Below are 65,698 nucleotides of genomic sequence, written 5' to 3'. Positions count from 1 at the left end.
CTCCGGAGATAAGAGGACAATAACCCGTTGTCTCCCCCCGCCCGCATCCAGAACGACCAGGAAGAGGGGGGCCGTGCAGCCCCGCGGCCCAGGCCGTGCCCGCAGCCACGACCCCACAGGCGGGGAGCGGCTCCTGCCCCGGGGTGAGGGGGAGCCGCCCCTGCGGCACCTCTCGGCGCTGTCCTCGGGCTGCCGCAAGGCGCTCCCGCCCCGCAGCCCGCGCTGCTCTGCCCTTCCCTCCGGCCCCGGCCGCATCCACGAGCTGTGCCCGCCCCCCCTCACGCTGCTCTGCTACGCGGGAACGCCGCGGCAGCCCCCCCCCCCCCCCAGCTCCCCCCTTCCCCAAAGGCAGCAACAAGTGGCGGGCGGCGGTTATAGCCAGAGCGCTCCCCGCTCCACACCGACCCCCCAAGTTCGCACAGCCCCAGGGTGTCACGGCCATCCCCCCCACACCCCACTCTCCGCAATTCACTCGAATCTGGGGGATGCGTGCGGCCCCCCTCTCCTCAAATTCCGAAGGGAAGAGGGCCCCCAGCCACCCCGCTCCCTCCCACCTGCTGCACCGGCCCTGTGCGTTCCTCCCAACCGACGCACCTCCACCCCCCTCCCCAACACACACACACACACGACCCCGCAGCAGCTGCGGCGTTGGGAAGGACGAAAGCCGCGCGCTCCTTCCGCGGGGGCCTCCCCAACGGAACCTCGAGGACGGCACCGCCGCCTCCGCCCGCCCCACCCGAAGGGGCACCCCGGGAACCAACCCCACCTCCCCCCACCACGGTCCCGCACTCACCGGCGTGGCACCCCGTCCCGTCTGTCGGTGGAGCCCCCGCGGTCGGCCATAAGGAGGGCGGTGGTGGCTGCGGAGCTAGCGGGAGAAAATGCTTGTCATGGCAACTCGCGCCGGGCCGGGCCTGCCGGGGGAGGGGCTGCCTTAAGGTGGCGGCCCGCCCCGTCCGCTGCTTAAGGGAGACGGGAGGCGGCGGGCGGGGCCCTGTCCCCCGGGCACTGCGGGGCTGGTGCCCTCATCGGGCGATATCGGTGTACCCCCAAGAGGTGCGTGGGCATCTCCTCCCCAGGTACCCTCGTCGAAAAGTACAGGTGAACCCCCGGTGCTGGTACATGTGCCTCCATACATTGTGGGCCTCCCCGGATATACCCCCTCCTCGAGCAGCACAGATGTATCCCCGGGAGGTGCGTGTCTGTGCAGTGTCACTCCCGTGGAGCAGCCACAAGCAGTGCACGCACCGTTGGGCAGACTGGACGACCGCTTCTAAACACTGTGGTCCGTGCATGCCCCCCGCCTCGAGCAGTATAGGTGTACCTCCAGGAGATGCAGCCGCAAGGCAGCATGGTGCATGCACCCCCGGGCACTGCGTATCCCTCCCTTGGGCAGTGCAGTGCGTGCGCCCCCAAGCACTGTGTGCACCGCCCCCTGGCACTGCGGGTGCAGAGCAGTGCATGCACCCCCAAGATCTATGTACTCCCTTCTGCTTGTGCTGCAGCCTCCGCAGGGGTGGTGCAAACTCCCTCAGGCAGTGTAGGTTGCTCCCCATGATGTATGCAGCAGGGACCCCCCCACTCCCCAGGCAGTGTGGTCACCCCAAAACAGGATGGGTGCCCCCACACACAAAAAGTCCTCCGTGTTCTGAGCATGGGGCATGACATCTCTGCAGCAGTACTCGGGGTTCCTCGTGGGCACTGTGGTTGGTGACATGTGCGGGGGGGTGGTGTGCCCCACCTTGCAACTCGTTGGTCATAGCCACTGCTGTCCCTGCAGCGTGGGGTGGTGGTGTCACCAAAGGAGGGGTATGGGCACTCCTTGAGCTGCACAGCAAGAATCACAGGCCCTTGCCCAGGCAGAGCCAACCCTCTCCCCTTTTATTTTAGAAGCAAAAGGAAAAGTATGGATTGAAAGTCAGCCGAAGCACTTGAAATGCTGCGGCTGTAAGGAAAGCGTAACATGGCATGGAAGCAATCATGCTGGTGCAACACTGGGTGTAGGCAACCTTAACTCAGCACTAATCCTGTTGTTTGGGCATGCAACCCAGTTCAAGTCAAACCAGTGTAACATCTGTGCATGCACAAGCCCTAATTTAACACTTGTAACATTTCCCCCTGCCTTGCGGGCTGGCACCTCGATAATTTTGCATTCCTGAGCAGTCCTGGGGGGGTTCCTCTCTGGGCCTATTGCAAAGGGATTCCTCTCTGTGTGCTTGTGTCTCTTCACTGGGCTCTCAGGGCAGTGCGTGCTGCAGAGCAGATTGTGCAGCTGCGTGCAGCACCAGGCACCCTGCAGCCGCCCCGGGTTGCAATGCAGGGACAGTTATCTGAAATTGGCAGAATGACTGCAGAGTGTCAGGCACAGACGCAATGTCTCGTTGGAGCTTTACACGGAAGGCATCAAACTGCTCCTATGCTCTGCAGCAGGGTGGGGGAAAGGGGCCCGGGCTCGTCACTGCTGTTTTCTTTAGTGCTGCTTTTTCCTGAGAGGTTGGATGTGGTTATTCCTTACTATGAAATCTGGGCAGTGCCACAGCAGGAGCAAGCCTCGTATCTCAAAGCAAACTCAGACATCCTCCATTCCTGAGCTCTGTCAGCACACTGGGCTGCACTGACTGACTGCAGAACAGCTTGAAAATCAGGCTGAGGGGCAGTGCTTCCAACGGGATGGGATGCAGAATGGCTGTTGAGACATACTGGCCTTTTAAAACAGGTTTTCTGAGCTTGGAAGGAATCTCTGACCATCTGGATTTGGACTCTGCAAAGGAAATCAGCCTTCCTGCCTCGGGGAACCTGTTGTATTTGCAGCCCCTTTGGGCTCTGGCTGAAATTGGGGGGAGGCTCTTCCAGCCTGCACACAGCTGAAGGAACCGGCCAAAATCCATTGCAAAACGTGTCAGCCCGCAATCACAGTGCTGGTGCTCAGCAGCTCCTGCCTGGTGCTTTTCCATTACATCAAGAGCAACCATAAACACTGAGGCTGAAAGCACCTTCCATTTTACATTTAAGGAAAAGCACATGGCGGAAATTCAGACAGCCCTGCAGAGAAGTGAGCAGAGTGCTGGTGCAGGGTGAGCAGAAGGTTCCTGCACAGAGTGCTTGGTGGTCATCCAAGCCCTGGGCTGATGCTGAGCTAACCCTGCTCTGGAGATGTGGGTGATGCCTGGATGGTGCCTGTCCTCTGCTCCCGCTGTTTGTCACCTCCTTCTCCCACCCTGCAGCCCTCCTCTGTGTCCTGGCCGCAGCTGAGGGACTGCATTAGGTTTCAGGCTGGGAGCCCTGCTGGGCCAGGAGCCTCTGCTATTAACCAGTATTAACCAGTGATTTGGTGCTCTTTTGTCTTTTCCACAGAGGACTGTGCTGCTCTTCAGCCATGTGTTCTGTGAGCAAGGCAGAAAGTGATCCTGAGCGGTGTGTAGCCTAAAAGTACCCCTGAAATAGAAAGGATCAGTCTGCCAGGTTCTTCTTTAAAAATTAGGCTTAAGTGATAATTTTCCTTTAAAAAGTGTATGAAACTTCATAATAATTTGTCTTTAATGACTCCCAGGCTGGGAACTTGTAGGTGGAGTTTCAGCCCAAAATGAATTGAATCAGCCAAGTTGTATCCGCCAAGTTACAAACCCATCAAAACCTGAGGCCAGATCCTGATCTCATCTCTGTGGGTACAAATCCAGCGTGGCTGTGTTGGAGTCAGCAGGGGAGGTTTTGTCACTGTGCCGGGAGGCAGAGAGCAGGATTGGACCCCAGGGTTTCTAATGGAAACACTGACTGAGCCTTGAGCACTAGGCAGAGTGTCTGTGAAATCTTTCTCCATTCAGAGCTAAATATAGGGACGGAGAGAGAGAGCGATTCAGTTTTCAGTGCTCACGGATAAATAAACCCCCACTGCTGCCCTGCTGAAAGGCTGCGAGCTGCCAGTGGTCAGTCCTGCGGGATGTGGGGCTGCCCAGGGTGCTGCTGTAGGGTACTCCCATCCTGGTCCCGTCCTAGGCACAGGGTTGCCCCCCTCAGCTGCTTGTAGGCTGTTCACCTATGGCATGGGCTTCCCACTTGCTGCAGGGCAGCCCCAGAAAAACCCCAGAGCCGCTCTGCCACGCTATTGCCGATAGCGCTCTCCTAGACCATCTCTGCTGCCAACTGCTCTAGCAGCATGGTTGCTTTCTAACTGAGCAGCCACTTCGTTGGGAGGGGGCTGCAAATAAAAAGCCAGGTGGAACAGGAGGGATTTGGGCACAGTTCTTCTTTATGAGTGCAATTAAGAGACAAAGTTGTTAGCTCACCTAAGGAGCTCGTCCCCAAAGTGCTTCGGGGCTGTCCTACACACTGGGTTTTCCCTAGGAGCTCGGGGACTAATGTTGCTTTTCCTTTCCCCATCCCTTCATGATCCCACTTGTAGCCAGAGTGATGGCAGGCCCTAAACCGATGAAAACCCCAGTTATCTGCAACAGCTGAGGAAGAGCTGCTCCTTCTCAAACACTCATGGGCAGAGTGAGGGGACGCCATGTTCGGAGCCATGATGAAGCCCACAGGGATCCGCATGGCATTGGTGAGAGCAACTCAAATGTCACCTCTTGGGGCCCTGGGGACACCACTGTCCCCTCCCCAGGGGGTCAGAGGGAGATAGGAAGGTCCTCCGCTCCACCTCAAAATGAACATTTTTCCCTCCAGTTCTGACCTCATTTCATTCATCACATTGAGGAGGAACCTCATACTCGGTGTTTGCATCATGGTAACACCTCTGGGACCTCGGTGGGACTGAGGAAAGTCCCTGCTGCTGGGAGCGACAACGCAGTGGGTAGTGTTGAAAGGGAGGAGGGAGAAGTGACAGCATGGGAGAGCCACTCGCGTCACTGTCACTTGCAAGCTGTCACTCCTGGGGGGAGCAGGGAGCGGAGGAGCCCCGTGCTCCTGAGTCCTGCTTCGATGCCTTCCTTCCAGGGATGGGGAACAGTGCTGTGCTGGCAGCCTCAGCCAGGGCAGGGTGCCTTTGTGCCACCTCACAAACCCCCCATGGTGCTGCAGGGTCAGGAGTAGGTGGCTGAGAATAAGGCCCTCCCCAAAACCTTCCTTCAGAGCTCTGGGAACAGGTGGGCAGAGAGCCATGGGTTCCTGCTGGTATTGCCCAGCATAGGTGTACGCAGGCGTTTCGCCACTCCACGTGCTTTGCTGCACCGAGCTCCAGCAGTGACCAAACCCTCTTGTCCCCTCACCCTGCACTGATTGTCAGCCCCCCAGCAATACTAGCAGGAGGCATCGCTGTTATTTTCCAGTGAGAGGAAGAGGATGGGAAGCATGGGCCACACTGCAGCCCCAGCAGCACCATGCAGAGCTCAGCCTTGCAGCCCCCCCAGTGTGAGCTGCGGAGAGGCAGCAGAGGCAGAACATGTACAAGATGAAAGGTGACCTCTTCCAGAAATGGAGAAAGAGAGAAGAAATCCATAAACACTGCCAACTGTGTCCACGGGAAAACAAGCAACAACTATTTTATTTGAATAATAACCATCAATAATACATTGCTTAGAAGCTGCAGATGACTGCAATTAAAAAAAGCACTGCATTCCCTGAGCAAATTCTAAATTATTCCTCACAGCTTCTGTTCTCTCTAAGTTATATGAAAATGAAGTGGTTCCTGGTGTGGCTCAGTGGAGCTAGGAGCCCAAGTGGAAGGCATAAAAGGAGAAAAAAGAGGCGAGGAGAAAGGAGAGCCCTAATGTGGGGGGTTATAAATATTTCACAGCTGAAGAGGAGTGGGGAGCCACCGATATAGATGCGATTGCAGGCGTCCATGGTGGGAGGGAGGAATTAATCACAGAAACAGAGGAGAAAGTTCTCTTGAGGAGCCCATGCGCACAGTCACAGCCAAAGCGGCTCTGGGGGCTCCTGGGCGCTGGGTTTCGGGGTGCAAGGCGGGCTGGGGATTGCTCCAGAAGGTGCCTTGGTGCTGGTGGCTGCCCCTGCCCGGGCACTGTGCACTACCAACCCTGTGCATGGGCACTTTGTTGGATGCTGCTGTGAGGGCCCTAGGGCACCATTTTCCCCTGGGAACAGCCCCACTGTGTGCACCCTGCACCCTGTCATCTGCAGAGCAAGCACCATCTGCAGCCTTCCTATCACTATCCAAATAGTGGCTCTGATATCCAAACAGCAAACAGAGCCAGGTGCCGGGTTGACTGCACTGCTCCCATCCTAGTCCTCATCGGTGGAAGGAAGGGAGCAGGGCACCGAGTGGCAGCCCTGCAGCAAACATCCCCCTCCACACCTCTGTCTCCTGGCTGACAGCAAACAGTTCCCTGAGGAAGCTCTCCCTTCTCAGAGCTGAGGACAAAGCCGTGCAGCTGGGGCCATTCCCACCCGTCCAAAACGTCTCCGTACCTGGAGCCAAGTGATAGCAGCATGGGACACTGCTGCTTATCAGGCACTGTGCTGCGTGGCAGGGCAGGGAGTTCTCCCAAGGCGAAGCTGTTTGCTTTTCTCCCCTCTCTATCTCTCAGCCAATGCTTCCCAACCATCTCAGGCACTTTGCAGTGCTGGGGACGTCCCTGTCCTCTCTGCCCACTTCCTGAGCAGCCGGGGCAGAGGGACAATCCTGCACCCCATCCCCAGCTCTGAGCTTGGGATCCCCCTGCTCCTTCTGTCCCAGCTTGCTCTGGGTACAAGAAGAGAACGAGAGGACTCTGGGCTCTGTGCCACTGGTCCTAGCCATTCTCTTCCCCTGTCCCCATCAACACTGATTGGAAAAGCTCAGCTGCACATGCTGGGAGCCTCTGCAGGTATTGAAAGCTCTGCGCCTAAGAGTACCTCTTTAAAAATTAAAGCCTCAGTGAGTAAGAAATGAATCGTGACAGGGAGAGATGAAGCTCACGGCATCTGCAAATCACTGTTGAAATGAGAGCCAGTGCCAGGCACCGTCTGGAGCCGTGACCATCTCTGATGCACTGGCCAGAAGGATGGACATTAAGTGCAAAGCAGCTGAGGCACGGGACACCTGCAGACACCAACCCCCAGCTCAGCATCCAGGCACAGCAGGCTTGAACACACAGCTCCCCTCTGCATGGCACCAAGCTCCCCAAAGCTGGCAGGACACTGAGCACTGCACTCCCACAACAGACCCAACCTCCTGAGTGGGCATGAGACCCCATGGACAGAGTTCACAGGAGTTACCTCGAATCCCAAATGCTGACAGTACTTCATTGCCTAACACTAACGTGCTGCTGGAATAGCTTGTGCTGCAAATATGGCACAGACATCTCTCTTCCGCAAGATGTGCATGTGTCTCACATTGGCGGTGACGCCAGCAACTTATTTCCCTGCTGACTGCTGAGATGGCTGATCAGCTCTTTCTTGGCTGCAACATGGGAACCTGCCCTTAATTTCCAGTGGCACCAATATGTTTACTTTCTCCTCTCCCTGCCAGCCCCCGTTTGCTCCATGTGGGACATGGCAGGCAGTGATGCATCTCCCTGAATGATGCTGGTGTCCCTGAACCCAAACCTGGTGCATCCCAGCCTTCCAAGGAGCAATCAGCTAATGGAGGGGAGAGCTGGCAGCTCATGATGAGCCCAGATCATGCACAACACATGCTGTGCATAAAGGATATGTATGTTTGGCACTAGAGCAGAGCTTCCAGTGGAAACCAGGATTCGCTTTGGGAAGGGAAGCAGCACTTTCGCCAATAGAGTGCGTAGGTAGGAGGGTGAGCTTGTGCTCGTCCCTAAAGCTGAGCATGTGGCTGCACCCTACCCAAGGGATATCACAGCAGAGAGGACAACTGCAGACACCTCTGCAGGACTGCACTGCTGTGTGCATGGTTACAGGTGTGTGCGTGCAGGCTCAGCCTGGGGGATGCATGGCAGCAGCATTCTGTGCTCAGGGCAGGGACAGCTGCATGCCGGCCCCACTCAATGCTGCAGGTGCCAGGTTGCGTGCTCTGCAGTCTGGCAGCAGCGGGGCTTTATGCACTTATTTGTAAATACACTGAGCCCACAGTTTGCAGAGAAAGGCAAGAGCCAAGTGTCTGCAATTGCCTGCATGGGGGTGTAACCTTTGGGAAGTAGAGTTTTCTGCTCTCTTTGCTATGCTCAACAAAATTGTTCTGCTCTGTCAAGCTGGAAATTGGCTGCAGATATCATCATCCAGACATCAGGTCTGAAGAACAGATTCCCCTCTCAGTCATTAGCTGTGGGCAACAATGCAAGTGGACAGGGAAGGAGGAAAAGGCTGGGCCTGGTACAGCTCAATTCTCCCTCAAACATGTTGAGGGGATGTCAACGGCAGGGCAGGCACAGATTCCTGCATGCTGCTGGGGAACAGCTGGGATAGTTTGAGCCCTCTGGTCACGCTGGACTTACAGCCTGTTATCCTTTGTCCCTCTGACTGATTTCCTTCCTCCCTTTCCTCTTCGTCTTGCCCTCCCGCCTCCCACCCCAGCCCCACAGCCAGCCCCAGGCTGCTGGCACCAGCAGGGCTGTGCTGCAGCAGGAAGCAGCTCTGCGGGGCTGGGGCTGGCGTGGCACCGTGACCTGCCCGCAATGACTAATTCGCTTCTAACACACCCTTCACTTTGGTGGCAGAAACCACCAGCAGAAAGCAGAAGCTGATTCCTTCCCTCTTGCTCCCCACTAAGATTTTCCAGTGACCCATCATTCTGCAGCGCTGGCGGAAAGTTGCTCAGTCCTTGTCCTTTTCTTGAGTGTTTGTGTTTTGTTTCAGCTGTGTCTTAGCATCATCTGTACCAAACTGACCTCCCTTTGAGGATGAGCATCATCCCTGGCATTGCACTGTTCCCTGCAAGCAGGAGGCTTGCTTGGTTTTGGTCTGAGCACACCCCTGCATGGGTGAGTTGCAAGGACAAGTGCTCCCTTCTCACACCCAGTGTTGGGCATGGGTCATCGGGTATATACAGCTCCTGCTGAAGGGGAGATGCTGCTGGCCACGTAGCCATATAAACCATAGCCCATATCCACATCTGGGGCTGCTGCAGCATTTCTGGGCTCAGCTCTGCTGAGGACAGGCTTCAGAGATGGCACAGCAGCCAGAGAGGGCAGGAGGGGAAGGACACAGCCCCACAGCTGAAATGAATGGAGCTGCTACTCCCAATGCTTCCACGCTCAGCTACATGTGATCTAAGTGAATTAACCAGGACACAATACCTCGGGCTAGACCCCTTTCCAAGGGGGCAGAGTGTGCCAATATGACAACAGAATGCAAGGTTTGGGTGTTTGAGCACATTCTGGGAGCCTGAAACCAGCTGGCTCAAGCCCCATACCAATGCTTCATCTCCTACACAGTGCTGCATGGCTTTGCTGCACCCTCACACAACCGCTCTTTGACAGAAAAATGACCCTGAGCCCATATGCACTAATTCAGCATTAATCAGCCCCTCAGTTATTAATTAAAAAGCCCCACAGACCATAATTCCCCAAATATGCTCAAATAGAGGCAGCCAGCAGTCCAAGAGCTCTCCTAGTGCTCATTCCCTAAATTTGTTCCTAATTAGGAGTGGACTTACCCCGGCAATTACTTGCTAGGGTAAGTCATTAGTGACTAGATATCACAGCAGGTCTGTTTGGAAGAGGAGGCAGCGGAGTGGCTAATCAACGCGTAACAAACAATGAGAGCGCTGGAGCTGAGCCCCTGTGCCTGGCCAGGGGGCAGCAGAGCCTGGTGGCTTCCATCAGAAAGCTTTGGGACAAGGGGGTGGTTTTGGGTTTTGCACCGAGCAGGGAGAGCACCTCACCTAGAGCTGAGGCTGAAACACTCCTTCCAAAGCCATAATCCTCTGCTGGGGTGCAAGAAGCCCATTTTGTGCCGTGTTTTCTGCGTTACCCAGGGTTTTCCCTGTGCACTTGGCACACTGCAGGCTGAGGAATCAGCTCATGTAGCATAGCCTATAGCAAGGGTACACGACATCCCCCATCATGCCTCATCTCAGGAGACAACAGCACGATACAGAGGGACACAAGGGGCACAAGCCCTTTCCTAAGCCCTTCCAAACCAGGTCACAGTCTCCTGTGGCACAGTTCCTCTGGCTGCTGCCCGAAATCACTACTGAGAGCCCTGAGTACTATTCCTGGCTTTAAGGGAAGTGGAAACATTTCTGTGCCTCAGCATTGAATTTTTCCTCCTAATACAACCTGTGTGGAAGCAAGTTCACCCCACCCTGGGAATCACCATCCTGCACTGGGGAGACCACCCAGCACTGCAGCCCCTACCACAACCACAGCACCAACCACCTCCCCAATTCCTTATGGGGATACAGGTGGCCCCAGGGCCACCTTTCTCACCCAGGGCTGGTGGCTGCTGGCAGCTGCAGCTCAAACAATGTGGTTCAAGCTGTTTTTCAGCAGTTTTAATTTTTTTTTCTTTTCAGCAGTTTTGCCATGCTCAGGGCACTTGGGTGGTGTGTGATCTCTGCACTCCCTCCTGCTTCTGCCGGGTCACCTGGAGGGGATGGAAGCTTCTGTGCCTTCCGTGCCTTCACTTCTGGAGCAGCTCCATGGTTTCTCAGTTAGAGATGATTAGGAAAAAAATGTGTTTAGTGACAGAGGAGTTAAGCTGCATTCTGGCTGCTAATAGCTGGTGAAATTACATTAAAAAAACTGGAACAAAACAAACCCTTGAAGGTATGACTGTAAACAGCAAGGGAAACTGGGACACAACTCTTGAGCAGGAGAAGCTGTTCACTGCGGGCTGACGGGTGACTCATGCAGGTGATGGCCACTGGTTCCCGGTGCCTCTGGGGACAGGCTGGGATCGCAGTGCTGGGCCCCGGGACAGGGGCTGCTGGCTGCTGGCTCTGGTCTTTACATTGACAGATTTCTCACAAGGCAGCAGTGGTTGATGCAGGCAGCCTCATAAAGCCACCTTTCTCTTTCCTCTGCAGCTCCTCAACGTCCAAATGCTTCTTAGCCAGGAGGGGCTGAGCTGGTTACCCAGGGGCAAGTATTCTCCATGGTCCATCATGGTGCCCCTGGAACTGTGCCTTTGTCCAAGGGAGGGCTGCCTTCTGCTCCCATCTAGTTACCCTGTCCACCTGAATAACCCTCCAGCCCTAGAGAGGGAATGGTTGGGAGGAGATGGATAAGTCTGTGCTGCAAGGAAAGCAATGGATGCTGAACTGGGCAGCAGACAGTCAGAAGTGGGAGGAGTGATGGATGCAAAGGGGCAGAGAGACAGCTGTACAGCCACACAGACTGCATGGCCAGGGAGGTGGTGAGTGCAGAGCCCACAGGAGGCGCAGAGCAGAGAAGAGTGGGATGAGGCAGCGTGCTAGGGGCACAGGTAACTGTGCTACCTCCAGAGCAGAAACCCAACTGATGGACAATAATAATGAACAATTATAATGAATAAATGTTCGTGCCAGGCTCTGTGTGGCTGGGGGAGTGTGGGCTGCTGTAGCCCCGCCTGCCCACCACTTGCCCTGGCCCCGTGCCCCAGCCAGCCTCGAGGTCACTCAGACATTAACCTGCTTCTCCCTGGCAGCAGCCAGCCATGTCAACCAGCTTTTAGTCAGACCGAGCCCTTCTGAGCATCCTGATGGCTGCACAGCAGAGCCCCATAGCCAGGGCAGTGCCAGCGGCTCATGGTCTCTGATGCACCCCAAAATGTGCCCTGCAGGCTCCCAGAGGACAGGATAACTTCTAGCACTCATGGCTTCCCCACCACAGCCCAATGCTGCTCCCACTGTAGCTGGGACACTGCCACAAGCTGCTGGCAAGAGGAGCCAGGCTGCGAGGAAAGCTGTGTGCGGCCCAACGCCTGTGGAGCCCTGGGATTAGGAGGATTGCTCTTTCACTCTCTTCACTTTAATTCGCAGCCTCTGGTTGTGGAGCCATGCTCCTCCATGAGCACAGGTCCTTGCATGGGATCAGCACCCACTCTGCCTGGCTCTGACGCAGAGCAGCTGTCCCTCGGTCTCTGCAGCAAACAGGACCCTCTCAGCTATTTTCTGCCACCCATGCTCAGCCCTGTGTGCCTCCTGGGGGAACTTGGCAGCAGGTGCCAGCTCCTCACTGCCTAATCCCACTCCCTGCCACCAGCCAAGGGCTGACAGGAATAAACACATCCGCAGCCGCTCGCGACGTGCCTTTCCATAAGGGGAGCGGACCTGCTGGCACCGCATGCTGCTGGCCAAGGTGCAGCCTGCCGCTAGCTCACATCCAGCCCGCTCTCCTATGGGGCCAGGCAGGGGAGGGAGATCTCTAACCCCAGTGCCCGCTGGGCACCCCCAGCAGCACAGTACTTCTCCCCTCTGAATTTCTCAGCAGAGGCTGAATTGCTGGTCACAGCACCACTGGAGTGGAGTGCAGAGTGGCTAATTATATAAATGAGAGTGTTAATTGGAGATGAGGAGGCTCTGGGAAAGCAGGAAGAGAGAAGAGGAGCTGGCTGGAGAAGCCCAGCAGGGCATCTTTTCTTAAAAACCCTATTGTGGGCTGCCCATGCTGCAGCAGGGACAGGGCAGGGACACAGCGGGGACACTTGGGGACACCGTGCGGATGAAGCATGGGGTGGCTGAGCCCCCCACCTGCTGCAGTGGGTTCCGGGTGCTGCTTCACCCATCAACAGGGATGCCCCTGTGAAGACCGTGCTCAAAGCATCACTTCCAATATCCATCTGTTTTCCCATCCTGCCATGAAGACAGACTTCTTATATAAACCCTGTTAAGTAGGACGGCCTTTTATATCTTTCTCCCATCTCTGCTGGTGGCTGTGGAGTCTTCAGGCCTCCAAACCATCCAGATTGCCTCGTTGGCAGTGGTGGATAAAAGCAATCAGGGTGCGTGCAGCTGGGCAGCACTGGAAGGGGCTGCACGAACCCAGGCACAGCCACAGACCTTTGGATGCATCCAGCTCTGCAGAGTGGCCCAGGAGGCCATGGGAAGGCTTTGAGCTGGGACCAAGAGATGGGGAATTAATTAAAGCAACCAAGTTCCTGCAGTGCCTTCCCCGAGACAAGATATGTTGCAGCGGATATTGTGAAGGGGGTGAATGCGAGAACACTGCTGTGCTTAGATGCATTAGCACAAGGGATCCCATCTCCTGCAGCCCCCTCCCTGCCCATCCAGCTGCCCACATCACCTTGGGACACTGTCATCCCCAATTCACTATAGCTGTCTCTGGCTAGGAGCATCTCCTCCCTGCTGCCTTTTCTCCAGCCTTGTCAGACATCTGGAATGACAGGTTTAACATGGGTAAATTTTTGATGAACATGCTATTAAATATTTGTGGCCATTGCATGTGCTTTCAATTATTCAGTGCCAAGATGCAGGCAAGGTGCAGGCAGCGTTCTGGGCTGTCATGCTCTCCCTGTGGCAGCAAAGGACACAGCAGCCACATGGGACCCATGAGGCACCTCAAAGCCTCCTGCGGGGAGAAACCTCAGGAGACAAAGCCCCTTTGCCAGCAAATCATCTCACAGGGAATACTTGCACTATTTCAGGCTGCATTTGATGATCAACTTCAATGCAGTGTGGAGGATGGCAGATGATGCCTTGCTCCCTGTGCAGCCGAGAGAGAAGAAAAGCACGGCTCCCGGGATCAGCAGAGCACTGAACTTGCAGCTCCAAGGCATGGGAGCATAGGGGTGCCTGCTTGAAAGCAGCCTGCAGTGCTGCAGGTATACCAAGTAGTAACCCTCCCCACATATGTTTGAAAATGGCAGTTGGAAATGATTTCTGAGTAGCCCCTTCCTCCTGCAAACTCTGAATTGCTACCTATGAGGATTTGCTTTGTGGGGCAAGCCAGGAGGAGTTCTTGCAGAGCTGTCAAGTCTGGGACTCTAATCCCCCTGCTGCCAGGGCTGCAGGAGCTGCAGGTGCTGGGAGCCAGCCTTGGGCTGCCAGCAGCTCCGCTGTTTTCCCAGCTTCCATCAAACCCTGAGCACTGCTTGAATCTGAATCCTATTTTCAGATGTCATCATTTCCCACAAAAGAGAGATGTGGAGCTTGGACTGGCTCGAGCCTGGGAACACCCCATTGTTTGCAGAGGCATCCTTGCCTGCATCTTGGAGCATGCTCCATCTCGGGGGTTCCTTATTTACCTGCTGAAGCTGCTCCTTGCAATTATTTCCTGTTGTGTGCAGTAAAGCACAGGAGGATATTTCACAGCTGCTGCACCTCACCCTGCATCTGCCTGCTTTCAGCTTTTGGCAGGGGGCTGCCAGCATCCCCCACTCCTTGCAGCAGCCAATGCTCCCAGTGCAGATTTGTCCCATTGTGCTGCTTGGGAAGCAGAGGTACTGAGCAAGGGGCTCCATGGCATGTTGGCTTCTTAGCTAATGCTGGTGGCATGGCCACCAAGCCCACACCCCACTGAACCTGCACGCTCACTTTTGCTGTGCGCCTCATGCTTGGTGCTCTGCAATCAGATGGTCCTGGAACATACCTGGGGGAAGCAGCCAAGAGGCATAAAATCCCTGCTGAGCCTCTGCCAGCCAAGGGAGCAGCAATTAAAACAAAATGATTAATCACAAACAGTGAGTGGCTATAAAACTTTCCAGTAATAGGAGTGAGACTCGAACGAGCAGCTCTGAGGAAGCTCCCAGTTGGACAGCAGTAGTGCGTATGCCCCATGAGGAGGAGCGATGGTGCCTGGTTGTTCACTAAGTGCTCAGCTCCATCCTGGTTTCAGAGAAGGGAGACACCTAGCTGGAGATGTCTTCCTGCCCAGGAGGCAGAGATACTTGGTCTGGATGTTTTTGCCTCATTTCCCACCACATTGCTGTCTGTTGGTGCCTTGGGCTGCTCTGCTTTGGCTGGGGTGAAAGGGAAGGCCAAAGGTCTGGGCCCTCCAGCACAAGAAAGATGTAGAGCTGTTGGAGGAGGGCTGTGAAGATGATCAGAGAGGCTGGAGCACCTCTCCTACGGAGACAGGCTGAGGGAGGGGTTGGGGCTGGGGGGGCTGTAAGGGCCCTTCCAACCCAACCATTCTATGGTTCTCTGAGCTTTAAGGTCCCTTCCAACCCAACCATTCTACAGTTCTATGATCTTCAAGGGCCATTCCAAACCAAGTGTTTTATGATTCTATGATTTCTACTTGCAGCCAGTGACAGCTGCTTGGGCAGGAAGCATTTAGACTCTCCTTTCCCCAAGCATCATGTTGTCTACATCCACCTCCAGTTTAATCCCCATTTGTGGTCTGCTCAGAGCATCCTGTGACCACCTGGTGCTGCATTCATTCATCCCAGCTGCGATGGGGAAGGCAGGGATGCACTGACATACAAGGCAGGGGTATATTGCAAATAAGTAACCCGTGATCACAAAGGAATCACTCGCTGCCTGGTGGGGATGGAGAAGGTCTCCCCCTCCTCCAGAAGGACTCAGTTTCATCGGCGCGTGGGAGGACAGGCAGCACTGAGATGAAAGCACCCGCGGGGCTTCTCGCTCCCACAGTCAGGTACCCACCTAACGGCGCTGCAAACTTTCTTCCCTTTGAAGAAAGGCAACCCGAGGATTAGCCAGGCTCTTTCATTGCCATGACAACTCTAAAACATTTATCAGCAGTAATTACTGAGTGGCCGGATTCTGGCTTACTCTAGGCACAACACTGCAGCAGGTCTCTTTCTGCCTGACTGCTTCTTCATGCCTGCATCTTCCGAGTGCCGCTGGCCCATGCAGCTCAGCTGGAAATTGTGAGCAGAGGCTGGGGGCACCTCCCTGGGCACCATCCCACCCCCAGCAGTGGGCCCATGATTTAATGCTGGGGGCATTTGCTCTCCTCGAACTTACCCACAGAAATCGATCTGCGTTGCCATGGTGGGAAGGAAAATCCATTTCCTAGCCCTTATTATACTTGCTACTAATTTAAAACATCGTCTTAAAATGGTGGTGCTGACCTTGGCACATGGTGTGTGCTCACACTCAGCACCATTTGGGGTAAATGGGGTTTTTGGCTTCATCTCAAGTTATTAACTCCTCACAGGCAGTCATTAATCCCCAGGAAATGGCCTGTGACTTGGATCATTGCTGCTTAATTAATATAAGCTCCCAATACTGAAGTCATCATGTGTGTAGCTTCCCCTTGGATCTGGGAGCTGCAGTGCCAGAAGGAGCTGAGCCAGCGATGGGAGCGTGGGTCCTGAGGGATGCGGGGATGCCAGTTCTATGGGATGCAGATGCTATAGGACATGGGATGTGGGCACTGCAGAGACCAGCAGATGATTGCCCGCAGACTGGAGCCAAGGCCAGTGTTTTCACATGGGTTTGTAGAGCACCAAGCGCTGCACCATGCATGGACAAGACAACATCTCCAAGGCACAATCATCACCCTGAGAAGTGTGATGCATTGTCCTAATAATGCATAACTGTATGGGAAGTCCAAGGTACGGGGCGTGCTGGTAGGAGAGGAGCTGGAGGCCAGGCTTGGTTACTGAAGCCCTTAATCACATGCACACACACATGCTCCCACCATTCCCAGCAAGGGACACACAGCAAATGCCTGTTTCAAAAATCTCTATACAATTAGCTTTATCCTCCTTAACTTGTCAAAAATTGAAAATGTAACACCTCCTCTTCCCCTGTCTCTCCTCTGCCCTGATATTCCATGTTCTCTCTTAAAAGAGAAATAAAACCCCATTCATCACAATAATGATTTTTATTTCCAAGCATTGCCACTGATTTATGGACCCGCTTCCCAAAGCCGCTCTCTCCAGCAGCAGAAATGGATTAATGCATTTGAGATGGGTTGGAGCTGCAAGTGGGAATATGGGGACTGGAGACACCACAGGCAGACAGGTGCTGACAAGGCAGCACAGGGCTTAGAGTGCAATGGGTGAAGTGCCACCGTCCAATGAGCCCTACAGATGTGGGAGCAACACGCTCTGAGGCTGGGGAGTGCCGCCTGTCCCTGCTGGCGTTTGAGTCTGTGTCGACAAACAAGCCTGTAAAAGCCCCGGCGAGGCGAGGCTATAAATCCCCCACACCGAGAAAGGTCACTGTGCCTGGCATTTCCCACCGAGGTAATTACGGGTGGGCAGAGGCAGCTCAGGGCTTAAATATCAGTGGGATTTATGTTGGGGGCTGACGGCGCTGCACAGGGGGTGGCCCCAGCATAGAAAAGCTCTGCTGGCTCCCGTGGTCCTGGGGGGGGACTAACGACAGGAAGCCCGTCAGGGTTGCACGCCCTGGCTCTGCTTTTGGGATGGCAGATTTTGGGAGGCAAACATGCCGGGTGATGAGTGCCGTCTGCGCTCCTCCAAAACCTGGCTTACAAATATTCTGGAGGATTCGGCCTTGTGCAAAGCGGGCAGAAAGAAACCCCTGCAGCCCCACCTGGACCCTTCCCAAGACCGCTGGACAGTTTGCAAATTAAGGCTGCCCATATATTTATTTTTGCCTGTGTTTGTTTGCCTGCATTTTTTTTCCTGTTTGTCTGAAGTTATGGCTCAATTTCAGGAGTTAAAGAAAACTCTGTTTATAAATAGTTTTCTCAAAGCTCCACTTTCCAGAAATAATGGCAAGCTGGCTCCCAGTGAGCGCCTCTTCCCCAAGGGAGAGTCACTGCTGGGGGACAGGGGGTGCACTGTTCCCACATCATCTCCTCAAACAGCATCCATTCTTCCTGAGAGCTGGGGAAGGGTGTTCGGGGTGTCTGTTCCCCTGTGCCAGTGTCACAGCCAGCAGGATTTGCTTCTCCAAGAGGAATGGCAGAGCTGTGGTGGCTGAGCAGAGCAGCATCATCCTCGTGCAATACCAGCTCCAGTCGCACGTCCCCACTTGGAGCAGCGGAGACGTCCCTGGGCCAGCATGTGAGAGCTATGCTGAGACAAGGGAGGAGAAAGGAGGAAATTGCCAGGGAATTGTCACCATGGAGTTGTCAACACCGGCAGGGCCGCCCTGCCCCTGGCACCCATAGGAACCAACCAGAAGAGGACCAGCTGCTTTTGCCCTGCTTTTTTTCTCTTCCCCTGCTTTATTTCTCTTCCCCTTCATGGTTCAACAAAGACAAGCAGGTGCATCATTCCCAAATTCCTGGGGCAGTGGGGGACAACTGAGGAAAAGTCACATCACTTAGATCAGTTTTTAAGGACGCAACTCATCAGGGCTGTACAGAGTTCACAAGAAACAGTGGTTTGTCCAAAAGGAATTTATGCCAGTGTGACAAATGGGGGCAATGATGAGAGTGTTCAGGACGAACCATTTAGCAGAAGCAGGACCAAGGGCATTGTGAATGGGAGGAACTGCTAGGGGAGATTTTGGGGAAACCAAAATCTTGGGTCCAGGGCTCTTTAAATGTCTTTGTCAATGATGGTGACTGTGGGATTGAGTGCACCCCCAGTGTGTTTGCGGATGACATGCAACTGAGTGGTGGAGGAAGGGATGCTGTTAGCAGGCCATCAGCACCAGGCCACTGCCCCACACTGCTGTACAGAAGGCTGTGGTGAGGATTCCTGGATCAAGGCTCTGTACCGAAAAGGTGTGAGTTGAAAATCCCAGTGCTATTCATAGCTGCGCCAGAGCGAGGATATCTCATTGCTTTGATGGCATAAGGAGAGGAAGCACTATGGGATGGGGTCTGTCGCTTCCAATATGCATCCAGACCCCCAAAGCAGCAACACAGCTGCCAGCAAAACATTGAACCTGAACTCTGTCGGTGGCTGCAAGCTGATCTCCCACCAGCACAACCCAAAAGGAAGCACCCATTGCCCATCTTTCCTTATCCAATATTTCTCCAAGGCCTGGCATCCTGAGACTTCACAGGGACCATCAGCTTTTAAACCACATTTCTGCCTCTTTGGCCCCTGCAGCAAGCAAGCCAGGAAAGCCTCGCACACCCACAGAGCAATAACACCAAAGCACCCGAACCCGGAGGTACTGTGCTCCCTGTGCCCCTCACTCCATCATTCAAACAGAACCAAACCAACATTTACGCAACTCTGTTTTCCAGCTCAGCACATGGCCAGCAGCACACGCATCTGCTCCTGCTTAAGGCACACTTCACCAAACACCCTGCCTTGTTCCAAAAAGGAAGTATATGGGGGAAAGGAAGCACTGCTTGATTTTGTTGCCTTTTTATTTTTTATTTTTTTTAGTGGAGGGTTTGTTACTTCTCCCTCTCTCTTTCTGTTCCTACTCAGCATGGAAACTTTTGCTTCAGCTTGCCCTTGTGACTGGAAAAAGAGCCAGTTGGTTGCAGCAGAACAAGGGGGGTGTTTCTTCTTTCTTTTTTTATTCCAGAGCTCTTAGGAAAACGTTTTTGCAGGGAGGCTGCAGGGAAAAGGCAGGAGTGGGGTCTCTGGGGACACCCTTGGCACACATAGTGGCAGAGGAATGAGGAGGGTGGAAATTTGGGGGGCGTTCAGCTCAGTGGGCTCGGGGAGGGCTATGAAGGAGAGAGGAGCAGCTTGTCTGGGCACAGACACTGCTAGCAGCAGCTGCTCCATCCCTTGATACCCAGTCTAGGTCCTTATCCTCCTCTATGTGTCTCTTCCCTCATATTTCCCAGCTCTTTCTGCCTCCCGGATTCCTCCCTTGCACCCTCCCTGAGGGCTTCAGGCTGCTACAAACCCCAGAAGAACCTGAGCAGGGGCAAGATTTGCAGCAGGGATGCATCACCAGGCTCCCAGCATTCAGCTTCTTGCTGACAGGGATGTGGGAAGCAGAGCCAGCATGTCCACATCCACCTGTCCTGAGCCTGAGGGGCTCCTTCCAGGCCAGGCAGGGATTTCTGTCCCTGGTTTGTGACCGCTCAGCACACCTCGGGGCTGGTAGCCAGCTCCCCACTGCATGCACAGATGCTCCGGCCCCAGGTTCCCTCCTTTGCAGACTCAGAGACGGTGGCGATGGCAGGAGCTGGCACTAGCTGCTGCACGGGGACCCCGGGGGATGGTGACACATTTGCGTCACGGATGACAATGCGGAGCTGCCGCAGCATCACTGTTCAGGTCCTCCGGGAAATACCCTGGTGGCTGCTCCACCCGCACCAGGCTGCTGGTGCTGCTCTGTGCTGGCAGGAAAGAGGGATGCAGGGAGCACAACAGACACTTGAAAAACTCCATTATTTGTTCGTTGCAGACCCTGCTCCTTCTTCCGGCTGCATCCCAAGTGTTGAACATCTCTGCCTGACTCCAGCAAGGTATATCCTCCTTTATCAGGCTCTCTTCCAAGCCTCCAAGGGCACAGATGCATTCCCCACAATCCCTGCAAGATCCAGATTTGCCCTGGGTGCACCAAGGCACATAGCAAGTCAGTGCTTTTCCAGCAAGGAGGGAGGAAGCCAGCCTGCTGCAGTTATCAAATCTAACAGCAGTAGCTGAAAAGCAACAGAAGAACACTGCAAAGCCTGCCAGGGCTCAGTGAACCAGATGAGCAGGATGCCTCCATGCCCACTCCTCTTCCTTCCCCCTCCAGCCACATTAGCATCAAAGGGATTTCCCTGCACAGGGCAGGGTGACAACTTGCTTCCATGCTGCGTGCTCTGGACATTGCTGGCACTGCTCCCTGCAGAGCATTTGTTAGCACTCAAACCAGAGCTGTGAGGAAGGGGGTGGCACAGGGAGCTGAAATAGCTCCTGGCTCTTTCCTGCATCCCTCCACAAGCCTTCCCCAGCTGGGAACTGGATATCCTGCTGCCAGCCCATCACGTACTCTCCAGCAGATGCATTTATGTGCTTGCTATAATCTTTGGTTTCCGTTTCCAAAGGAGGCATCAAGCTTCAAAGCCACTGAAGTCCATATGGATACCAAAACATCACCCTTGGCCAGCTACAAAGGGTACAGACCAATTTGTGGACACTTGCATCCCACAGAGCTTAGCAGGGAAGTGGCTTCCACTGCCACGTGCCCTGGGCTTTGCTGCACACCCCTGCCCCAGCCTAAGTCTGGCCACTGGCTCCAGCTCCAGCAATTGCACCCCTCCCCAGAGCACGGCTGGGGTGAAGCTGATGTGTGCCAGGCTCCCTGCTCCAGTTCCTTTTGTCCCTGAAGAAAAGAAAGCAAGAAATACAGTTGGAGCCTAGAGAAGTTTGCAAACAACCCAGCTGCATTCTCCAAATCCTTTCCAGCTCTAGAGGCATTGAAGCATTTGATTAAAGAGCTGCATGAGATTTCCAAGCAGATAAAATAAAGAGGAAAGCAGGTCAGATTTTGGCCGCTTACCAACACAGTCACTGCTCGCTACATCAAGATTTGAGCGCATGACTGGAGGATCTGCCCCATCCCAGGGGTCCCAACTTCAAATCCCTCCATGCTGGAAAGGCTTTGGGCAGGGTAGAGGGGGCTGGTGTTCTCTGAGCACATGGCTTTTCCAGCAGAAAGCCTGACAAGGAGATGGCATGGCATGTTGGGGACCATACTGAGCCATGCCAGGTGGGCACTGCAGACGGGAGGGGTCTTGGAACCAATATCAGAGAGGGAAACGCCTTGCCTCCCTGCCCCTGGAAGCACGCTCCATGTTGCACAGCACCGAAACACCCCAATGGATATTAATTGATCAGAAGTTTCTCTGCAAGTGGCAGCACAGGGCTGGTTTGGAGAGACAGTGAAGGATGCTTTCATCTCCTGCAGAAATTGCTGGAGGCATCCAGCTGTGCTGGGAGCTGCTGCTCAGAGTGGGGCTGTGCCCAAGCTGCCCCTTCTCCTGCGGGAGGTGACAAACTCCTTTCATAGCCACAATTGATCTGAAGTGTAGTTTATGAGTAAGAAAACCTCCCCCTGTGCCCCAGTCCCAGAACCAAAGCTGATGTCACCAGGTGCTCTCACACCTCTGCCGAGTGCTTGCACATGCCTGGACACAGTACATGTGCTGCGAGCAAGGACCTTTCCTTGGAGAAACTAAAATCTGGAACTGAGCCATTAGCTTGATTAATAATTCAGGGGTGATCAATGGAGATGTCTATTTTATAAACAGAATACATCTCATTTGCATGTTTTATCCTATTGCACACATTGATGAGGCCTGCAATGGCTTGGAAAGAGACAGAGCAGCACCAGTGGAGGTGGTGCTGGGCTGAGAGCACCAGTGTGGTGCTGAAGGGCATTGTTGCTGGGCCAGTGCAATCAGCAGCCTTTGCAGCTGTCTGGTGGCAGAGTATCCTCACCTACAGTGGGGAAATGCCTGCAGCAGGACCACGGCAACCACAAGCATCCTGTCCTTGAGCGAGGTCAGTGAAACTGCTGCAAAGTAGGGTAAATGGGAGGAAAAATACCTCAAAAAGGATCCCATTGAAGGGGGAGCCAGCCCTTAAAACTTCATAGAATCATAGAATCATAGAATTGCTCAGGTTGGAAAAGACCTTCAAGACCATCAGGTTCAACTGCAGCCTGACCATACTACCCTAACTCTAACAACCCACCACTAAATCATGTCCCCGAGCACCACATCCAGACGGTTTTTAAACACATTCAGGGATGGTGACTCAACCACCTCCCTGAGGAGCCTGTTCCAGTGCTTAGCAACCCTTTCTGTAAAGAAGTTTTTCCTGATATCCAACGTAAGCCTCCCGTGGCGCAACTTGAGGCCATTTCCCCTTGTCCTGTCACCTGTCACCAGTGAGAAGAGACCAAAGCCGCTCTCACTGCAATCACCTTCCAGGTATTTGAAGAGAGCAATAAGGTCACCCCTCAGCCTCCTCTTCCTCAGACTAAACAGCCCCAGTTCCTTTAGTCTCTCCTCTTAGGGCATATTCTCCAAGCCCTTCATGCCTGGAGATGTAGCAGTTTTCATACCAGGGAGGAAAGGCTGGTGTTAACCATGCTGCAGCAGGATGCAAAGCAGCATCAAAAGAAAAGCAAAGGGAACGTGGTCTGCAAACCCAGAGCCCAGGCTGGAAGGAGTTAACCTGCTACCGAGATCCTCCCTGACTACTCCAGTGGGATTCCAGCCCCTTTTCAAAAGGGGATTTTGCAATACATTTACTTACATTTCAAAATGAAAAGCAATTTGGAGGTGAGAAATGGATTATGCTCTGCTGAGAAAGTGGTCAAGTGGGGTCTTTTGACGATTTGGAAAGCTTTCTTTTTTTTTTTTTCCCCACAAAAAGCATTTTGAAACAGAAATGTGTTGAAACTGATGTTCCCCTACGAACATACTGTATTTCAACTAACCTCTAGTTATCAAGGAAAAATATAACTTGTCTGAAATTTCCCAGCTGGTTCCAGGTGGGGCTGGTCACTTCCCATGGCAAGTGGTAAGGTACCAACTCTACAGCACAGATATCCCCTGCATGTGCTGGTGCCATGTGCTGACCAGCAGCTTTTAGGGTGTGGGGCTTTCTGGTGGCCACCTCCCAGCCAGGTGGCATTTGCCATTGGAGGGGACAAAGAAGAAGCCATCAGCAGGGAGAGTCACTCCTGCATTCACAGAAGCCTCAGCAAAAATGATATCAGCAACAGCCCCATGACCACTCCAATCCTCCCCACTACTGTTGCTCTACTTTGGGTTTATCTAAGGAAAACACGTATAGTTTTCACTTGAAAAGCTTTTGGCATCATTCAGTACTCCCAGCCCAAAGGGCTCCCACTGCTGGGGCTCTCTCATCTGCAACCGTGAAACGTGATCAAAACGCAGCGGACAGCCGCAGCACTGGAGCTGCAGATCAATGGGGACAGAATTACATATCAATTTTTTTCCTCTGGGCAGCTACTTTAACACAATCAGCATCCCCCACCCCGTCCCAGCTCCCGAAGCCCTACGTAAGACCAGTGGGCAGAATGGGTTGTGGCAGGAATTTCCCCCGCTCGATAACATCAGTCTTCACTTTTCCTTCAAGCTTTGGGGCAAGATTACCATTCCCTTGGCTGCATCGAGCCCTGTCCCTTCTGCCATGCTGAGGACAGGGAACACCAGTAGCATGCATTTCGGAATACCAATAAGAGATGTTGCAAAGCCAAATTTCCAAGCTGGGGTATGCAAGACATGAGAGCAGGAGCAGCAGGGGCTCTGCAGAAGGCTGCAGCCCTGTGCCCACCACTTGCAGCAAGGATGCTGCTGTTCCAGTGGATCAAAGCAGATTCGTGCCATTACCATATTACCAGCCTTGCTCTTTCTCTCCCCCATTTGTTACCCTAATGGGGATTATTATACTTATTACAGTCTCAGCTGCCAATACTTATTGATTGTGACACCACAGCAAGTTTAATCAGGGATCTAAAACATGTTATTATTGGTGCAAAGGGGTCACCAACGTGCAAACAGAACCACAATGACAAGGACAAAAATAACCCTCCCAGGCAGAAAGCAATGCCGGGTGGATGGGAAACTTGCTGGCACGGGGATTGTGCATCCCAAACCTAGCAAAGGCTGTTGGCAGAGCCAGGGAGCACAGCTGGATGGGGAGCACTGGAGCGCGTGGCACCACGTGCACCTCCGCCCCCGTGTACCTCGCTCCCCCCAAACCTGGTGAGTCACAATTATGCAATTGTGGGAGAAGGCTCTCGCCACAACAATAATGCCACAGGAATGACACATGCCAGCACGTTCGATCGGAAATTACCCACATCAGTCTTTATGGAACGCACCTCTGGTTCTAGCCCCTCCATCACAACAGCAAGCAGCTCTCTGCAGCAGCCCCCTCCCCACCAATCATCTGATCTCAGTTTAAAGCAGCTCTGTGAGCAAATGCAAAAGAACTACAGTGAAAGCATGAACAAACAGAGATGTGGAAGGCACTGCAGCAGGATGCCTGCAGCCCTTCCCGCGCTCCCGCTGCTGGCGTTCATAAGCAGTACAGTATGTGCGGGGCAGGCTGCATCGATCTGCAGAGCGATCAGTAACTTGGAAGCACAATCATTGATTTTTCTGCGTGTCCTCTTGCAAGACTCAGCAGTGCATCCACGTGAGCACCCGCCACGTGGGAAGGCACAAACCTGGCCCCAGGGTAGCTGCCATCCTAATGAGCCCCCTGGCACAGCCACCTAGTGACCCGCTGGAGACCCACAGATGTCTCTGCCTCTCCTCCGCCCCCTACCTACACGGTGCCCATCCTTGTGTCCCTCTGTCCCCAGCCAGAAGTGCAGAGAACGTGTGTGTTTCTCTGCAGCAGGTACAGGGCAGACAGCATCCAGGTGAGCGGTTGGTAGAGAAGCATTGTGTTTGAACAGCCAAAGGAGGATGTAAGCCTCGACCCAAGTGAGTCCTACCCAAACCCTCACCGAGGTCTCTGCAACCCTGTACCGAGCTTCAGTCAACACAAGAGTGATTTCCCAGATTAGGCTAAGCTAGACCAGTGGAATTGTGCTACCCCCCACAGCTCACCAAGCCCTCAGGAAATATCCCTTTCCCTCCGTGCTTCAGTTTCCTTCACTTATAGGGATCTTGTCCCTATAACAGCAAGAGCAGACCAGAGCCATCAGCAACAGGTTCGGGTACGCACCTCAGAGCCCTTAAAAGCTCCAATTCTCCTTTCCCTTATGCAGGTAAAGCAGAATAACCTGTTGGATTTGGAGGAAACTCCCACAAGATAAGCTCCCTGGGCTGCTCCCTCCCAGCACCTGCTGCAGGCAGAGTGATTGCATTGTGAATGCCCTCTACCTGCTGCAGTCCAGCTCCTGGCAGAGCAACCGTCCGGCAGCTCCCTGGAGCCACTTGAGATGCAGAGCCTCTCGCTGCCTCTCACTGAGGTCGTTTTTTCTCTGCTTGGCTGCCCTGTGCAGACAGCCACCTCTCTGTCTGCAGCACATGGCAAGTGCTGGGTGAAGGCATGCAGGTGCAACCAATGCAGAGGGGGCATAGTTAGATGAAGATGGAGCTGCTGCATGTGCCCAGACTGGGGTGGGGGGAACCAGACATGCTATGCCCCAGTGACAGCTGATGCCACGGGCAGAGCTGGGTGCTGGGGAGGGTGAGGAGGGGACAAGCGTGGAGGCAGTTGGAGAGGATGGAGAGAGGTAGGAGAGAGGGAAAGCAATCCATTTGTGATGTGCATTGATTTCTAATGTGTCCAATAGCCTGCCTGGCTCTTCGGGGAAGCATTAGGAGATGATGCTTTGAAAAGCTATCCACAGCCCACTGCAGCAAAACCCTTGACTGCCTCACTGTGCGGTGCAGAGGCATAGGGATGGTGCACCCACACGGAGCCCAGGGGATGGGGAGAGGGGGCACAGGGCTGGGCAGCCCCAGACTGCAGACGAAGACACCAGCACCCCTCTCAGCCACAGCACCTCTGCCAAATGCCATCCATCCTGCCCACAAACATGGGGGGAAGCTCAGTGTCCTGGCCCCTGTCTGGGGCTCTCCGTATGGGTCCCTGCTTCCCAGGACGGTGCTGCCCCCTCTGCAAGGGCAAAGATGTCCTTGGATGCAGCCACTCAAACCCCCTACTCCCATTCTTCCTGCCCCACGTGCAGCCGTGGTGTGGCACAAAGCAGTGTCTGATGGCCCCTCCCCAGGGAAAAGGCAGAGAGAGGGGAGCTCAGGGCTGGGGTGGGATGGCAGCTACTCCCAGAGACCTTCAGGTGAGTGCCTCCAGCCCCTGCCTCCCCATGGGGTGGCCCAGCTCTTCAAGGAGCCCAGCAGCTCTGCACAAAGGCTTTTTCCTCTTAAGCAGAGAGGCAAGGGAAACCAAAACCTCCCCATTCAGCTGAAAGCACCGGTGGGGGTGACAGGTAGGTAGAGATAATTACTCAAATTGGAATTTGGGGTAATTATGTTCTGCCTTCCTGCAATTTGCCTGGTGGGGAAGCCCTTCCATAACCCCCCGATAAAAATGGATTTATCATCAGCTGAACACAAGGTCCTTCCCTGTAATCTTTGAATTCAAACACACATTTCTCTGATCACAAATCAGTGATACTCGCACGCACTCACTCAAAGCTTGTTCTCTCTTCCCCCTCTCCAGGTTTTCCGCATCCCACAGAAATAGAAAAGCCAGGCTCTGGGCAGGTTGTTTTAAAAGCTGGTGCTCACTCAGGCGTGCTGGGGGTGTGGGGGCTCTCCTCCTCTGCTCGTGGTCTGCAGGTCCTGCACACCAGCTGCTGCCTTGTGCCCCACAGCCAACACAGGGCTTTATGTCAATAGAAAGATCTAAAGGCAGGAGCAGAGAAGCGGTGAGATGGAGAATGAATGCTCAGTGAGGAGAGCTACGTGCCCAGTGAGGTGCTGGTGCCAGTGCCAGCAGCCAAGGAAAAGCCTGGCTCATGCAGATGGGAGAGCCAATTCATCAGTGCTTTCCTCCATTTCATCATTTCTTCCCGCTGAGATGGTTTGGTGTGCTTGGGTGGGAACAAAGAGCAACCTTGGGAATGGTGCTGGAGAAACTTTCCCCTGCAGCAACAACCAGGGCTGCTCAGAGCAGTGGTGCAGCTGGCCATGGTTGTGGGACGGGTCCCCACAGCTGGGAGCAGCCACAGGGAGGGCATAACCCCCATTTTGGGGACACACCAAGAAGCTTTTGCACCCCACTGCAGGGAGGAAGGACACTGTCACTCCTGGCTGCAGTGGGGATACCAGCTCACGTGCTGCAGGCTCCAGCATTCTCCAGAGCAGCCACATCCCCCGGGTGCTGCAGAGCACAGACCCCTCCCTTGACCCTATCACCCCCAGGCTCCTTGCAGCCCTTGTCCCAAAGCAGGGCTCCCGGAGTGCTTTGCTCTGCAGGAATTGGGTTAACTCATGTGGGCCCCCCCAGGGACACGTGCCTCCCCCAGGCGTCAGGGCTCCTGCTGACAAGACTGAACGCAACATTGCTAAGAATAGCTGCATCTTGGGCGCATCTCCATCCTGGAGAGGTTTGCTGCAATGATTCCCCCCCCCCACGCTGGGAGGAGGAGGAGGAGTTTGGAAGAGCCCCGGGGTGCTCAGACACCCCCAGACTGGCTGCAAGAAGGGAGCTGGCTTGTCTCAGATCATTTCAGTCCCAAACCCTCAGGATTTGGGAGAAAATGTTGTGAAGAGGAAAATAAAACATTCTCTTCTTTCTTTTGCTGTATTTTTCCTCCTCCTTCATCTAGCAATAAAGTGGAAAATGGGGAGAGGAAAAGCGCAAGCAGTTCAGGTTTAGGTGTTTTGCTTTTTTTTTTTTTTTGTCTCAGTTTCCATTGTTGAATTTCCCCACAGAGGCTCTGGCAGCTGCCTGCACCCCAGTATTCATAAGCAGCCGTCTTGTCTCCAGAACCACTGCAGCTCCCATCTAATGAATCCCAGCACTGGGATCCTCCAAAAATAAATTTAAAAATGGGTAAATAACGGACAGATCTGGAAACTAAGGTGTTGAGAAGCAACACAGTTGTGACCAGGTGGCCATTACTAATTAGTCCATTAGCATTAGGGATGTACAACCTCTCAGACCCTAAGGCACCAAAGTGAGATTTCTCCATATGGGATGCTGTACGCATATAGGTAGGAAATGAGGCTCTGGCCAGCTTGGATAGCTGGGAACAGGGGGTGGGACACAGCAGGATCCCACCCCAATGCCAGGTGATGGAAGCACAGCAGTGGCTTTGGCAGGGCTCGGCGAGTGCTGCGGCCACGAGCTGCACAAACAGCCGCCCTAAACGGCCGCACACACTAAGCACAAATCAGCGCCTTGAGCCAACAGCCAGTTAATGCTATAAATAAAGCTGTTTTCATCTGAGCCTCACTCGCTGAGCAAGCCGGGCCACAGCACTTCCTCCCCAGCAGCATTTAAGGGTGATTTCTAGCCCAGAGGAGGCCAGGATCTTGTCAGCATCCACACTGCAGTGGCCTTTTTCCATCCTATCCTTGATGCTGCACTTGGCCAATAAACCCACTGGTTGCCCACCCTGGGTGCAGGCTGGGGACTGGGCTTTCACTATGGGGACACTGATGCTGGCTGGTGTGGACATGGGACGTGTGTTATCTCTGTGACCTCGTCACACATTGTCTGCCTCCCAGGACTGCTGAAAGCCTCACTCCTCCTCCTCCTGCTGCTGCTGCTGCTCTGATTCTTGTCTCTGACTCTGACCCCCAGTCCCCACTGCACTGCCCTGCCAGAGGAGTTACAAAAGAGCAGATAAGTGTATCTGTGTCCCCAGGCAGCACCAAGGGACATGACCAGGCAAAGGAGGGGGAAAGCTGCACCTCTGTGCCTCTAATGCTTTCCCCTCCTTGTTTTGGTACTTGCAAACAATGCACGGGCAGGGGCTGGGAGGAGAACGTGCAGGGCAGGGTAGGATGAAGAAGGAGGGGCCCATATGGAGAAGCTTCTTCCAGAGAGTGACAAGATGCTGAGCTGGCATGAGTCTGGGAGCTCACTGAGATGTTGGCTGTTGGACCAAGCAATCAATATGTGAAAATCCATCTCAGCAAGGAAGGTGACCTTGAGCATCAGAGAGAGACAGCGAGAGGAGAGCCGCATGAATTACACACGAAGATGACCTCTGGGTGAGGGAGGAGGCAGGACACGAGCCCTGGAGCTCAATGCCCAGCATGGCTCTGCTCCTCCTGCTCCATCCTCCTCCCACCGGGGACACAGCTCCCTGTATACAGCCCCTAAATTAAAAGATCTCAGAAGCAGCTGCCTGTCCTACCCGTCCCCTCTAAGCAAGGATGTCCCCCTTCATCTCACCAGCTCCAGCAGTGCAGTCTCCACCATTTCCCAGCTGCACTGAAGCCCCGCAGTTCCTGCTGCTCCTCAGCAAAAGCTCCTGTGAGCAGAGCGACATTGTGCCTTCTCACAGCTCCAGCTGACAGCTCCTAGTGGAGGGCCCTGCACTCATTTCTCTCTCTCAGGCTGCTCCGCTCCCCCCTCTGCAGCCATTTGACCCCGCGTGCATGCAGCATGCGAATTGCTGCACTCGAGTGGTGCCCAAGTCAGGTCAGAAGAAGCAGCACATGAATCTGAGCAGAGGTGCGCAGAACTTTACATGCATATAACCATGGTATGGTCTGTGTAGCCCTAAAAAGCCTCTGTCACAGAAATGGCTTTAGATCCAGGTAGGTGCCCATAAGTGGTCCAAGCCATAAGCTGGGCAGAGCCACAGATGCAGGGGATGGAGAGAAGCAAGGACTCCCAGCTGCCTGGGAACAGCTTGGGGACACAGGCAGCAAGGGTGATGGAGACTGGGGACACATGGCTGGGCAGAGCCCCCTGAGATCAACCGCTGCATTCATAACTAGTGAAGGCTGTGTCCCCATGCCAGCCCCATGTAGGTTCCTCCAGCCACTTTGAGATGCTTGGGGAGAGCTCGGGCACCTGGTCCACACTGAGGACATAAGGTACTTCAGAGAGGTGGGAAAGGGCCATAGACCAGCAGCAGCAGGAGGTGCCAGACATCCCAGGGGGCTGGCAGGTGCTGCAAGATGCTCCACAGGCAGGTGCTTATTTCTTCTCTCTCCTCAGAAGCAGCAAGGATACAAGAGCACAGGTGCTAACTGCACCAGCAGAGTAACGGGGCTCAGCTCCCCAGCAGACCTCTCCTGGTACTCTGGTGGAGAGGAAGACGGAGGGCTGCTGCCCCTTCCTCCTATAGACTTGAGGGGACCTGAGTGCCACACAAGAGGAACCTCAGCTCTCCCCAGCAGAACTCCCTGTGTCACCCCACTGCTGGCATTAAAGCTTGGCATCTGAAAAGCCCTCAGAGAAATCCCCACCTGCCTCACCCTCTGCCACTTGAAGCAAATCCTTCTCTCTCCTGCAGCTGCTTTTATCACCTCCTCTGCACACCTGGGCACAGCTCTTTGCTGAGCTCTTCTCCAGCTACATGGGCATGCCTGTGAATCTCTCCAAAGTGCTAAAACAACCCCAAAAGGGATACAGACAGCAGAGATTCAGCTTCCAGTCGGGAGTTAAGTTCAGGCGTTTCCAAATACTCTGCCTTGCCATCTAGTGGGATGAACGTGAAGGAACGGAGCTTGCGGTTGGGGAAAGTTGGATGACTCCATTCCCCCTGGAGCCCAGCCTGGCTGCTGGCAGTCCCTTGTCCCCTAGAGGCAGATGGGGTCACGGTGGCAAAGGGACAGTGAAAAAGCATCAGACGGATGGATGGTGGAGGAGGAGATGGACAGACAGAGGACAGAGAGATACGGCTGTTTCAAGGATGACATGATAAGAGGGCTAATAAGTCCTGGCATTTAGAGCCTGGAAGGAAAGGTTGGAGCAGAACCAAATTCCTTTCACCATTTACCAAGGGTCTTGGCTTTCGGATGGACATAGCCTGTGTCTGAGCAGCCCCTCTTTGGGCTTTGCATGGAAAAGTGCACACAGCCAAACCCCGTGTGCTGCCGTGCCGTGCCAGCAAGGCAGGCTGGAGGCACCAGTGCCCAGTGGTGCTCACAGTGTGCCCATATATGAGAAGCTGAATCTTTTCTCAAGCTGCCTTAGTTTGTCTCCCCAGCCTGGAGGATGTGGGCTGAGCTCAGTGGTTTCAGTTTAGGATTTTGGATTCTCTAGGGATGCGTCATCTCTCTCATGGTATGCATGTTTATTACATATGTTTAAAAATATAGAGGATGAATACATTACTTTTAAAATATCTCACCACTGGGCAGCACTTTTCAGGTTTGAAAGGCTGGGTTGACGTGAGATATTTTAACTACCTCCAAGGACTCTTTGCTGCTGGATGAGGGGACATTTGGCTTCAGACTTTGCCTCTTCGAAGCAGCACAGGGAGCTGCTGCACGCACCCTCCAGGCACATCTCATGTTGGCTCTGCATCCCAGCCAAGGTCAGGTCCTCAATGGACCCAGGCGTAGTTGAGGGACAGCCCCGATGTACAGGTCAAAGCATCACCTCCCCGCAGCAATGCAGCTCCTGGCCTGGAAACCTCTAAAGCAGACACACAGGGGTCTTCCCAAGGTCCTCAGTGGGGAGGAAACTAAGGGAGAAGTGGGACACAGGGCAGTCCCCATCCTTGCATCCAGCCCTGGTCACAAAGAAGCTGCTGGGCTGGGTGAGAATTTTCTATTGTTCTCACTGTTCAGAAAAAAAAAAAAAAAGACACTGAATGCATTTTTTAAGTGTTTGTTTTATTACAGTTGCCCACACTCAGCTCTGTTTCCCCCAGAACTGAGTTCACCTATGTGCAGAGGCTCATCTCGCACTAAGGTTGAACACATCTGCCTTAATCCCATGTTTTCCGTGCAACAGTGGGAAATGAGGAGGTGTGGGTGGAGTGTAGTGGGCCTGGGGATGCTCCCCATCAGAGGCTGATGATGGGGCTCAGAGGAAGCGTCCTGTGGGCAGGCGGGGCAGGCAAAAGTAGGCATTGGGGAAGAGGCTGAGGTTGATGGGGTTGCCATCGAGGCGGATGTCCTCCAGCGCCCTGCGGATGTGGCTCTGGTCTTGGCTGTTGCAGAACGTGTCCTCATGCATGGTCTGGATGTTGTTGTTCTGGAAGGGTAGAAAAAGGAAAAAATGGGATTGGGAAGTGCAGGGGAGCTGCAGGAGCCTCTGCAGATGGGGATTTGCTGTGAAAAAGGAGATGTCTCACCTGGAGGTGCAGGGAGCGCAGGCTCTCTGGCAGGGGTGCGGGGATGTAGTCCAGCTGGTTATCGGACAGATGGAGAAACTGCAGCTGTGTGAGGTCCTGCAGGAAGAGATGAGTGGTGAAGCTCCTTGCTCCCTGCCCCTGGCACCAGCCCCATCACCCCTGGCCATGGGGCTAAAACCAGCCCAGTGGGTCTGTGAGTGCACAGCATGGCTCGGTGCACACCGCCAGCCCCAGCACCCACTTGGAAAGCTTCGGGCCGGAGACCAGCACTGGGGATCCTATTGAGACGAGCATCCAGCCTGACGATGCTGTGGGGCAGCTCAGGAAGAGCCGTCAACCTGTTCTCAGGCAGGATGAGCTCCTGCAGGCTGGGGAGGAGACGGAAAGCATCCACATCTGCCCAGGAGATGGAATTGCTTGTCAGGTCTATTCGCTTCAGCTTCTCTGGTGGGAGAGTAGGGAGGGGGTGTGCAGGTCACATGTCACCATCTGTCCCTGCAAAGCTGCCCCAGGGCCTTTGCGTTGCCCCAACATACTCAGCCCCATGAAATCACTGGCCCGGATGGCACTGATGCGGTTGAAGCGAGCGTAGAGGTAGGTGGTGTCAGGTGGCAGTGGAGGAATGTGCTCCAGGTCGGTGTCATCACAGTAGACAGAGGTTCTGATGCAGAAGCAGCGTGAGCAGCTGGGGAGGCCTGGGGGCAGAGAGGCAGCTCTGGGCACGCCATGTCTCAACATGGCATAGCACAGCATGTCATGGCACAGCATGGATCGACATTGCCTAGCATGGCACAGCATGGCTGCACCATCCCTCCTGAGCACCCCAACCAACAGAAGAAGGGCCAGGAAGTGCCAGGCAGAAGTGTTGCTAATAAATGAATCTGCTCAGGACCAGGTAGCTCCTATGGGAGAGGGGTAGATGCAAGGTTCACGAACACAGCAGAGTTGCACATAAGGCCCATTTGGACTCCTTTTCTTTTTCTCACAGAAGGAAATGTGACAAAAGAAAGCAAAAGAAAATAGTTCTGTATTGAGCAAAACACTTGACTCCACCACATAGGGGTCCCAGCAAGCTGGGCAGGGGCAGCGGGAGGGGGCAATGCTGGGTGCCCCCTGTGCACACTTCCTCTCCTCTCCCCCAGGGCTGCCAGGCTCTACATTCATTAATGGGAGAGTTCAAAGCAGAAAGGCAACAATTTCCCTCTGCCTCCTCCTTAATTTGTCCCAGTCCGGAATGACAGAAAATGAATAAAGATATTTATCCCTCACTACAGGATTTTAATTGTTGCTAATCTAATTGCTACTCTGTCCAACTCTCGCAATGCCTCTGCTCATTAAGACGTTTCTGGTGTTTGCTGGAGCTCATTTCTCAGAAATGTCTCGCTGCAGCACTCCTGCCTGCTGTGTGATAAGGCAAACCCCAGCACCCCTCCTCTCCTTGCTGCATGGGCAGAGCAAATAACTGCTGCTGTCTGCTGTTGGAAAAGAGTTTGCTCCCTTTCCTGCAGATCACCATCTGTGCCCACCCTGGGAGGCATGGCTGCATTGGATGGAAATGAAACATTGTCGGTCTGTGCTCACCCTGCACGGTCCCAGGTCCCAGTGGTGCTGGGCGGATGGGGCTGGTGGTGACTGGAGCCTGCAGCTTTGGTGTTGGATCTGCAGTGCCTAGCTCTGGCAGAGCCCCATGGACCTTGGGGCGCGGAGCCAGGGTCCCAACCTCGATCTGCAAAACAGAGGGGGCATGAGGGCTGAACAAGTCCTGCCACTCCCCTCTGGGGCACTGGACAGCTCTAATCAGAAAGCCAGCTGCTCCTTCAGTGGCTTTCCTGACTCTTCAGGATCTCCTCTCTACTACCCAGAGGGATGCAGATGCCTCATCCTTGCCTTCCCCGGTTCATCCTGCAGCAACACTCAGGCCAGGCAGGACACAAGGAAGCAGGAGAAGGTTGGGGTTGGGTAAAGCCTTCCCAACAACAAAAGAAGTGGAAGAGCCACCAGGACTCATAGGTTTGTGCAAGGGGCCAAGTGTGTTCTCCAGCCACAGCCCATGAGAACCAGCTGCGGTCCATAGCTCAGAGCAGCCCCTGCTTCCTTCCCCAGGCTGCACCAGAGTGAGCCCTGCCCTGTGAGCCCTCCTGTCCCCCTCACCTTCTGAGTCAGGTCACCATAGTCATAGAGCTCCTCATAGTTGTTCAGGTCCATGACGTCCCCATAGCTGTCCAGAGTCATGTCGTAGTTGTCCAGTTCCAGGTTTCCATAGAGTACAAGATCAGGTTTTGGCTTCTCCACCTTCTTCCTCTCCTTCTTGGCTGGGACAGCCAGGGTTGCCCCCAAGCACAGGCTGACAATGCCCACCCAGGCCAGAGTCTGCATTCTGTGCCCTAAAGCTAGCTTCCCTATAATAGCTGCAAAGCGGTGAAAGCAAAGAGAAGGGCAGGAAGGCAGGATGAGCACGCTGGCCCTGCTCTGCAGCGGTGCCGGGGACTGCAGCCTCCGTGGGGGATGATCCTTTCTTTTCTTTTCAGCCCATTTCACGCCTGGCTGCACGGCCGCACAGGAGGGGCCCCGAGCAGCCGGGCTGCCCTCACTTTCCCAGCCCCGAGGAGGCGGTCAGGGGCTCAGGGCACCCCATGCTGTAGCACCACCCACTCCCAGCAAAACAAGCAGAGCAGTTTGGCATCCAGCAGCATCCCCACATAACTCTCTCATACAAATAACCCCATGCACTTCAGTCTGAGAATGCTGTCCCTAATTTCTACTTTTCCTGCAGATCAAGCCATTACAAGAGAAACAAAATCCTTTGTGTTCCCAGACCCACAGCTCATCCTAGCCCCACATGGGAGCCACTGGGCTCAGTGCTGAAGAAGCAGAAAGAAGGCAGCATGCACATACTCCTTTTCTCCTCCTTGGTACAGAGCTCTGCTCTCATGGGTTGTTGCCGGCCTGGAAAGGGCTGCTGGGTTTTTAATGCCTGGAGAGGATGGATGGAGGGGCTCCATCCAACCCAGATCCTAACAAGACAGGGAGAGATTTCTACTTGTGGCTGTTTCATGGATGCAGGAGTGGCAGAGCACCAGATGCAGCCCCCGCTGCTGATTGGGGTTTCTACCAGGTGGGACCCCCAGGGTGCAGTGAGCACCCCAGCCCTGGGAAGGGTGCATGGGGACTCCTGCTCTCCAGCCTTTGGGGGTCCCCGCTCAGCACATGCCCAGCAGCAACCAGACATCTTGTGACATTCAGCTCATCTTCCCCCCTCGCTCTTCCCCTCTGCTCAGTCCCTCTGTGCAGTGCTGCTTTGGAAACTTGGAGCAGTTTGGGGAGTGGGAGTGGGTGCACTCTTGGGGGGCAGCACCACTCTCATCACCAGAGAGGGGTTGTCCCCCCTCTCCCCTTCCACACACCCATGCGTGCTGGGGAGCTGCTGGCTCCCTGCCTCCTGCAGCTCGTGGCCCTGCTGCATCCTCTGGGTGCTGGGGATGTGTCCTATAGGGCTGGGACACCCCAGGACGGGCTGGGTATGCACACCAGCCCCATTGGCTCCTGTCAGTACCGGGCAGCACAGTGCACACGCACCCACCCAGCACTGCGAAAACATTCTCTCTTGCATGCAGATTGCAGCCCACACGCTCACCCACCCAAGACGTCATGCCCATCTGCCACTGCTTAATGGCAGGCAGGGACACCCTCGCAGCAGGGACTGTCCTTGTCCACACACCCACAGCCCCAGCACACGCTGGTGGTGTGGCTGAGCTGTCCCGCACACGTTCCATGTCCCACGCACGTCCCTTCCTTGCCAGCGTAGCCCCGGCCCCCTCGGCACGCAGTGGAGCAAAGGGCGGCCGCTAATCCCCATTAAGCCCCTCATTAGGCGGCTCAGCAGCCACGGTGATGAAGGCGATGTGGCAGCTCGGGGGCACCACGGCTCAGCCCCCCCCGTTTCTGTGGTGCTGGGTTCCTCGTCTGGAGAGGCACCCGCCCCGAAGCACAGGATTCATGTGCCCATCACAAAGCACAGATTTTATTCTACAGCAGAAAAACGGAAGGAGAACTTGCTGCCTGCTCTGCACAGCACACACACTCACACCTGTGTATGCTCCACGCCAGAGCCCATGCGTTCCCATCCGCACCCACACCCGCCCTCCCTCTCTGCTCATGATTCACGTGGGGACAGCAGCAGTGAAAGGAGATTTTGAAGCTGCAGTGATGGGCAGAAGGATAAATTGCTGCCCACACCTGTTCTGATCATGTGAAAACACGCATGCAACTTGCACAACCACAGTGCTGGGGGTCTAGGCTTATTGCAGTGGGTAGGAGATGCTTTCCCCACATGTCCCAAAGTTCACCCATGTCACCCTGAGGACATTTGTCTGGCTTTCCTGGGAGCACCAAGGTGAGGTGGGGCAGCTCAGCCCAAGTTTGGGACAACCCACACCAGTGCAGTGCATGTAGCCATGCAGGGACAATAACACGTATCAGCTGCATCCACAGCCCTGGGAGCTGTGGTCAAAGTCAGGTGCTCCTAATTAGCAGGGCTGCTCATTAGGCCAGGCCCATGCTCCAGAAACCTGACCGCCACAGGCAGCTGGGTGACCCTCAGACAAGCTCCAGCGTTTTGGAGGGCTGTCCCTGCTCCCAAATGAAGCTGCTCCTGTGCAGCAAAGATGCAGAGAGGTAGATCCAACCATGGCTCCGGGTCCCTTGTGAATCACTTTATTTTCACTGCTGCGAAGAGTAGGAGTGAAAATACCATTAAACTGAAATCAGTCGAGAACTACATATGTCTCTAGATATATCTGTACAGTCTACCAGTATATATACACATTATATATAAATATATACATAGGGTCTCCGGGTTTAAGGTTGAAACCTGTCGCACCCAAAAAAGCCCATTGGAAGAAGATTTGGAGAGGCTCATATTATCAAAAAAATCCTGAAATATCATGGGATTTTGCTGATCCTTCCCATCTCTGGTGTATGCAGGGCACCTGCAGGGAGCATCCCCATCCCTTTCCCAGGGAGTGGGACACAGCGCCTGTCCATACCTACCCCAGAGAAGGGTCATTTTGGGGAGCTGAATACCAACACTGGTTTCTTTGGTTTATTGCTTTATGTTTGTTTTGACTGGATTTTTTTTTTCTCCTCAAATCTAAATCCTGAGAATCAGGAAGAAAAAAAAAAAAAGAGAGATGATAATCCCCGGACACCCTATATATGCAGGTACAGCTATCCAAGAGGGAAGTGATACATGTGGAAGTGGGAAGAAGAGGGGATAAAAAACAGCTTTTCCAAAAGAGTAATTCTTCCCTTTTCTTTTCCTTTCCTTAAAAAAAAAAAGAAAGAAAGAAAGAAAGAAAGAAAGAAAGCAAAAAATTCAAAAACCACAAGGCAAAACCAGATGTGTGTTCGGTCCAAGAAAGCGACAGAGTGGAACCTGCAGGAGGTGGGGGTGCAGGGAGGAGGGGAGAGCTGGGCGGGGTGTGGCACGGGGGTCACCCCGCCAGCAGAGCCCAGATGTTCTCCACGTCAGCATCTGCACGGGGGCGGCAGGATGCGGGGGCAGGGCGGGGCTGAAATCGAGGCAGGGGTGCAGATGGTTTGCAATACACACATGGTGTATTGCAAACCCCACAGCAGGGGGAAGACCACCCCTTTCCACCATCTCCTGCCCAATTGCTCCCAGCCACGCAGCCCTGAGAGCCCCCGAGGGCTGGAGGCTGTGGAGCAGTGGGAGGACGGCGTGCCGGACCCGGGCCGTGGCTGTGGCCACGAGGTGTCGTTGCCGGCACTGCCCGGCGGTCCCAGCCCGCCCCCCGCGCACCGAGCGGGGCGGCGGCCGCGGGACCTCGTGGGGACGCCCCGGCGTCGGGCTGGGACCCGCAGCCCCGCTCCGCCGCGGTTGGTTCGACGAGGCGGCAGGACTCGCTTTGGATTTAATGGGAGGTGGTCCAGGGACCAAGGGCTGCGCTTCCTAAAGCAGAGTGTCAGCTCCAGCGCGTGCTGCAGCCCAGCGAGCAGGAATGTAGCTGTCCCCAAATAGGCCAGCCTTGGGTTTCAGGCTTTCATGGCTGTTTGGGTTTGGTGTTTGTGCAGATTACAGCTGCTCTGAGCTGAAACAGCTCTGTCACAGGGCTGTGTGATTGCTGTCCCGCAGCACCGCTCGCTCCTGTGCCATCCCTTCCCCAAACAGCCCCCTCATCAGCTCCATCAGGAGATGCTTTGGGTAGGACCAAGCCCACCCTCCCAAAACTCTGCCAGGTTCAAGGGAGCCAGCTCCAGTGCTGGCAAAGGGCTGGGGGGAGTGTGGGAAGGGTGACAGCATGGTGACAGCAGGGTGACAGCAGGGTGACAGCCCCCCATGCACCCCAGGCTGACACTGGGACCTGGGCCAGCTGCTGCAATGCGATGCTGTCCTGTAGACAACTCCCAGGGACACAGAAGCCACTGCAGGGAAGGAAAGGGGGAAGGAGTGGGGGGACAGGAGAAGAACAGAGAGGCCAGGGGGTGAGCGAGGGAAGAGGGGAGCAAAGAGGGTCCCAAGTGTCAAACACTGATGGGGTTTGAGTCTTTGTGCAAAGCCAAGTCCCTAGGAGAGGCACGCAGGGCTAGAAAACCACAGACTGCAGGAGGCGGAAACACATCATCAGGTCCAAGGGGATGGGGGGCTTCAGGAGGTTCCCATCCAGCCGCAGGTACCGGAGCCGGGGCACGCTGTCCAGGTCGGAGGGGGAGAAGTCCTGGATGGACATCAGTGAGGTGGGGCAGATCTGCGTTCCATTGATTTCTGCAGGGAGAGAAGAAGGACATGGGTTAGAGGTAATGAGGAAAAGGAAGGCAGAGGGGGATGCTAGAGACCCCCCTCCTTGTTTTCATGGGGTCACCCCCACAATGGGGTTGCTTTGCTACCAATGGGAGAATCCCCAGCCCCTCAGAGGAGACAGGGTGCAGCCCAAGCAGCCTGGAAAGAGGGAAATCTTGCATTTGTTCAGAAATGAAGCAGGTCGCTAAGCCAAAGCAAAGTGAGGAATACAGAGAGAGCCATTCTGGAGACAAAAGGGATCACCACATCCCACAACACAATCAGTGCTTGTCTGCTATGAAGCCAGCTTCTGGCTTGCCCCTTCCTGATGCTGCAGCCAGTGCCCGGTCTGTGATTTTATGCCTCCTCAGCAGCACACTGCTTTTCCACATAAGGCCACACACTGTCACTGCCCAATAAACAAACACTGCAGCATGTGGAAGTGCCAGTGTCACATCACCTGTTGGGACCAGTGTCCTGCCTGGCAGCTGCTTCACAAACGAGTAATGCTCTGTGCAGCCCCCAAACCCCCACCACAGCCAGAAATATGAGAGCCCAGCTCGCTTTCCCCAGTGCACATAGAGGGTTTCTGGCAGGAGAGCTGCATTCTTGCTCCCCTGCAGATAGGAAGGACAGCGGATCACTGGACCTCTAAAAGCAGAAACATCTGACATGACCAGAAATGGTTCTCTGTCTTCTCTAACGTACTGGCTGTGTTTACACACTTCACAGGCCAGCACCATGAAGTCGCTGTGCTTTGCCTAGAGCAGTGTGAAACTGCCCTGGTTGGTTTGCCAAGACAACCTCCATCACAGCCCTGTTCTCCTTGTTCCTTCCTCTGTGAGACTCTGCTCAAGAGCTAAGCTGGGTTATTTCTAACCATCTTGACTGTGTATTTGGCATCAGTTCTTAAAATATGTGCACAGACACTCCTTTCTAAATAGCCCTATTTCTGAGCCCTGCTGGGGAAGTAGCTGTTTCAATGACAGGTAGTCCCTAAGAAGGTCTGCCCATGACAGTGAACAAGAAAAGTCTTGCAGCTCCAAGGGGGATTCAGCCCTGCTCCTCTGCTACTACCCTCATCCTTAGGTCGTCCTTCACCTTGTGTAAATCCACCTTCGTTTGCCGACAATAAAACCTGAGCTCATCTCACCATTGCATCACCCCCTTTGAAAGGTTCACATCCAGCTGAGTGAAAAATGCCTTTTTGAACAAAACGCTTGCCATCCCCCAACCTGTCTGCTTCCCAGGTCTCTCCCAGCTGGCCAACGCAACTCACTTTCAATGGCGTTGTTGTTTAGGTAGAGGTGCTCCAGCTTGGGGCTGATGAAAGGGACGTTGGTGAGCTTGTTGTGGGCCAAGTGCAACACCAGCAGGTTGGTGAGGTTGAAGGAGTTCTTGGGGAGCCCCTTGTCGGAGATCTGGTTGTAGTTGAGCCGGATGAACGCCAGGTTGGGAAACTCCTTGAAATAGTCACTGGGGATGTCCTCGATATTGTTCCTGTCCAGGAAGAGCTGGTGAATGGCACTGGGAACCCCAGGCGGCATTTTCCTCAGGATGTTGTGGGCAAGGTTGAGTTGCATGAGGTTCTTGAGTCCTTTGAAGGTGTTTTTGTTGAAGACTCCATCACTGAGTTTGTTGTGGTGCAGGTCCAAGAGCACCAGGTTCTCCAGCTTGTTGAAGACCCCAGCAGGGATTTTGGAAATCTGATTTCTGCTCAGGCGCAGCTGCTCCAGGTTGGGCGGCAGGAAGGCAGGCACCTCCTTCAGCTGGTTCTTCTCCATGTAGAGGAAGATGAGATTTTCCAGCTTCTCCAGGACCCGCCTGTCCACTTTCCGGATGCGATTGTTGTCGAGGTTGACCCATTTCAGCCCTGTGGCATTCCTGAAGGACTCCTCTGGGAGGTCATCGATGAAGTTGTTCTGGAGGTAGAGGTAGTGGATGCGGGACGGGATGATGGGGACCTTCCGCAGGTTGCGGCTGTCACAGTAGAGGGCAGAGGGGAAGTCCGGGGGACAGTAGCATTCTCGGGGGCAGTCGGGGAAGATGGAGGGGGGGCCAGGCGGCAGCGGTGGGGGCAGTTCAGTGGGCTCAACAGGTTCGACAGGCTCGATGGGCTCAGGAGGTGGGCGGGTGGGTTTCCGTGGAGGCTTCCTCCGCTGCCCGCTCACTTCTGAGATCAGCACAAGAACAAGTGGGAAAAGCAAGCTAAAGGCCAACTTCATGGTCCAGATGTTTGCCTAAGCAAGACAACAAGAAGAAGTGGGTTAGGAAGAGACCAGTTTTGGTTCTGCATCACCTCCCATCGCCACAATCTCCAGCAGCAGGAGTTACCCCGCATCTCTGCCAGTAACCTGCTGGTTTTTGTCCTTCCCCTTGGAAGTTACCTTTACATACAACTCCTTTCCCAAGCATGAGTTCACTGAGATCCCGTCTGGCTCAGCCTTATGCCATTGGGGGTTGCTGGGTTTTTTCAGTTTTGTTTGGCTTTTGGGTGGGCTTGTTTTGTATTTTTTTTTGGTTGGTTGGTTTTTACTTTTTTTGGTTTTTCAAAGAACAAACCACAGCTGAGAGAAAAGTCACCTACATGCAAGGCACAGAAATGAGTTTGAGGTAATCCCATTCATTCAGCATTAAGAGGGAAGAGAGCTACACAAGGGTCCTAAAACTGTGAGGGAACTGGGCAATAATTCTGGCAAAAGACAAAGTGAGGGGTCATAAAGACAGGCAGGGAGAGCAGAAATCCCCTGACCACTGGGGAGGGGAGCAGAAGGTGGGCCAGGACAGGACATTTTCTTGCTCTGAACCGCAGCATCCCTTCAGCTTCAATAAGCAGCATCTCCAGTGGTGGGCAGGCATCCACAGTGTGGGATGGGAGCCTCACTGAACACCTCTTCCAGGAGGATGGATTGCCCTTTCAGAGGCCTTGATGGATTAGGGTTAATTTTGCTCTTGAGCCAAAAAATCAATGATTCAGCAACAAATTGGCTGAGCAACAGTATCAGGAGGCCCACAGCAGCTAGCAGAGCAGTGAAGATGGATAGTGTTGTGCTTCAGGGACCAGGATTTAATGCAGGACGGCCCATTTCCAAGGCTGTGTGATAAAAAAGGACATTTGCAAGATTACACATGGGCAATACCAAAGGTATTCTCCCATATGGCTCCCTGTGCTGCCCAAATTACTGATCCATCACCTCCAGCCCCACTGCAGGGTGCTGGGCTGGGCTGGTAGTTTAGGGGGAGTGCAGCAGAAATGGGAGATCTAGAGGGATCAGGCAAGGTCTCTGCTTGCCCCTAGCCCTTGGGAGCCCCTCCTGGACACCAGCCCACCAGCTCACACACCCCACTTCTCCATCTCAACCGTATCCTGATCTCTGTGGTCATTACTAAGCCCACAGAGGCTTTCTGTCCCATCCCTGCTGCCTGGAACAGCAGCAGCAACCTTCCCTGCAAGGCTTTTGCTGGGTGGCCTCCAGCTGACAGCTTGGAGAATGTAGGAATCCAGCTCTTTGCAGATGAGCTCCCCAGAAAGCCCAGTGCAGAAGGTGCTTTGGATGCTCCCCAGGCCAGCTGGAGCAGGCCAGGTTCTGTACTTTCTGTTCAGGCAGCAGAAACCTGGGGGTGTTTGTCAGGCTTTTCCCAGTGGCATTTGGCACTCCAGCAAGAATGGAGCCCAGGTGGATGCACAGCAAAGCAGATGGAGGAGCTGGGCAGATCCAGGGTGGGAAGGGGAAGCAAGTTGAGGGAGACAGAGAGGAAGGTGGGGAGGAAGATGAGATGGAGAGGAGAATGGATCTCCCGAGCTAACCAAGCAGATGCTGTGGGAGACATCACAGCTGGAATGGCAGCATGGGGCAGAAGGCATTGGTAATGCTGGAGCTCAAATCGGGCTGCCTGAAGTGAAAGCAGCTCCCACCACCAAACCCCCTCCTGTTGCCTTTTTCTGGCATGGAAATGCCTTCCTGGGTCCACTCAAGCATAGCAACCCCCTTTCCATTCCAGCTCTGGTGGGTGCTGCTTCCAGCCCCTGGAGCTGTGCCAGCCCTGCTCTCTTTGAAGCAATCCCATGCATTCCTGGGGCTCAAAGTAATTGACTTTCTCCTTGAAAAAATCCTGTTCCCACCCCCTGCCCTCTCCCAGCCTGTGTTACTTTCCTTTTTGTCTCACTCCACTCCCATCTGGCTCTGTTTAACCCTACAAGGCTTCCATGCCTGCTGTTTTCAATCAGAGCTCTGGCATCTCACTGGGGGAAGGGAGGAACAGGGGAAGAGCAACACTGCCAGATATTCAGCTCAGCAGTATTGCAGTCAGTCCCCTTTGAGGATGTACGTGCATGCTTCTGTGTTGTTGGAGGACAGATCTGACAGCAGGCCGTGGAGTACAGACAAATTCCCAACACACAGCCCCCCCCCGGCCCCGCAGCATCCTGCTCCTCTCCCAGCCACGTGCCCCTTTGCACAGCCTTTCCCCTCACTTTGTCTCAAACCTTTCCACAGGCTTTTGCACCAGCTGCAAAACTCAGATCTGGATTTTCACACCCACAGAGCTCAGGGGAGCTGGGGGGGGATCTGGTGCCTGCTTTTGACTGGTGATGGAGGGAGGAAGTGGCTGGAATGTGGTACACCATTCAGCACACGCTGCGGTGCAGCTGTTCAACTCCTTCCTGCCGCAGGGCATGGCTCCGCTCAGGGCAACATCACCACAAGGGGGGAAGACGGGGTTGCACCATTGCCCCATTGGGCTCAGGAGCTGGGTCAGCTCTCAGCCCTTTCAGAAAACACCTGGCACATGTGCACTGTCACATGCACAGCCGTGCTGTCCCCTCTGCATGAGGCTCCATCACTGCAGGCGTTGAGGGACTCTGCTTATAGCAGAAATAGTCTCTGAGCCAAAAATTCAGACCCAAGAGTGGCAGCATCATGTGCCATTTGTCAGCACAGAAGGAAAGTGTCAGAAGGCAGATGCAAACCCTCATATCCACTGTAGCACCTGCAACCCACTGCCACATCCCTGCAGGGTCGGTACTGCAGCTGTTCTGCTCACCACCTCCAGCCCACTCACAGAAAGCAGGACTCACTCCCCTGCAATTTGCAGGCATCAGCCCACGGCCTGTGGCACCCACGTCCAGAAAAACATCATCAACCAGGCTTTTTGCAACAAGCCCAAGGCTGCTGCGAGATTTACAGTTGCCTCCAGCACACTGGAAGGTTCAAAGCTGGCTCTCCCTGGACACAACACCATCGGCAGTCTGTTCTTTGTCGACTTTCACACAGTTGAATTTACTGACATGAATGCAAGAAATAGATTTTGAAATCCCACACCCTGATCCTCCATGAGCACTGGCTGCTGAATCTGTGGCACAGTGTCTGCTCTGCAGATGCCTTCACTCTCCACCTTTCCCATCGCTCTCTGATGCACAGGTCCCAGGTACCCCTGAGGAATCCCTGCAGTTAAATCATGAACCAGTTAATGCCTTCAGGAAACCAACTGCTCAGTGCAGAGTAAAGCTGCATTTCATGGACAATTTTAACAGTCTAGGCACCTCTCGAGCCAGGCTGAGCAGCTTGGCCTGGGTGCAAGACCCGAGTTTCCTACAAGACCCTGGATGGGGTTAGGGCAGAGCCTCCAACAATTGCCAACGCAAAGCTTTTCCCAAGAAGAGACAGCTGTGCATTCAGTCATCCCATTACAACCAACAAAAATTCGGTGCAACAGCTGGAAATTCCATCCCCAAACAACACTGCTGTTCGCTTTCCTAATAGTTTACCTTTGGTGCATCTCACTAGCCCGTTGCTCCCAAGCAGTGCTCACCGCTAGCACAGCAACTGGTGCAGGAATTGCAGCCTCTGGGAGAGGAGGGAGCCTTGCAAAGGTCACTGGGGGATTTTTGGCAGGCAGAAGTCACATCACTCTCTCTCAGGTACCTCCTGCCCTCCCCGCTGCCTCCTGGGTATACAGGGAGAAGCAGCAGGCTCTGGACAGATGTTTCTGGGACCCCTCCTACTGTGAAGGGGCCAGGAGGGATAAAAGGAGCCTTTGTCTTTAGGGAGGTGAGGGCAAAGACTTGATTGCTGTACCAGGGTCTCCTTCCAGCCCACTGCCCATAGCCCTGCTTCCTTCACAGTTTTCCCACTGCTGCCTCCATCTCCCATTTCACCTCCACTCCCCAGGCTGGAAAATGCCCCCAGCTTTCCTGGGAACCTGCACGCTACAGCAGAACAAGAAATGCAACCTAAAAATAGCCAAAAGGAGCCAGCAAATCTATTGGTCTCCCTCCACCTCCAGTCTCTGTAACAGCCCATTAGCTCTCTGCAAGGCTCTGGGTCTGATCAGCTTTAACCGAAACAGGGGTTCTTTATCCAGCAGTGCCGCAGTGCTGGGAATGCTGGAAAACCACTAAGCACAGAGCCAGGCTGTCCTCTGAGGGGAGGCAGACATGCTGCCACCCGCACATTCCGGAGTCGCCTGGGGAGCAGAGCAGAGCAGTGATACAACGACCGCCCTGCTCACCCATTCCCAGCAATTTCCCAGCCAAAAGACAACAACAGGGCTGTCGGTCCAGTTGGGGTTGGAGCTGCATTTCTTCTCATGTGGCCATGCAGGATACGGGTGTCCCAGGGGACCCACTGCAGCCCCGCTGGAGAGCAGTTCAGACATGAGCACGGGCTCACAAGCAATGCCTGTGAGCTCAGCTTGAGGACTGCGAGATGTGGGGATGGCAATGCTCAGCCCATGTGCCCCTGCATGCCAGCAGTGCTCCCCCCGCTGTGTCACGGTCACCAGACTCATTGCGAAAAGCTCGTGTTCGCCATGACCTCTTCTCCTTGGGAGGGTCTGTGGGAAAGCAGTGCTGGCAGCTAGCACCACTGCTGCCTTCTCCATCTCAGCAATTTCTCCTTCCTCCTCCTCCTCCTCCTCCTCCCGCATGCCCTGAGGCTGCTCCTGGCTCAGCCCACACACCTCCATGCTGCACCCACAGAAGCAAATCCCCATGCACACCCCACTCCCCTCCCAGCAGACACATCGTGCCAGCTCCACTTTTGTAAAAGGCTGAGAAACTCTCTGATGCTTTGTCAGCTCCTTCCGCCTCATCCCTCCCTCCTAGACTTCCCAAGGCAGAGCAGACCTCCCACAGCCATACTTTCATCCCTCCCACTGCGAGCACCCCGTCCCTCGCCCTGCATCAGGAAGGGGCACCCAGGAACCGGTGCTCCCCTATGCTACGGGATGCTGCAGCCCAGTGCCACATAAGGCAGCGCACAGCTCCTAGGAAAGTTTACAAGCCCTCACATGCTGCATGCTTTGCATTCGGCTACCAAGAGGATGAATTTCTGTTTTTCATCCTTTTACTTATTTCTTTATTTTCCTAAAAGCATCCAGCTCTCAAAAAGGCAAAGAAGAGCAGGTTTGGTGTAAAAATGAATCTCTTCTGCCCATCAAAAACTTTCTTCCAAGATTTAAGTGAGCATCCCTGCCCCGTTGCTTCCTCCCTTCGCCTGCTGAAGCAGGCACAAAGAGCTGGCTCTGAGCCAAGCTGCTCCCTCTAATGGGGGTGGCAAAGGCAGTGCAATGTGCCCCGGGAGTGGGCTGCGTGATCCAGACGTGGACTTTGCCTGTTGGGAAGGAAAGCATCGTGCAGAAAAAGGTGCTGAAAATTGCTTCTGAGGCATCCAGATGTTGTTTGGCTGCGCCATCCCACCTCAATCTACAATCCCAGCCCTCCTCCTGTAGGAGCAGGACCCTGCAGCGGCCCCCCCACCCCATTCTCTGCACACCCAGAGCTCAGTGACCCAGTGCCCACAATGCACAGAGTGACGGTGGTTCCCTGGGAGCAGTCCCGACTCCAGAGGTGTGTGCTCTCCCCTCAACCTCTCCCCCTCCTTGCACGCTTTCCGGACTGCTTTCCCAGGCGGGGGACTGCCCTGGGCACGGCTTGGGCTGAGCAGCCCCCTGCCCACCCCCAGCTCTCCTACTCGGCTGGGGAACTGAGCCTGCGTGTGGTTGGGAGCCGCCACAGAAAGCACCTGGCCGTAGGCACAACGCTGTCCCACACGGGACTTTGTTATGCTTTCAGCCCCCTCCTCCCCCAGACTGCCCCACGCTGAGCAAAACTCTTGCGAAAACAGAGCAAAGTGAAGGAAGAAGAGACTCCAGCTGCTGAAGAACAGAAAAGAAAAAAAAAAATGAAAAAAAAAAAAAACAAGAAGAGAGAGAAAAGGAACAGCAAATGCTGCTGTGCATGTAAGAGACGCTGGAGAGGGCAGGAGCATCGTGGACCAGTGCAGCGTCCAGGCTTGGACATCAGGCAAGGCGAGGTGAGCCCTGGGGGAAGCACCTGCCCACCGCTTACCTGCGTGCACCTCTCCCTCCTCCTGCCTCTTATTAATCCCCAAGGCAGTTTCCCTCTGGCTGCCTCCCTCCTCCTCCTCCTCTCCACGAGTGAGCGTCGGCCGAGCGCGCGGCGCTGCGCGGGGGTTTTGTTCCTGGGAACCGCGGGCGCCGGGTGGGTGGGAGCGCGGGAGGCGGAGGGCTGGGACGGAGGCGAGATGACAATAACGTCTTTATCTGGCAGCCAAGCGCTGCAGGCTCCGCACACATGGCCTGCCTGCCGGAGGGCTGGCGTTTAATAACAATTCCTTCTGCTGAGGAGGCTGCTCGGAGCCCGTGTTTAAAAACAAAGCTAATTAATAATTTCAATAAGCCCTTCCCTTGCCACGGCCGCTGCTCCGGGAGCGTGCGGTTGGGCTGGTGTTTTCCAGCTGGGTGTCTGATCGCAGTGGGAGCACGGAGCGTGAGAGCTCGGGAGATGCCACCAGTCCCCAGCACTGTCCCACGCAGGGCAGTGACACAGTGCAGGGACACCCAGCTGCCCTCTGTCCTGCAGAATGGAGCCAGCCCCATGCTGGCGTCTGGTGGATGGCGTTGTAAAACATGATACAGGTTTCATTCACACCCAGTTGGTGAGGGCTTTAATTTAAATCCCAGTGATACTCAATGAAGAGGAAGGAGAGGGGCTGTGGCAGTGCTGGGTGGCTGAATGGGACATGGGTGCAGGGCTGTGGGGTTTTACCTTCAGTCTCCTGGGTTGGAAAATTGCTCTGTGCAGAGGGGACACACCAGGGAACCTCAGTGCCAGGGCTGCAGGCTTTGGTGGGCTGGTCGGTGCCCAAGGGGGTGGTTCTGCTCCCAGGGGCTCCAGGTGAATATTCACAGTGCTAAGAAATAGCATGGGGCTGAGCAGGGAGTGGCATGGGCACAGAGGGCCATGGGCATCCCCATCCAAAGCACCACACAGGTTTGGGGGGTAGGGGCTCCCACCCTCCCCATCCTCCCTCCAGCCATGTGGTTCTGCAGGAGGGGCCAGGAAAAGCTGCTTTTGCTCAGAGAAAACCCAGACCAAACCCCTCAGGATGCTGGCAGCTGCCTGGGAGGGGCTGATACTACATTGCCCCCCTTAGCCAATGGTGGCTACAGCAAGTTTCAAACAGCCAAAGTCAGACCATCCACAAAGCTCCCACCAGCTGGCATCCCCCGTTTGGCCCTGGGCTCCCTGCAGCCCTTCTGTCTATTTGTTTCCAGCACAGCGGCCTTTTCCTTGCCCCATATGTGGGGTTTCACTGGTGACTGACTCCCAGGAGTGGGGGGGGGGGCACGTGGATGCCCCCAGACCTGCAGGGCACCAAAGAGGCACAAAGATAAACCATGTTGGTACTTCATGTTGCTTAAACAAAGGGTTGGGATGGAGATGTGTTTGCCAGCTGGAGGAAGATCAAAATCAATATGGAAAGAATATGCTGTTTTCCAGCATGAAGATTAACACCAATTGCCTTGAAAAAATAGTTGAAAGTCTCCAAATCCAAATGAGCACAGCTATTTTTAATGTGTTTGGGTATTTTCTTTTTTTTCCTGTTACCTAACAGATACTCAGCTGAGCACTGAAGTATGCACAGGGGAAACTAAGGCACTGAACAGGGCAATTGCTTGCACAAAAGCTTTCCTGCAAAGCCAGGCGCAGAAAGGTCTCCTATTCCAGCCTCTATCCACTGTGCTGTAGGAGATGTGAAGCTGCTAGCACAGCTCCCATTGCTGGGAAGCACAAAAACCTGTAGAAAAATCCTGTAAATATGAATTTTACCCTCAGCCAAGTGACTTTGTTGAGTTTTCTTTCTGCAGGAATTTCTCGCGGAGTCCAAGTTCTGAATCCACCTTCAAAGCTGTCCTGTTGATTTGTGAGCTGCAGCCCTGCACGTGGCTCTGGCCATCACATGCTCTGCATATGGCATGGCTGCAGAGAAACATTCCCCAGCTCTTGCAGGCAAAAGGGATGCTGGAGGCAGCTGGTGGCATGCCTGCTGCCATGGGTTTTGTTGGCCCTGGTCATCCCTAGTGCCACCTCCCTTTGGCTGATGCCCCTTCCTATCCTGCTTCTGGCCCTCCCTTGTGCATTTGCTCTGAAGAGGTTTGCAACAGAAATACCACTTTGGTCTGGCGGAGGTAGGGAAGGAAATGTCTTGAGTGTGAAAGCACTGACAGGCAGAGCCAGGGCTGTGAGAACAGCCTGTCCCAACCAGGCAGATCAGCAGGCAGCTGCCGAGTGGGTCCATGGAGAGCAGGGAGCTCTTCAGCAGGATCTGTGGCTGCACCTGGATGGGCATGAGCTGCAGCATGCACAGGGGGAACAACAGGCAGAGAGGGGCTAGGGATGGGGATCTGAGCAAATCTGTGGCAAGACCACTCTGTGAAAGCCATTTAGAGCCAGCGGTCCCAGCCCTAGCACTGTCAGAAGTAGACTATTGCAGTGCAATAGACTTTTCAAACACTGACAAGCAAAGAGTTGACCCCAGACTGGATTCCCCTTCCCTAAGCTACAGCCTGAGATGCCCAAAAATAATGTCCAGGACAGAGGAAGATGCTTATTCTTCATGTTATGACAGCATTGGCTGCCCCATTCCAAGCCAAGCCTCCACTCTGCTCGGTGCTGTACAAACATAGATGATTAATGGAGTGGTGCTTCTTTCTGACAGCCAGATCTCCAAACTCCCCTTGGAGAGCTCAAAACATTAAAAAATAAAAAAATCAGAAAGGGAAAAAATAAAGAGAGGAAACCCAAGCTGCCCCTGTGGCCAGCAGGTCAGATCAGCGTGTGCTTTATGCACAATGTCAAAGCAGCCTGCCCTTGCCGAGCATCTCGGCACTGGGAAGTCATGTCCCCAGTCCACCCCACCCATGGGTGCTGCTGTGGTGACCTGGTGTTGTAGGAAGGGGTCCTAAGCAGGGACAGGGGAAGCCCTGAGCCGCAGCTCCCCTGGGGCTCTGCATACCCCACCAGCACCTCCATGTGAAGTGCAGGGTGTTGCCACCAGCCTGCAGAATTAAGCTGTGTCCCCCCCACCCCAGCTCACCACAGGGCTCCTTCCCAGGAGCCAGAAGGCTGGGAAAGCATCACCAGGAGAAACATATGGCTACAAACATATGGCTCCAGAGGTGGAAGTGAGCAAAGGGGAAAAGTATGCTGCTCTGTCATGCATGGATCCTGCTCTCCCGACACTGCGATGCTGCGGGATGCACTTCCTCCCCTGGCTGCATGCAGGGCTGAGCAGAGCACGCCTGCTTCCATCTCCAGCAAACAGCTGGAAACACACTCCTTGAATGTAGCTGCAAGGAAGATGTGTGGAAGGTGCTTGAAACGGTTCTCAAACAACGCAGCCCCCAGCCCCAAGTGCTCCAGAGGCAAAAAGATGTGGGGGTTCAGCCCAGAGCTTGGCTGGGGTGGGCGACTGGATCACTTTGGTCAACACAGCACAGCAAGAGGTGGAGGTGGAGGAAATTGGTATCATCTCCTCACAGATACGCATAGCCCAAACACTGGTTCCTTCCTTCCAAGCAGGGCCTGGCCCCTCCATCCATCCCTGAGCATCTCTTGCTGCTGGAACCAGGATCCAAAAACCCCGTGGACCAAGACATGCTGCTTCACCCGCTCAGACAGAGGCAGATGGAGCCAGGCTGGAAAGAATGAGCTGCCCTTGATTGCAAGTGAGAAACACAACTGAAAAAGCCAGCTGACCTTTGCCCCAACCAGGTGTTTAAAAAGAAAGAGAGGAAAAACAAGAAATAATCCTGTTTTGAGCACAGCTGCTGTTTTGGTCATTAAATGTACAGGCAAATCGCCTCTCAGGATCATCCTCAGCAGTTGGGTGCCCAAGCACAGGCGCTGCGGCAGCCAGGGAAGGGTTAGGGAATGGAAAACGCCTGCAAGCTGCTCGTCCCACAGCCCCACCAGAGCTGACGCAGTGAAGGAATGCAAACCCCAATGCCTCTCGCTTGCAGCCATAAACCCCTTCCTGCTTGGCTGTTGCCAGAGACGTGACGAAGCAGGACAAGCCAGATAGAATCAGGACAGCGCCGGTGGCCAGTCCTGCCCCTGATACAGGCCAAGATGCAGGGAGGAGAGAAACGGGATCTGCATCCCCCATTGCCTGGGGAAACTGAGGCAGGAAGGAGCTCTGTGCTAAGCCAGCTGTATTTTCCATTTCCCTTTACACAACCTGCAGTATTTCCCAAGCAATGCCATGGTTTTATTGTTATTCCTCTTTCTGCCTTGGCATGGGGGAGCTGGCACACGTACAGCAGCATGAGCACTTTACAGCCTAGCACTGAGGTTTGTCTCATCCCCAGTGCTGAGTCTGCGATCACCTCGTGGGGATGCAGTGCTTCCCCATGGGGCTGAGACCTAGCAAACTCATTGCTGGAACAGCCCGAGGAAGACTTGGTCCAAGTAAACGACAAAGTGCAGGGAGGAGCTCAAAGCTAACGAAGCAGAAGGGAAGTGTCATTGCAATACATGGGGACCCCATCCTTGCTGCGTGTTCACAGATCGCTGGCAGTGGGGCTGGCCCATACCCAGTGGTGGCCATAGCACAGCTGCCAGCGCCACTTGGTCTGCACTGTCACCACTGAGCCCGCCCAGCATGCCCCTAGCCCCTTCCTCCCCATCCCATATCTCCCGGGCTATTCTCGTGGCTGCTTTAAGCGCAGGGAGGGGATACAAAATTCATCAGACCTCACATTTCTCGGGGATTAAATCATCTGTCTCATTTCTCTGAGGGAGAGAAGTCCAACCCCCCCTTTTTTTTTTCCTGCAGGGCCGAGCAGCCACTCATTAGCTCTTGGCAGCGGGGCACGGCGCGGGGCCAAGTGCTGCTGCGTGCTCAGCTCACAGCCACAGTGCTGGGGTCTCGGAACTGAGGGGGACAAACCAGGACCCCTTCCCTGCCCCAGAGCACCCCTGCCTGCATCACCCCCGGCTCAGTGACACCCAGCCTTGCCACTGGGACATCGTGTCTTCTCCTGTCCTGGGGTGAGTGGCCCAGTCCGCTCAGTTCTTCTCTGCTGGTTCAGCAGTGGTTTGCACTGAGAGTGCATGTGACACAAGGACCTTTCTTCCCCTTTCTGACAGTAGCCACCAGGAGTGTGGAAAACACCCCCCATCATTCCCCATCTGCGTGTACTTTGGAAAGGACAGGCCTATCCTCATTAGGGCTGCATGCAACATTACGGCTGATACTTTAGATAAGCTAAGAGAATGTTACCCCAGGCACAGGCTCTGGGGCTCGTGCCTATCCCTAGGGCTGCTTCTGAGGAAGCTGCTGCATCCACCTTGACCCAGTGTCACTGCTCCACCACAGAGGTCCCAGGGCAAGAAAGTGACATCGTGTTCCCTCATCCCTGGGGTCTGCAAGAGACCCTGCCAGGCTCCAGCACACCCTACTCCACTTCTCCAGACCTTGGAAGCCCCAGGATGTCCTCTCCATGCTCTTCACAAGCGGTTTGACCACTCACTGAACTGGGCCATATGTGATGGGTTTCACAGTATGTCTTGTATGAAAGTCGAGCTGGGAGCAAACCATTTGGCAGCTGAGCAGAGGACGAGCAGCAGCAGCACTGGCCAGCCCTAGCAGAGCAGGTGCTCAGCCAAGCCCTATTTCACCCCTGGTTTTGGTTATTTTTTTGGCTGCAGAGCCCTAAATCCCCAGAGGTGCAATTTATTACCCCTGGGGATAAATGGTACTGATCTGGGGACCTGCACTGTCCTTCTCCAGCAGAGGGTCATGGCAAAAATGGGTCCCCAGAAAGGCACAGGGACAAGGGCAGGTGACCAAGTAACCCCCCAGTGACTGACTGCCTTACCCATCAATGACACAAAGCAAGGGAGCTCATGTGATGTTAGGCAGCATCTCAGATCCAGATGCTTCGGAAGACACCCAAAAGTACATGGAAATGCTTCAGAGAGATCCTGGAAGGAGCTTGGGTGGCTGGGAGCCACCTCCTCCTGCCCTGCAGTCCCCAGTGGCACCACAGACCCCATGGGCGCTGGGATATTGCTGCTGCCCAGAGACCTCAGATGGGGAGGAATCCCCTCCTATTCCTGCCCTCCTGCCCCCACCACCCTCCACCTGCTTGTCACCCCCCCCCCGCACGCAAAGGCAGCAGCAGTGCCTGCTCCCCATTAGCAGCTTTCTGGGAGCCAGGGCTGGGAACAGACCAGCAAACACAGATCCAGCATGCCGGATCTGATCACTAGCATCCTCCCTCAGGGCTCCTCCACACCACCCACCCCACATCCATCCCACCATCCCCCCCATCCTTCCCACCCAGGAATGGGATTGCCTGCACCCCCAGCCCCATGGCAAGCCTCGGGGGAGGACGCGCTGCCCCACATTCTCTCTGCAGCGCCACGTGCTCTGGCAAAGCTTTGCAGATGGCCCCATGCTGGCACCCCACAGCTGCTGTCAGTTGAGACAAGCTGTGCAGTTGCTTGCTCTCCAGCAGGAACATTTGATTTAGCACCTGATAGAAGAAGACATCTCTCCCCTCTCCTTGCTGTTCACATAGGGCAGGAGCTGGCTGCGCTCCCTGGTGCAACTCCTGCTGCTCAAAATGCTGCTGCCCACACTGGGGCAGGGACAGGGCATCGTGCCTCAGCCCGTGGTGGCAGGGAAGGCTCCTGGGGGCAGCTTGGAGCTGAAAAAGTGGACAGTGTTGGCCAGAACAAGAACAAGGCAGTGATTCAATGAAATGAAGCGCACTGGAAACCATGAAAGCAAATATTCCAAGCCAAGCACACAATTAGCTGGTGGGACCCACCACCACAAGATGCCGCTCAGGCCAAAGGGCTCTGTGGGGATTTAAATAAATATGTGAAAAATATGCGAGGGAATGCCCGCACATAGGGAGACTGCTGTCATTCAGGGTGGCAGGAGCAACAGGGACAAGGACTCCAAGGAGCAGAGAAGTGCTGGGGACATAAAAGCAAAGGAGTCATCAAGCTGTGGTGGACATCTGCTTGTTTCTCAGGTGATGCACTATGCCCCTTGGAGGATGGAAGAGGTTACCCAGCTGCCGGCACGTAGGTGACACAGCTCCCCCCTGGCTGCAGCGCTGTCCCAAAGCCTCTGTCACCTCCCTTGCTCTGTCTGGGCTTCTCTTCTGGCTGTTTGCAAAGGAAACACCTGAGCCACATCTGGCCCTTCCAGCCCTCCCTTGGGTTTGGCCATCATCCCTGCCTCCTCCTCCTTGTCCAGTATTTTTCCTCTCCAAAGGCAGAAGCCAGCCGGCTGCTTCCCTCATACAACTTCAGCTGCACTGCAAGCCTGGCTGCTCCTCACGGTGAGGGGGCACAAAGTGCTGCAGCCCACCAGTGCCTGGGAGACTGCTTCCACTCCCAGCATCTGCTCCCCCACAGTGGCCTCAGAGACGTTAACTGGGGTCATACGGGCTAAGGCTAATGGACCTGGAGGGTAAGACCAGCTCCTTCCCAGTATGCAGCCCCCACTGGAGAAGGCATGGCTGGGGGCATCCCGCTGTTGATCTTGTTTCTTAACAAATATGCTCCTCCAATGATGACTCGACAGTGCATTACAGGCAGAATGACGATGCTGTCCCTTCCAGCACAGCAGCCTCTTGCCTGCTCAGCAGTCCCCTGGAAAACCTCAGCCTCAGCAACAGACACCTCCAACAGCCTCACCATGACAGCTGCCAAAGGCACGTGAGATATCCCGAGCTGAGGGCTGGGCTGGATGTCCCAGGTGGGACATTTCCTACAAGCCTTCTGTTGGTGTGCACTGAGCGTGCAGCAGTGGCAGCCCTTAGCTCCACACTGGTGTCTGTGTGTGTGTGCTGGGAAGGTGAAAGCAGAGCACAGAGGGCTGGGGGTGACAGATACACAGCCTGATCTGGGAAGCAATCTCAGTGGCCCTGTTCTACTGCTTCTCATTACACTCGGTGCAGATTTGCCTAAATTGCTTGGCGGAGTGTGAGTAGCAAACAGGCCTCATCAAAACCCCAGAGATAGCCAGAAACGGCTCCAAATATTACAGCTATAAATTCAGCTCATTCCTATAACTGCTCAGAGCTGCCAGGGAGGTTGACTCAATCTCTCTCTTGGTAACCTTGTGCCAAACCCCACTGGGCACTGTTCCCCTGCAGCTCCTCACCAGGGTCTGCAACATGCATTCCAACCTACCCCAAGTTCCCACTGGTGCAGCCCCCACTCCCACACCCCTTCTGCCCCCAGGGTCCCACCATCTATTCCCCCACCTTCCCTACTGCCGGTTTTCCCCTCTCCCTTTGAACCACAGCCACTTTTGCAGCACTGCTTGGACCATTCAGATGCACTTAGGCTGCTCCTTGAAACCCTTCCTGCCTCTGCCTTGTGCTTTTGCAAGCAAAGGCTCCATGGTCTCCTCTCAGGCTCTTTCAGGGAAGGCAGATCCCACTGGAGATGGGTTTCTTTTCTCTCCATGCTGAGTTTTCCCATACTCTTCTTTTCACATGCTGGACCACACCCAAGCATCTGGCTGCCCCAGACACAGGATGGACCCAGCCCCACTGCTCCCCTGCAGAAGGTACTTGCAGGTAAGAGTTAACTCTTCCTCACAGGCTCTGCATGTCCCTCAACTGTGTACATCGAAGGCAGCATCAGATTTCCAAAAACATTCCAGGACTGATCCTCCGGGAACTATATCCTCACATCCCCCCCAAAAACATATTCCTTCCTCTTTGGGAAGAGCAGGTTATAATTAACCCTGGGTCATCCCTGGGTTGGTAGAGCTGGGAATACTTGAGAACATGGACTCCTCACCCAGTCCTTCCTCCAGCCACTCATCACCCAAATAAGTGAGGCCCAGTTGTGCAAAGAGCAAATTGTGCAAAGTGAAGGAGCAGAAATCCGGGCAGCTGCTGGCACCAGCAGCTGCCCAGAAGGGGAATGAGCACAACCTAAGATCCAAAATTGGGGTCTCAGCATCTCCCATCCAAAAGCAGCGGCTGCAGCAGTTCTGCAGACCCCAAGGCTCCCTGTTTTCCCACTTCAGGGGTCAGAGCTAGGGGTGCTTTGGCAGCAAAGCCAAAGACAGTCCCTAGTCCGCTTGTTTCAGCCCTGTCCTTTGCCACAAAGGCAGGTGGCGGTGTCAAGGGGATGGCCGTGGCCATGTGCCCAGTGCCACCACAGCCGCCAGCACACAGAGCCCTGGGGGGAGCACCCAGCATCACTCACAGCTGACATCGCATCCCCAGAAACATCCCCAAGAGTCTGTTTCCCACTAAGGGCTTCACTGAGGGTAAAAATAAAACTGAGGTATTCTGATTGTATCGAAAAATAACATTTCCTGCAGCTCCAAATGAGTGCTGTTTTATGAGAAACTTCTTATTTTTGTTCTCATATTATTTTGGAGTGGAAAAAAAAAAGCAGAATGTGCAGCCTTTCCAGTGGAACTGAAAACCCTCCTCCTGTCCAGCGCAAGCTGCTGTTCACTCCTTCTCTTTTAATCTGAGAAGCACCGAGGCTGAGGAATGAAGCAGCAGTTGGTGACAGCAAGGAGGCTTCTGCCTCCCCCGGCAGTACAGGGAATCTCATAATGAAACTTGTCTTGGTAGAAGTCCCAGTTGGGCTCAGACAGACCCCAGAGGCCCCAAGCTGAGGTTATCAATCACGGATGCACTCCAGCTCCAGATTTATTTTCCTGGCCGTGTGGTTTTTGCTCTGCTCCAAAACCATGTCTGCATGGAGACAGTCCAGTCGTTACACAAGCTTCAGGATAAACTCCACACAAACTACAATGAAAACTGGGAGGAAAGGAGATGAAGGGAAATGGCAAGTAAATCATGCCGCTCCTGTATTTTCCACGTAGCTGAGCTCCATCCCTTATCTCCCATCTCTTCCCTCTTGCTCCCAGCTGCTCTGCAGTGTAGCCCCACTGCTCTGCACTCAGCCCTCTCCTACCACAGCAGTTCTTATCCCAATGGCTGGGACAGAACAGCCAAGCCCAAGAGAGCTGAACCCCTTCGAGAGTGGGAGTGGGGGTGTAGGTCAGTCCAGAGCACCCCATTGCTGCTCCTGGGCTGGTGGAGGCAAAGCTGGGGCTGGGCTAAGGCATGGGGATCTGGACCTTTGTGTGGAACATCTGCCAGGGCAAATCCCCCTCCCCAATTCCTGGGACTCCATACTGAGTTCCCCAAGTCCCAGAGACAACCAGAGCCTCAAGGAGAAGGGGCACCTGGAACCCCAAAACAATCCCACACGGGTGACGGGATGGAGTAGCCAGCACAGCCCAGGATCCAGGGATTAAATCCCCTGGCTGGTGAGTCAGAAATCTTTGATGCAGCCAAAAGGAGCTGAGTAATTTGTGTATCTGCAGAGGTCACACTGCCTCCTCTATTGTTACGTGTTACTCATGCTGCTCCTTCCCACTCTCCCTCTGCAGCGCAGACTCTGCTCTTCTCCCTCCAGCTCACCAGCTCTCTTTACTACTCTTGCTATTAATTATCAGCATTAGCACAGCCCTGATGAGCCCCTGGCAGCAGCTGGCAGCCCCATAAGGTGCTGGTTCTGTTGGAGCACGGTGCAGCGATGGGTGCCTAGCACTCGCCCCGCTCCCTTTCATCTCCCTCGCTCCTGCCTGGGTACTCATCGCTCTCAGCTCAGTTGTTTCATTCAGAAGTTCTGAGCAGCAGAGTTTCTATAGGAGACACCCTGCTGCTGGCTCTGCAAAGTCACTTAACCCCCAAGTGACGAGGCAGGAGCTGGTCTTAGAGCTTTGTGTTCCTCGAATGACAGTCTCAATAATCCCCAGCTGCTACGAAGCACTTGGGCAGCCAGAAAGACTTCCCTGCATTTAATCAAATAACTTCATTAGGTTGTCTAATAAGCAAGGGGCCTTTGGGAACACCAGCATTTCCCTGCTTTCATACAGCATTTGAAGCAGGGATTTACAGCAGAGCCATTAAGGTCCCATCAATTTGCTTTTAATCTACCACCTTCAGCAAAGCCTCCCCGCTCTGGAAGAACTGCCCTTTCCTCCAGGAGCTGCCCGAAGGGGTGGGGGTGGTCCAGGTACCCTTCGAAGCATCCCATCACTGCCAGCTCCATCCCAGCTCCCGCAGAGCAGCTGTGGGAATGGGTATTTCCTACATGTGCAGTTTGACCCACTCAGCCCCTGCTCAGCTCATTGCCTCTCTGGTTATGGAGAGGGATTGCAATGCCAACTCGTGCAGCAGCAGTGAGCATGCAGCCAGGGGCAGCGGCAGCTTGAGGGGTTCCTGCTCCTTCCTGGCATTGTGTTAACGCACCCCCTGAGCGCCTGTCCCACATCAGCTGCCCCAAGCAGCTTGCAGCATCCACTGCGTGCTGTGCTGCTGCCATCCTCCACTCCCCTCCAGATGGATTTGCTTTTCATTTTCCAAACTGGGCCTTTGTGTTTCTTGCAGATTTTTCTAACCTCTCTGTCCTCTCTGGTATTTGCAAATCTTCCCAGTTCTGCATCCACAGAGGATTTTGTGCATGTGCTATTTCCTTCCTCATCCACAGCGTTCCTGAAACCCAGTAAACACGCTGGTCCCCATGGGCTAGTGCTGGACCTGCATTTTGAATCTTCCTTGCCTTGCAGAGCCCTGAAAACCCTCAGATGTAGACACAAACATTTCCACAGCAAATTCAAGTTCATGAACCCCACACATCTGCTGGCCACAGCTGAGAACCCAAATCCCACCTGATGTAGTCCAGCCCACAGCATCCTTGGTGCACAGCAAGCACCAGAGCCCAGAACAGGGCTGGAACCACCACCTGCATCTCACCTCCCCATCTCTCACATCCCCAAGCTTCTGCCGTTCCCCCAGGGCCTGAAAGTTGGCAGCAGTTACTGCCTGGAGGTGCAAACCTTCACTCCTCCCTCCAGACCTGCTGCCAGCAGCTCAGGGCAACTGATAACTCCCCAGCTAATGCAATCACTGGCACCCAGTAATTAACATGCTTCTCACCCCTCATCAGGGATGTGCTCGGAGGTCAGGTGTTTGCAGGCTCTGGGCATTGCTGTGCCTTTCCTTGGAAGTGCAAGAGCTCAGCCTGCCATGCCAGCAGCTCCCACTGTGTTTCTAGCCCTAAGCTCTGCTCCCTGACCCTTTCCCTCCCTGTCTGAAGCCAGATCCCCACAGCACGCATGGCCCTCGGCCTCCTCTGGCTCCAAGGGAAACCTGAAGCTGTCAAGGCAATCCATCTCAGCCTCAGATAATTTCTTCCTTTTCCCTTTTCCCTTCATTTTGCGGCAGCTGTCCCACAGAGGTGATGGCAGTCCCAGGGCACGGGCACTCCCCCTGTCCTGACACACACCGCAGAGCCGTGCCAGGCCTTCCACCCAGCAAGCGCTGGCGTTTCATAAGAAATACATAGCTCAGGGATGGAAAATAAACATCTTTCTGTTTCTCCTTGCCTGGGGAGTTCAGCTCCAATACTTTAATTTTGGCCATCTATTTTGATTGAAACAGAAGCTGATGGAAGGCAGAGCTGAGCTGCCAGAGCCGTAAAATCAGCCGTCAGGAGCCCTCTCAAAAGCTGCTGTGCCTACTGCTGCATTTGCCAGGGAGGGACAGGATGGATCCAGCTCAGAGCAAAACACAGGCAGCCCTGGAGTGGGGGGCAAAGCAGCCACCCTGCGGACATCAACCCCCAAAGCTTCCTACAGCAACAGCACCATCTGGAAGGACTGCTTTCTGCTGGGTTCATATCAACATGGCTGAGAATTGAAGATTAAACACCAAATGGTGCAAATCTGCACTGGGACTGGGCGAGGAGATGGGCAGTGGGGAGGGGGTCTCTATTGGAGCTGAGGCAGAGCTAGCTGAGCCTCCATCCCCAAAGCTCTACCCCAAACCTCACCTCCAGCCCTCAACCCCAAAACTCCCTCCCCAAACCTCCATCCCCAAATTGCCTGGGCTGGGCTGCAGGCTGCACAGTTCTGCATCTATGGCACTGGGTCAGCTGTGCACATCAGCCCCCCCATCTCCCAGAGATCCCCTCAGAGTCCCTGTCAGTGTTCCCAGCAGGACCACCACCTGCTGCCCCACACAGCACCAGGCCAGCCCCCTTGCATGCTGCCCCCTGTACAGTGGACACCATTCAGTGTCATTAGCAGTATGTGTAATGATTCCAATTAGGAGAGCTGGAAAGCTCCAGGGAGCTGTGGCTCTGCTTTCCCAAATGTCAGGTGGAGGTGGAACAGCAGAGGAAGTGTGTTCATCTCGAAGGCATCCGTGCTGCTGCTCCAGCAGAGGCAGATGCTCTGGTAGCAGCATCTGCAGCCCCGCAACTCACTGAGGATCTGCTCTCGTGCGGGTGGAGGGCTGCAAAACCACAGCCAAACCCCAAAACCGTGACCAAGGCAGCTCCAAGCCTTTGGCTGTTTTTCCCAGCATCTTCATAACGCGGCCAGGGAGCACAATTGCTTGGGAAATGGTGGCACTGATCCTTCTCTAGCGCTACCAGGAACTGGGTTTGGGGACATTTTCTGAGAGGAGGGGGCAGCATGGGGCTGGCCTGGTGGTGGCAGCGCTCACAGTGGGTCAGCATCTCTGCACCCAGGCTGGCAGTGGACCTCTGGGGGCAAAGGCGGCTGCCACCCATGCAGCCTGTTTGTTTTCCAGTGCAGAGCGGGATTTTGCTGGAGCTGGAGGAATACATCTCACTGAAAGAGCCTTGTTTTTCATGGAGGAAATGAGACAGCACACTTTTAATAGGAAATAAAAACACGTAAAATAAAGAGAAACTGAGACACAGGCCTGGAAAAATGTCGAGCCATCCAGTTGCGTCTCGCCAGCAGTGCAGCCCCTGCCAGAAGGCATCGCTGTGTGCTGCTTTGCCCCTGTCCCCAGCACGCAGCCAGGGCCCCAGGCACAGCACAGGGCAGCCACTGCTCCGGGCACGCCTGCAGGCACTGCCCAACACTGACAAGTTGCTGATGAGGGCAGGTCTGCGCTGCGATGAGGACAGCACAAAAGGAAAAGCACCACAGGAGCACCTGGAGCCCTGACTTGTGCCCTCTGGTAGAGCTCTGCTGGTGAGCCCGGTGCTGGGCATGGGACTGCCAGGGCAGGGGCCGGTGTGCTTCATAGGTGAACAGCACACACTTAGGCAAATCACAGGGAAACCAGGCACAGGCTGGGGGAAAGATTTTCCAGCTGTTTCACAGGGATTTGCACTGGGATCAGAGGCAGTTCATGGTTCATAACGTATTTGCATTGATTAAGTGAGAAACTTAAGCAGAACAGGAAAGATTTGGTACTGGGGAGGGTGGCTGTGCAGCGGAACACACTGTGCTAGAGCCCTGGAGTCACCACCAAGAGCAGCTCACAGCTTCCTGGTCTTGCAGCAAAACTCTGATTAAATCGGAATGCAATGCACATCCGGAGGCTTCTCTGCAGAGCTGTGCTCCCCCATCCGGGATCACAGCCCTGGTCCCAGGAGCAGCCCCACGCCTGTCATTATCCGGCAGGGCAGGATGCAGCAGATTCCAGACTGGGGGCGAGCACTGCCCTGGAAACTGTCCCCACATCAAGCAGGGGACAGGCAGCAGCTGTACAGCCTGCCTTTATCCTAACTCCTTGCGGAGCAAAATGGCCCCATCAGCCATGCATCCCACACAACAGCCAGAGCTCCTGACACCCAGCCCTGGCCCAGCACTCCCCATCTCTCCAGCGTCACTTGCTCACCCACCCAACCACCCCCAGTTTCTTTCCACCAGACACCATCCTGACTTATGAAGTCAAACCGCTCCTTACATAGCTCTTGGCTATCACAGAAAGCAGCCGTAGCTATGGGCGCAAACAAGCAATGTTTCCATCCCAGCCTTGTTCCAACCCTGTCCTGGTTGTCTGCAGAGCCGCACCCAGGACCCAAGCCATGCATGAGGAGCTGCAAGATTTGGTGGCCCTGTCCCAGTGTTTCTTAAAGCCATGGGAATGGTGGCACCTCGGGTCGTGCTGTCCCCATGCCCGGGTCCCACAGACTATGTGCAGGCAGCCACCTTGGCACCTCAGCAGCTCCCAGGAGCGGTGTGGGGCCAGTATCAGAGTGATTAAAGCCTTCAAAACACTCCTCAGAGGCAATCTGCAGAGGATTCCTGAAGCTGCAGGTGCTTTCAGATAACCTCAGTCGGAAACATTTAACTGAGATGGCTGGGAAAGAGAAAAGGAGGGGAGGGGAGGGGAGAAGGAGAGGAGAGGGAGAGGAGAGAGAGAGGAGCCCAGAACTGTGCAGCTCACATGGAGCAGAGAAAAGCTGGGAAGGAGCTTGGAAAGTGGGACTGAGGCACAAGTGACTTCCCAGTGATGGGGGCTGCTGGAAACCTCCAGGATCATCTTTGCTGTAGGGGGGATAGCTGGGAGAAGAATTCAGGAAGGGAAACCTAGAAGGAATTTTCAAATGATTCTTGCAAATGTTTCCCCAATAAAAGCTCCTTTAGTCCCAGGGCACCTGGCCCCTCGTGTGGAGCCAAGGGTAACATTTGTGCATGTGGAGCTATAAGGAAATGTTTATTTTTCAGCACGTTTGCTGAAACACTGAGTGCTGGGGTGAGGAATAGAACTTTCCCCATGCCAGTAGGGCTATTGCCAGCTTACACCAGCTCCGAACCCCCTAGAGCCCAGATGCGATCGCATCCCCTTCTCCAGAGCACTCACATCACTTCCCCAAAGCAGCCACAGCATTGGGCCCAAAGCACATGCAAGGTTAAGCAGGGGAACAAGAGGAGGGGCAGACGTGATGCTTGTGTCAGAGCAGCAGCAAAGCATGGGAGCAAGCAGCCTAGTACAAACTGTGGAGCTATTCCCTGGCACCACACACAGGGAAAAAGCTTTTGTCATGTTTAAAAACAAGCAAACATGTTCCCACCCCTCCCATGACACTGTGGGGAAGGATCCTGCTGGGATCAAGGCTATCTTTGGGCTGATTCCCATCCGGGGATCTCTGGGAGACTGCACCAGCAATGACAGTGTTAGTTCATGGTTTTTTGTTAAACACACCTGAATGGAGACATTTACTTAGGATTTCACGTTAGTCACAGCAGGAAAAGGTCAGGGAAAGAAAAAAGCTGATCTTATTTCCCAGAGGAGACGCTCAGCAAGAGGATGCTGCTGGGGTTCCCTCCAGCAGCTCCATAACAAAGGGGAACTTTCCACTTTAAAACACCTGGGGAAAGGAGCATCTCAAAAAATCCCTGGAGAGAGGGGAGGCCTTGGCAGTGGGGAACCCCCTACCCAGGGGTGATCAGGATGCAGGCACATGGGGCTGGGATGCCCCATTACGGTGCTGCAGAGGTTGAGTACCACTGGCAGCATGCAACTGTTCATCACCAGCCCCTGAGGCTACGACATGAGAAAATTAATTAATTTTTACACTCCGCTCAGCACAGGGCTGGGCACGATCATGCATTATTCATGCATTCAATAACACAGTTGATTTATTAATGAGGAGGTCAGACTCCCTGGAAACGAAGGCTTGTTGTAAAATTGCTTTGAGCTGGGATGTTTCAGAGGAACTGCTGGAGTGGGGCCGGCACGAGGCCACAGCACTGGGATGAGGACAGCAAGCAGAGCTGCCCTGTTCCTTCCAGCCCATTAATCCCCACGGTGCTTCAGAGATGCACGTTCCCTCTCCAGCACAGGCAGACAGCCATGCAAATGTAATGCGGGAGCTGGAGGAAAAGAGCAGGTCCATAGGGGCAGCTTCTTGGCTGCCTCCTCCCTGCTGCAACCATGGAGGACCTGGGGAGCCAAAGAGACCCAGAGCGGACACATCAGCATCTCGGTCTCACAGGAAAACGGGAGGAGAATGCAAGCAGCCAAACCCTCCCTCCTGCTGGCTCAGTGGGGAGAGCTGGAGCCACCTCCAAACCAAATGAAGGGAAGGAAATTCATGCTGCAGGAGCTGCTTTCCCTGCGGTTACTCTCAGGGGCTGACAGCCCACCTCTTTCTCCATATTTAATTTGTCCCTGCTTTGGGCGAACTCTTCCTCTCCTCATCTCTCTTGGCGCTGCACAGTCGCAGAGGGATGGATGGGACGGGGGTGGACAAAGCAAGGTGCAGGCAGCAGATGGAGGGGCGATGGCTGGGACTGGTCTGGGGCAGGATGGGGCTTCTCCTGCTTTGATCATTGCTAATTATTGCTGGTGTGGTTGCGATGGGGCAGCAGCATGGGGCAGGGCACTGCCACCATTTTGTGCTTGCTCCTCTATTGACAATGGAGACGAGTGTGGGGGCATTTCACACTGTGGGGGCAGCCAGCAGCAGTGGGGAAGATGATCCAGTTCCTGCAAGAAAGCTTCTCCCAGTGCTGAGAGGCACCAAGGGCAGGAGAAGCCCCGGGTGCCATGCTGGGGGCAATGGATCAGCGCAGCTGGAGGCTGTCCCGGCTCTGACCAGCCCCCACATGCTGTCCTTGGAGAGGGCCAGAGGAAATCAAAAGAAAACAAAGCAAGAATTTATCAAACCACATGCAGCGCAGCTGGGACACTGCTCATCCTGGCCTCTTGCTGCAAACTGAGGAGGGCAGGGCTGGGGGAGCGGGGTCACTAGTGAGGGGTTAGGGGAAGGGACACACAGCCCCGGGTGCCAGCATGCTGTGGGGATGTAGGTGTCCTGCCCCAGGACCAGCTCAGCCACTGCAAATGCTGCTGTGCATGCCCCAGGCAGGAGCAGGCATTGCTCCATGCCAGCATCCTGAACAGTGCCAAGATTCCCAGGCCCCAGTGTTTGGGGCTGTTGAGAAGAAGCCGCTTCGATAATCGCTAATTATTGCCGCTGGGCTGACAGCACTCTGCTGTGCCACCCCCAGCTCAGCTGTGCTTGCCCACATGCCCCTGTTGCCCCACGCTGCAGCAGGTTTGTAGGTGCTGCTGGTGGGGCTGGAGCCCCACATCCACTTTCAGCCAGGTGGACAGACAGACGGACAGCACCAGCAATGTGCCCCACAGCCTGGGGCCTGACAGAGAGGGCCTGGAGACCACTGCCCCAAACTCCAGGGATTAAACCCTCAATGCACATCCCCCTAGATGCTTTTTATTCCCCCTAAACTGAAAAGGGGCCACCAGGTCCCCAAGTTCCCGCTGAACAACACAATTCGGCTGAACAGAAGCAAAAGCAGAGAACACCCACACCCTCCTCTTGCTCCTGTTTATCTCCAAAGCTTTTCTTTAAAAAGAAAGAGAAAGGGAAGGGAAGGGAAGGGAAGGGAAGGGAAGGGAAGGGA

General features: G+C 54.6%; 3 protein-coding genes and 1 long non-coding RNA gene across 7 annotated transcripts in view; 1 reads left to right on the top strand and 3 right to left on the bottom strand.

The window, feature by feature from the left end:
* The window catches only part of LOC110388176 (plasma membrane calcium-transporting ATPase 4-like), a 33,934-nt gene extending 32,983 nt beyond the window's left edge, over window positions 1–951 (bottom strand). For 3 of the 4 annotated variants that reach the window (XM_021377142.1, XM_021377143.1, XM_021377144.1), the window contains exon 1: window positions 794–951. The gene's annotated coding sequence lies outside the window, so the exon portion shown is untranslated. Of the gene's footprint in view, window positions 1–554; window positions 616–793 lie in introns of those variants that run through there. The other variant, XM_021377138.1, reaches the window with a different exon arrangement.
* On the bottom strand, window positions 31,844–34,918 carry OPTC (opticin; the record flags this gene model as incomplete). Its single annotated transcript, XM_021377556.1, has 6 exons — window positions 31,844–32,226; window positions 32,327–32,422; window positions 32,568–32,770; window positions 32,863–33,021; window positions 33,908–34,052; window positions 34,478–34,918. Coding segments are annotated over 6 exons (1,215 nt in total), but the record flags the coding sequence as incomplete, so codon positions are not given.
* PRELP (proline and arginine rich end leucine rich repeat protein) lies at window positions 37,024–47,963 on the bottom strand. Its single transcript, XM_021377392.1, has 3 exons — window positions 47,476–47,963; window positions 40,405–41,365; window positions 37,024–39,110 (listed from the first exon to the last, which is right to left on the bottom strand). Exons 2-3 carry the CDS (start codon window positions 41,348–41,350, stop codon window positions 38,932–38,934), a joined length of 1,125 nt encoding a protein of 374 aa, XP_021233067.1. The 5' UTR covers window positions 41,351–41,365; window positions 47,476–47,963; the 3' UTR covers window positions 37,024–38,931.
* LOC110388280 lies at window positions 44,917–61,230 on the top strand. The gene is made up of 3 exons (XR_002432842.1): window positions 44,917–47,440; window positions 49,299–56,039; window positions 59,943–61,230. It is a non-coding gene; the product is annotated as an uncharacterized LOC110388280 (long non-coding RNA).

Source organism: Numida meleagris, chromosome 25, assembly GCF_002078875.1.
Source record: "Numida meleagris isolate 19003 breed g44 Domestic line chromosome 25, NumMel1.0, whole genome shotgun sequence".
Lineage (NCBI taxonomy): Eukaryota > Metazoa > Chordata > Aves > Galliformes > Numididae > Numida > Numida meleagris.
The sequence above is the reverse complement of the archived record's forward strand: the minus strand, read 5'-3'. Positions and strand labels throughout refer to the sequence as shown.

Bases quoted from the DNA above. Each gene is read 5' to 3' on its own strand.
- PRELP (XM_021377392.1), bottom strand. From the start codon at position 41,350: ATGAAGTTGGCCTTTAGCTTGCTTTTCCCACTTGTTCTTGTGCTGATC. The intron at 39,111-40,404 runs GTGAGTTGCGTT...CTCTCCCTGCAG, and splicing joins AAACAACAACGCCATTGAAA to AAATCAATGGAACGCAGATC.